The 71,739-nt window shown below is 47.6% G+C and overlaps 1 long non-coding RNA gene across 1 annotated transcript; it reads left to right on the top strand.

Moving 5' to 3' along the window:
• The first annotated feature begins 29,705 nt into the window (after positions 1-29,705).
• On the top strand, positions 29,706-57,519 carry LOC129030462 (uncharacterized). The gene is made up of 6 exons (XR_008500660.1): positions 29,706-29,791; positions 29,868-30,022; positions 39,257-39,402; positions 40,096-40,242; positions 53,991-54,107; positions 56,302-57,519. It is a non-coding gene; the product is annotated as an uncharacterized LOC129030462 (long non-coding RNA).
• Positions 57,520-71,739: the final 14,220 nt, after the last annotated feature.

Below are 71,739 nucleotides of genomic sequence, written 5' to 3'. Positions count from 1 at the left end.
CCTAATCAGCCCTTAATCAAAATGTTTAGGGCCCGTGGGAGAGCTAGCGGAGTCCCAGTTATCAAGGTGGGATTTATTTACTTACTGTCCAAATCATTTCACATCAGATTGGCTTGTTGCTCCCTCCACTCACCGGCTGGAGAGCGGAGGTGACAGATCACACCACTGCTTATTTAACCAACCATAAACAGGACTTGAAAGAAGGGAGTTTGCTGCACAGAGCTCATCTTTGGAGAATCTCACATGCATGACGTTGATGGCAAACTTCTGTTCATTATCTGAAAACACTTTTTCTACTATTTTTTTCCTTTTTCTGTTCCCAAAGGAAGATGTTTACTTCAGAAAACTCACTCGTTTTACCCCACTGAGAGGAAAGGAGGGTGGATCTAAGCCAGAAAGTTGCTTCCAGCCCAAATGGCCTGGGCTGTTGAAGGTTTTCCTTCCCACCGAAATGGGCCTAAGGATAGGAGGCAGTTTACCAAATTTTATGGCTCCCTAAGTCTATCCAGTTTGCCAAAACCTCCTAAACTAACTGTTTTAATGGCATCGTTGATTATCTACAACTTGGACTGCAATATGGCTAGATTATAGTGGAGCTGTAATAGCTTCATAAAGGTTGTGATCTCTATGACATTCAGGGGAAATATGTCGTCCCATATTTCATGGAATAACTTCAATTTAAAGCGTTTTGTTCTTTTTTTCATTGCTCAAATGGAAGGAGGGGGTGAAGTGGTGGACATCCAAGAAGCTAAAGAAATAAATTAAAGAGAAAAAAATTAGGATCAAAATGCTGAGGAAAATTACCTGGATTAGGACAATAAAACTAGATGGGAAGGCAAAATAATAGCAGAAGAAAAAATGGAAGTATAACCCAATGCTTTGCTTAGTGACCATTCTCAAGACAAGCTGCCCCCATTGAAAGGGACTGAAAGTGAGGTCACAGACACACAAGCAGCATGGCAGGGTACACACATGCATGCTTACCCTTTTCTAGAACCAGTGAACGGGATTTTAATGTTGTAATCTCCCCTTTTGGAGGAAAAGAGGCCCTTTTGGTTAAGGACAAATGTTCAACACCATGTCCATGCTCACGCCAATGTCCACTGGGGTCCATGTGTGATGTGAGAAGCCATGGGTTCCCTGAATGACCGAGGATGGTGGAGACATCTGCGGTCCCTTTTCCTATGGACCCTCTGGGATGCAAAGCTGATCAGGCCGTCAACTCACCTGCTGTGTGGCATTATTTTTTTATTTTTTAAATTTTTTAGATGGTGTCTCTCTCTGTCACTCAGGCTGGAGTGCAGTGGTGTGATCTCAGCTCACTGCAACCTCTGCCTCCCGGGTTCAAGCTATTCTCCTGCCTCAGCCTCCTGAGTAGCTGGGACTACAGGTGCCCGCCACCATGCCCAGCTAATTTTTTGTATTTTTAGTAGAGATGGGGTTTCACCATGTTAGCCAGGATGATCTCAATCTCCTGACCTCATGATCCACCTGCCTCAGCCTCCCAAAGTGCTGGGATTACAGGCGTGAGCTGTGTGGCATTATTTAGGGAAAGTCCTTTAACACTTGTTGAGACATTCTTGGGGCCCTGGGAACTCTCACCATTTCTTGTGCATTCTCAAATGATTGGGGTGATGAAAAGAGTCCAAATTATCCATCCCATGGTCTGAAGGGCCAGACTGCAAACGCCTGATGCACATACTCAATGTGACCATAAATCCCCTGGTTTTCTCCTCTGTCCATAGGATGAGAATAATAGTCCCTACACTGGGTGCCTGTAAGACACAGTACATCCTCATCAAATGTGAGCTCTCTACCACCTTTACAAGATGGTTAGTCAGGGTCTTATCAGAATTTGATATTTTGAATGAAAAAATGTTTCTGTGTTTCTCTACTGTCTACCAAATATGAAAAGACATAGCAAACAGTTTGATGGGTCCTTAATAAGGTAAACATAGAATTACTATATGACCCAGCAATTCCACTTGCAGGTATCAATCCAAAAGAATTAAACACAAAAACTTGTCTAGAAAAGTTCACAACAGGCTTAGTCACAGTAGCTAAAAAGGTGCAACAACTCAAATGTCCAACTGACGAATAAACAAACAACATGTGGTATATCTGTGCAATGGAATAGTATTCAGCCATAACAAAGAGGGAAGTGTGATACACGCTGCGGCATGGATGGGCCTTGAAAACCATGCTGGGTGAAAGCGAAAGGCACAAAAGGTCTATTTTGGAATAGCCAAATCCATAGAGACAGAAAGCAGATTAGTAGCTGCCGAGGGCTGGGCAGAGAAAGAGAGGGTGACCACCTTGTGGGTACAGGGTTTCCTTTTGAGATGATGATGTTTTGAAACTAGATTGTATGACGATTGAACAATATTATGAACGTACCAAATGCCACTGAATCGGACACTTTAAAATGGTAAATTGGATGTTGTGTGTATTTTACGATGATATTTTAAAAGGTTATAGTAATGAAGCCTCTATAATACTGCAGTGTCATCGTGGAGAATGCCGTCTGAAAAATCTGCAGTGAGCCTTCTTGGATGACACATGGCTGTGTAAAGATGTATTTTCCCCCCGGCTCCATTTCGTACCAGCTCCTGAGGCCCCCGGCACACAGTCTGTGTGTAGCCTCCTGCCCAGCCGTCGGGTCTCCACGCTGCTAGACAAAGCCCCTTTCTTACTCCGTGGTCAGGAGGAGCTGAGGGCACCGTGGATGCGTAAACATGGGCAGGAAGGCAGGCCGCCTGAAAGCTTCCAAAAGCCCCTTTCTGACAAGTGAAAAATGTTGGTGACTTGAAGTCACAGGGCCAGGCTTTTAACAACCCTCAGCGTATTTATTTAACCCAGTAAATACGTTTATTAGCAAGGCCGCCTCCTTTGTAGAGCAGGTAATGGATTCCCCATATGTTTCTGCTTTGCAGGCCGGGCCACGACGGCTCACACCTCGCTCTCCTCCTGTCTCCGAGGTTAAGACCTCGGTGTGTTGCCACTTTCGGCCTCAGCCCCTCGTGTGTGTAATTACAGCCGTTCCCAGAGAGAAGGAAATCCCCGGGCTTTGGCCTTAACTAGCCCCGGCATTACACTACCAAAGGGCATGTCTCAGAGGGGGAAGAGAGAGGTAATAAAGCTTTCACGTTATTAACTTTTTCCTTCTGAAAAGAAGCCTGAAAAATACCATCGCCCCACATTAAAGGCCGTATGTGAGAGCCGCCACTGCCTAATGAGGGGCTCGGACCCCGGGCCACATGCGAGGGCTTTGGGGGCCCCTTTTAACTGAACCTTGATGTCGTGCCAGCCCTGGGGGTGCGGCCATGAGGCGGGGAGGGGGTCGGGCTGTGCCCACCCCTGCTCGGGGCTGCGGTTTGCACCTGACTCAGGGGACGCAGGCCCAGACAAGCAGGATGCCACCCAGGGCCAGCAGAGGTGAGTGGGGCCCGGATCTCAGATGAATGAGCAGGGTTCCTCTCTAGAGCCCTGTGTGGAGGTGACAAGGAAGCAGCAGGAACAGAGTGACCAGGGGGAGGGCAGGTGTGTCTAGCACTGGGCTGCCCACCTGAAGGTGTCATGAGCCACAGGCCACATCTGGGCCAATGAGCCACATGTGGACCGAGGACCCCCCAGAGCACCTACGCAGGAGCTGGGACCGCCAGAGTGAACTGCAGTGTCACCGAAGACGCAGCTTCCAGGTCTTTCCCCCGGATCTCAGGTATCCTACCCCATAGGCCAACAGAAAGATTTTTAACTGTTTTAACATGTTTTGATGTTTTGAGACTGGGGAAGATTTCTTGCCTGGGCATTTCAGGGAAATCCAGCGGTCATGCTTATGCATTGTGAGGCCACGGAAAGACATGGGACTGTTGGAGATGACACCCAGGTGTGTGCTGAGAGCTCGGGCGGGCCCCTCTGCGCTCACTCTCCTGAGGCCACAGTCTGGGCTCCCTCGTCCACACTGCAAGGCTGTGTGTGCTGAGAAGGGCTAAGGGGCAGGCAGGAGTCGGGAACCAGGGTGAGCAGCTCTCCTTCCTTCTCAGCCCCTCCCCGCCCCTCCCCAGCACTGGGCTAGAAGAAAAGTGGGCAAAGTCCTGTGGAGGGTGGAGAAAACTAGCCTAGCCCTGAGAGTTTGCTTCCTTGTGCAGGGGATGTTTGCCTTCTTCTGGTCCTCTGGTCTGTTGGACCGTTTTGCAGGCACCCTGCCTGGTCCAGGGAGACTTCACCAGCTCCACTCTTGGAAATCTGTGTCTCCCGTCTGAAAGCTTCTGGGGATAGGGGCTGCTTTCCTATTTACTTGCCCCACCATAATACCGACTTTATGGACTCATCAAAGCAAGCCCTGATCTAGAACCACTGCGTGTAGTTGTGCAGGCCAGGTGGGGGCAAGTTCCTGGGATCGTGAAGCGATCGCGTTCACTATGATGTGAATGGAGCCCCGCCACATCCCACAGCCATGCAATGTGAAAGCCCTGCTGATCTGTCCAAATTCTGGCATTGGAGAGCAGAGCTGGCAGTGCCCATTGCACAATCAGTGCACAGATGTGGAGACCAAGACCCAGGGAGAACGGGGTTCAATTGGTATTGAATTTGCCCTTGCAATGAACAAAGCAGTTTTGCACACCTTTTCTCATTTAACGCTCTTTGTGAGAGCACACAGGTGTTAATAATCCTAGTTTACATACAGGTAAAGTGAGAACCACCCGGGCAAGGGACTTGCCCAACTGCATGTGGCCGGGCATGGCAGTGCCAGGACCAGGGCCTGGGTCTCCTGATATCTCCTCTAATGGTCTTGCCACTAGACAGTGGGCCACGTGTGAGGCTGCTAGACTCATCCCCAGCCTTTGTAGGTGAAGGATGTTTAGGCATCTCTGCATCATCTGTATCTGTGTACCCCTTGGAGGTAGCTGCCCTCCTCAGCCTCAACAGATAACTCTGGGTTTAAATGTCAACTCCGCTAGCTGACTCCTCATAGGCAAAGCACTGATCTCATTGTCCATTTATTCATTCAACAGGTATTTATTAGTGGTTGCTGTGTGCCAGCCATGGCACTGGGGATGTCATGGTAAACAAAGCACACACAAATCCCTGCTCATGAAAACACTTTACAGGTCTGCGCACACAACAAGTGCTCAATAGTGGTTGGTTAGGGCCTGTAGCTTTGACCTTCATCTGCCCATTGTCCTCGTGCTCTGTAGAGACAGCCATGCAGTGAGCTCTCCCCAGAGAGAAGGAGAAGCACTCAAAGCCCAGCTCTGGAGAGCCTCAGCCCTTGGAGCTGGCAAGGGAGGCATGGGAAAACCACCCGTTCGTCCAGTGCTTACATTTCCTGGGCCAGAGTGGCAGAACATCGCATGCTTGAGCTGGTGATAATGTATTCCACCACTAAGTGCTCTGAACATCAATGCTTGTCTAGGTGAATGATTTTCCCTGTTACACCAAGCATGTCCTATACCAGGCACTGTGCATTGTTTATTTATGGGGTCAAAGGAAGAATGGGGATGCCAGTTTCCTCCTATGTGAGATGGGAGTGAGGTAGACTTAGAGACAATCCACAGACAGATGGCAGTCATTCGATTTAAGTGTCTGTGTGAATCACCTCAAGGTGCTTGGCATATCGTAGGCAATAAGAAAAAAATGCTACCTATTTTTATGTTTTTTTAATTATTGGAGACATCAAACTCCAATCATGGAGGGAACATGTCTTTGCTTGCAACAGACTCAAATGTCTGCCAAACTGCTCCGTTATGTTTTCCGGGAGGGACTTCACAGGTAAGATCTAGGATATAAAGGCTTGGAGGTCTCGGGGTAATCTTCCCCCCAGCTCTGCCCCACACATACAAGTACTTATGGCAAAACTCTAGTCTTCATTAATCAAGAACAGCCTCTGACTTTTCCAGGAAGCTTTTTTGACATTTGAAAGGAAGAAATCAGAACAGGCACGCTGAGGCTTCTAGGCTAGAATTCTCCAAGGCAGCAGCTGTTTGCATGTTTGTCTATCAAAGGCTGCATGTTAGCACAGTTGAGGTTTGGAAGATGAAAAGAATTTATGGGTAGCAGGGAATAGGTAAATGCACAGAACAGCCTCTTAGAAGCATGCTCAAGAAGAAAAATATTAAACTCGAGTGAAAAAAATGACTTTCTCCTCCAGTGGTCTTCTCATGCTTGGACTGGATCTGAATTACTTTAGAAGTAAGAGAAGGTGAGTTTGTGATGCTTTTGGAAATTTTAAAGGGGCTTTGTTTGAACTCTCAGGAGCACTCAGGGAATGATGCAGCTTCATGGCATGGAACAGAATCAGACATTAACACAAATAATTTCAACCTGCTAAGCGGTGGGTCAGATAGAGGTAAATGTTTGAGCAGAAAATCCTGGCTAGGATATGTGAGTTGCTTTGAAAGCAGGTGTGAATTTGTTGTTAGAAAAATAGGAAAAGGTACTCTAGGCAAAGGGAACCATCAGTGCAAGTGCATTTTGGCACAGAGGAGCCTAATAGGATTGGGGGATGTTGACTAGGAGGATGTGGTTGGAGAAGGAAATGGTAGGGAAGAGCCACGTAAAGAAGATCTCAAAGGAGTGGACCTAACAACTCTAGCTACTGGGCAAGTATTGAGGATTTTTTTTTAGGTAGGGTATGTAATAAGATGTGTGTTTTAAAAATGTATGCGAGAGGCTGCTTCCACTGTTAATCTTGTTTGATAATTGGGAAAGCCTCTGTTGACAACAAAGTTCTGAATGTTAGTGAGCAACAAGCCGACAAAATATTCCCCACGCAATGACAAAAGCATATACAAAGGTGGCCGAAACATAGCTGGGTTTGAAATGCCTCTCTCTGTCCTGTCTAGGAGTGAGGCTGTCGAATCCCTCCCCTCCTCTGGGGAGGCTGTCTGTCCTCATGGGAGCCGCAGGTCCAATATTTTTGTGCTTGAAAATCCTGCCCTCGTCCACCCCAGGCGGCTCACAGCTTTCAGCAGAGGATTACTTAGAATAACAAGTTAATGACTGTCCTTGGATTAGCTGAGGTTTGCTGGGAGAAGCAGACATGCTCAGAGTTCATTTCACTCAAGTCTGACGGGGGTGAGTTGAGAAAACACGTTGCAAATTCCATCCTAGGAAAACAAGAAAAGAATTCTTCACGATGTCAAAGCAGCATCACTTGAAGTGTGTGTGAAAATGGAAAATGGAGCTTCCTTTAAAACTACAAAAGCATTTGTAACCATCTTCTGAGTGTGGCAGAGTGTCTGGGTGGCAGACCTACCTGGGAAATGACGAGCAGGCCATGGGCTCTGTTGTTCTTAGGTCAAATGATCTGGGGCCCCACAGGAAACAGCTGGGGGTTTAAGTGTGAACCTGGAGTGGGGAAACGTGGATCAGGGGTGGAGTAGGGGCAGAGGGAGACAGAGGAGAGGCACCGCTGACTCTGCTCAGTCAACACCAGAGACCACCAACAGCTCAAGCTTCTAGCAGCTCCCTGCTCCCAGCCCTCCAGCCAAACCCATCTGATTCTCTTCTAGGTTCTGCAGGTGTCTATGCTCCCTCATTCATTCACGCAATAAACATTTGATGTCCTGAACTGACTAGGGTCCTGTTGGGAGGATCAAATGGCACAAAACCTCTCTGCTAAATGCTAAATCTGGAGCCTGAAAAGCCCTTCAAGGGCACCGTTCACTATGGAAAAAATATATAGAAAGAAATACCACAAGTCGGGGAGCTATGCATAGACTTACAGCCTGTCTTTGTCTTAGAGAAGCTCCAGGGCACTGAGGAGACTGAGTCAGCTGGTGTTCTAGGAGCTAGGGGCAACTAGACCTAGACCCTGCAGGACAAGCAGAATGTGGCAGGTGGAAGGAAGCAGAGCAGGGAAAATAGCAACACCTTGCTTACCGGGAGCCAGCCCCTACCACCTGCTGTTTTGAATCTGAACCAACCAAGGCCATTCCTAGTCTAGTAGGAGGTGGAACAAGAAGTCCGATTCCTTCCTCCTCATAAGCACCATGATTGCAAAGGTTAGGACTTTTTTTTTTTTTTTTTTTTTTTTTGAGACGGAGTCTTGCTCTGTCGTCCAGGCTGGAGTGCAGTGGCGCGATCTCGGCTCACTGCAAGCTCCGCCTCCCAGGTTCACACCATTCTCCTGCCTCAGCCTCCCGAGTAGCTAGGACTACAGGCGCCCACCACCATGCCCGGCTAATTTTTTGTATTTTTTTTTAGTAGAGACGGGGTTTCACCGTGTTAGCCAGGATGGTCTGATCTCCTGACCTTGTGATCTGCCTGCCTCGACCTCCCAAAGTGCTGGGATTACAGGCATGAGCCACCGTGCCCAGCCAACTTATTTCTTAAGACTGAATAATATTCCACTGTGTGTCCAGCCCACATTTTCTTTATCCATTCATTGGTCAATGGACATTTAAGTTGTTGCCACATCTCAGCTATTATGAATAATTCTGCAGTGACATAAGAGGGCAGATATCTCGTCGAGTTCCTGATTTTACTTCTTTGGGATATATACCAAGAAATGGGATTGCTGGATGATATGGTAATTCTATTTTTAATTTTTTGAGAACACTTCATCCTGTTTTCTAGAGCTGCTGTCCCATTCTACATTCCCACCAAAAGTGTTTTAAGTGTTCCAATCTCTCCACATTTTTGCCAACCCCTATCTTTTTTCTTTTTGATAATAGTAATCCTAATAGGTGTGAGGTGGTATCTCACTGTGGTTTTGATTTGCATTTCCCTGATAATTAATGATGTTGAGCATCTTTTTTCTGTTGACCATTTGTATGTCTTCTTTGGAGTGGCTCAGAGAGGTTAGGTGACTTGTGAAAGTTGTAGCTCAGTGGCCGAGTGGAGACCTGAACCCAGTTGATGTGATGCTTGTCCATGTTCCTCTTTACTTATCCATGAAGAAGGGGTCTTCTGGATTGAGCCAGGAGGTGAGCTTAGGGAGGCAGTGGGAGATAAGGCTGGGGGGCCCTTCTGGTACTGCCAGAGGTCTGGTCTGGAAGGCCCTGCAGAAGAATTGCCAGGGATGCAGTAGGAAATGGGGATTTCCAGTCCCCACTAGGAAGGAAGAGCTTAACTAAAGCGTGGGCTCTGGCTGCTCCTGAGCCCTGTCCTTCCTCCCTGGCCTTGTTGGAGACTCTGGCTCTGAAACTGGAAGTTCCTGAGGGAAAAGAGTCAGGAATAGTCTGTTGAGAGTTGTATACAGGAAGTGAAAAACACAGGTAGAGCTGGAAATAGTGTGAACAGATGACCCAATGCTTTTCCCTGGCCTCCTCAGGGGCAGCTTGGCCTGGCAGCCTGGCAGGGGACCTCAGCCTTCAGGGGCCTCAGCTCTTGGAAAGAGCCACTGAGATGCTCTCTGCTGATGGCCTTCTAGCTCTGAGTCCTCCCGGGCTGGGAGGCTGTGGACATCCACTTTGTAATGAAGTGTATCTATTAAGGTAGCCCAGAGACGCAGCAAACACTCGGGTTTTGAAGCCAGAGATAACTTGGGCTTGAATCTCACCTCATTCCCTTATTGGTTATATGACCTCAGGCAAGCAGCTAGATAGAGCTGGGCCTCAGCTGTTTATTCATTACCAAGAGGGCTGGAAGGTGGAGGGATTGGGGTTATAAGATCTGTATCTCAGGATGTTCACTGAGTTCACATTTTTAAATTGAGCTACTACTCTGCACAGGTACTGTGCAAGATGCTAGAGATTTTGAAGGGTTCATGAGATAGCAGATAACATAGGTTCTTAACTGTGATGGTCACCCTTCCTAGCACATAGTAGGGCTTCATAATGCATTTATAGTAGCTGGCCTCTAAGACGGCCCCCAATTACATTACTTCTATTTTTTTTTTTTTTTTTTTTTGAGACAGAGTTTCACTCTTGTTGCCCAGGCTGGAGTGCAGTGGCACAGTCTCAGCTCACCGCAAACTCTGCCTCCTGGGTTCAAGCAATTTTCCTGCCTCAGCCTCCCGAGTAGCTGGGATTACAGTCATGCACTACCACGCCTGGCTAATTTTGTATTTTTAGTAGAGACGGGGTTTCTCCATGTTGGTCAAGCTGGTCTCAAACTCCCGAACTCAGGTGATCCACCCACCTCCACCTCCCAACGTGCTGGGATTACAGATGTGAGCCACCGCACTTGGCCACCAGTTACATTACTTCTTAGTATTTATGTTCCTGGGTAATCCCCTCTCACACTGAATCAGGACTGGTCCCATATGATCCAAAGAATAAGCAGAAGTGATGATATGTGACCTCTGAGCCAAGGTCATAAAAGCACTGTAGGTTCTGCCTTGGTATCTTGGACCACTCAGTCTAGGGAAGGCCAGTCACCATGCTATGGGAATACTTGAGCCAACTTGTAGAGAGACTCACATGGAAACTCACTGAGGCCTCTTGCCAACTTGCCAGCTATGTGAGTGGCCACTGTGGAAGGGGGTCCTCCAGCCTCAGTCAAGCCTTCGGATGACTGCAGTTCAGCCATCTCCTGATCATAACCTTAGGAGAGAACTACTGCACAGCTCCCCAATTCTTTTCCCCCAGAAACTGTGAAAGGTGATATACATGGCTCTGGCTGCTCTGAACCACAGGGTTTTGAGATAACTTGTAATGCAGCAATGGATACTTATATTCAATACCTAGAAATGACGCCCCCCAATCCTGAGGCTGCCCCAGGCCCCTCTGACCATTTTACTTGCCAACCCCAGTTCTGGGGCCACACTTCCCTATCTTTCTTCATCTCTGTTGGTTTCCTGGGCTGTTGAGAGCTACACTCAAGGCAAATCTCACTGCTCACCCGCTACTCCCTGCTCTCCAATATTTTGGCTCCCTGGAGTTTCAGCATGCCCACTATGGCTGCCTCTCTTTCTCCATGTGTACATTCTCTGCTGGCTTCATACCTTCCATCCCTCCCGCAGCTCTCTCACCTGCCGCTTCACAGGTAAAGTGGGGGTCACCCACAGGGCTCATTAGCCTCCATGGCACCTTTCCTCTTCTTTCTTTACAAATCTGTGCTTTCAGATCTGACAAGTGGATCTGACTGCCACACTGATCGACCTGGAATCCCTCCAGTGCCCTCCAGTGCACTGGGATACAACTGTAGTTCCTTTGTGCGGTGGTTAAGGAGCCACAACCCCCTCCCCCGACCTTATACTCCAGTGATTCCAGTGTGCTTAACCTCAGTTGATAACTATTTTTACTTGATCTTACTGTTTTGAAAGATTTCGAGAAGTGGAAAATGAAGATTGGGGAGGCACAGCAGGGACCCTATGTCAGAGAAGGTGGCTCCCCTAATCATGAAGGGCCTTTTGTGCCACACGGAGGAAACTTGAAAGTGCTTCTGCAGGTAATGCGGAGCCATCAAAGGCTTTAGAGCCAGGACAAGAGTGTGCAGAGATAAATAATGAGCACATCAATGGTTTTACCTCATTAATGATGATTAGCAAAGTGCTAGGAAGCAGGTCTTCGGCACCTTCCTCTGGTCTTATTTATACCAGCGCATCTACTCCTGTGCTCTCTTTTTTTTGCAAAGGTCAGGGAGAACTTCAGGAGGCCCTTTCCTAAAAAACCATGAATGTGCGCAGGAGTCTGCAGCGGGCTCGGTTACGTCTAAGGCATTGGAGGAAATTGTCATGGATTTGACTCTCTCTCGGGAGGCAGAAGAAGGCAAAGAGACTGGGTCCAATCCTAACTCTGCTGATAGTGTACTGAGGAACGACCCTCAGTAAATTCAAGACTCTTCCTGAGCCTCCATGTCCTCATTTTCAAAATGGGGTAACACTGCCTACCCCACGGAGAGGAGATACTGCACACCCAGCAACTAGAACACAGTGGGAGTCAGTAAGTACTACTTAACACCAATCCCCATACCACAGTGACAGCTGGAGACAGGGAAAAATCCCATACATACAGCAGCTCAAAAACATCCCTTTAGAAAAAAAAAAAAAAAAGAGAGAGAGAGAAGAGACGGGAGCATTGGAGAGGAAGAAAGGAATTAATGCTGTCAACGGCAGGTCGGTTTGTCTTAAAACCTTTCAAATTGTGGAAAGGACTAGGAAATGTATCTCCTGGGGCAGGAGGCAGTGGTTGAGGGGGCTCTGCACCCCCACAACTGCCTGTACGGGCAGCCAAGTGTGCAACTGCTCAACTGAGTGGAGCATTCCAGAGGAGGGTGCACCTGGGGCTTGGGGAGCCTCCACAAAGAGGTGAGCCAGTGGCCATAGGCTGAAGCCCCGCTGGGAGCAGGCAGGGTGAGGCTGGGAAAGAGGGGATGCGGAAAGAGGCGGGAGAGCATAGTGAACCCTGGATACATTATGCTAAATGAAAGAAGCCAGGCATGAAGACCACATAGGGAATGATTCCATTGATAGGAAATGTCCAGAACAGGCCAAACCAGAGAAACAAAGTAGATGAGTGTTTGCCTAGGGCCTGGGGAGAGTGAGAAGCGACAGCCAATAGGGCCAGGGTTTCTTTCCAGGATGGTGAAAATGGTTTACAATTGATTGCAGCAATGGTTGTGCAACTCTGTGACTGTAGTAACCATGGAATTATATGCTGTAGGTGGGTGAACTGTATGGTATGTGAATAATATCTCAATAAAGCTATTATTTTTTTTAAAAAAGGCCCAAGATCCAAGGGGAAGACATATATACCTTGATGTATTTGCCACAGAACACAGCAGGTTCAAGAAAAAAAAAAACAAAAAAACTCCAAGAAGTTCTCTTAGTGCAACCTGCTCATTGTCCCAAGTGGATGACTGAGACCCAGAGAGACAGTGACTCATTCCTAGTCCCACTGCTACTTGCGGCTGTGGGAAAAGCAGTACCATGGACCGAGCCATCCTGGGGTGCCAGGCACTTCATGGGAGTCGCCTGAGTTACCTAAGCATTCCAGCCACACCACCCCGTTGGGTGCAGCCACGCTTTCTATGTGAGTAATGCAGGTGGGGTCACAGGACTGTTACCTGGGAGAAATGAATGTCAAATTCCTATTTGATTCCATTGTTTTAAATCACTGAATCTCTGAAGAGTCAGGATTTTTACCATTGTGCAGTAGAAAATCCTAAAACCCAGATGTAGGCTTTTTCCTTCTAAACTGTCTTGTGTGGATAGTCCCTAGGGCTGAAGTTGAATGGTGACAACGCGAGAATGATAGCCCTGGCTAGGGTATTTTGAGCACAAGAGCTAGGCAGGCCTTTGGAGATACATGGGCTGAATGTGCTTTTATATATGTGGTGTGTGAAGCCCAGAGAGGGCAGGAGGTTTCCCCAGGGTCACACAGTAAGGCAGCAGTGGTGGAGCTGACATACGAACTGGGTCTTTGGACTCTCTGTCCAGTGCTCCTTCCATGCATCTTGCAGCCCCCTTCAGTGAGGATGAGTGTAGGGAAGAAGAAGGCAGGGGCTGCTGGATGTGCTGGCAAGGTGGGCAGCTCCATGGGAAAGCAGAGGGGCAGGCAGCTATGTTTGTGGGAAGTGCAACCCATGTGAGGCGGGAGGGACAGCGCTGGTAGAAAACAGGTGGAGGGAGGGGAGATGAGGAGGAGCCCAAGAGTGCTGTGGTTCCTCTGAGCTCCCTGGATCCTAACGATGGCCCACCCTTTGGGACCAGGGGAGGGAGGTTGCTGATAAAATCCCCAGTGGCACATGGTCTTTGACCTGCCAGTGCCAGTGAGGACTCTGCTCAGCTTTCCCAAAGCCTCAGGGAAGGAAGGGGAGGCGTGTCTCCCCACAGCACCTGGTCATGGGGTTTGGTTGGCTCTGACCTAGGTTCTAACCTTAATTCTGTCTCTGACTCACTGTGAAGTCTCAGGCAAGTTCTTTCTGTTTCATCATGTGTAAGATGGGAATAACGATCACAGCCATCTTGTGAGCGGTGAGGATTTGAGGAGCCTGTCTGTGAAATCTGGGCACTGCTGTTCTGTGACTGTGACAGGGGCTTTGCTGCGCGTGGGCTGCTCCCAGCTGCAGAAACACATTTCCTATCGCAGTTTTAATGCCTTCTGGAGCCGACGCCCCTCTGATTGAAGCCAAGGCCCCCATAAGGAGGGGATGCCATCTCCCAGGATAGAGAATGAAACTGTGACCTCCCAGGAGAAGGGCCTGGCTCTCATTCACCTTGTGGCCTGCCTCTTCAGAGTGGGGGCCCATCAAGCCCCAGGAGGGAAAGGGGAAGGCAATTAACATTAGGTAGCATTTTTTTTTTTTGAGACACTGTTGCCCAGTGTAGAGTGCAGTGGCCTGATCTCCACTCACTGCAACCTCTGCCTCTTGGGTTCAAGTGATTCTCGTGCCTCAGCCTCCCAAGTAGCTGGAATTATAGGCACCCACCACCACACTCCACTAATTTTTGTATTTTTAGTAAAGACAGGGTTTCACTGTGTTGGCCAGGCTGGTCTTGAACTCTGACCTCAGGTGATCCGCCCACCTCAGCCTCCCAAAATGCCAGAATTACAGGCATGAGCCACCGCATCCAGCCACATTATATAGCATTTGTCCTTATAATCTCTAGAGCCATTATTCCCATTCTTTTTTCCCAATATGATTAAGTGATTTTATTTAGTCTGAATTTCCGACGTCAGTGAAAATGTGCAGTCATTGTAATGGTATTATCAGTGATAGAATCACTCAATAACTTTTATCAAAACTAAAACTAAAACAAAACAGCAGGATTGGGAGAATATTAAAACATCAAAATATTTTTTAAAACATAATAAAACCCAGGAAATTAAAAGTATTTATGCAAAGTCTAAGGACATACTTTAAAAATTTCACTTGACACAATATACTATGATAAACGGCAAACATTTTATAAGCCAATATGATTGAGATTGACCTACAGGTATCATGAGCTATTCCTTTATAAGAAAATTTATCTAAATGATCTTTCCTAGAACTTCCTATGATGGCTAGAAAAAGAAACTGCCGCCAGGTGTGATGGCTTATGCCTATAATCCCAGCACTTTGGGAGGCTAAGGCAGGCGGATCACTTGAGGTCAGAAGTTCGAGACCAGCCTGGCCACTATGGTGAAATCCCATCTCTGCTAAAAATACAAAAGTTAGCTGGGCGTGGTGGCATGTGCCTGTAATCCTAGCTACTTGGGAGGCTGAGGTAGGAGAATTGCTTGAACCTGGAAGCAGAGGTTGCAGTGAGCTGAGATCACACCACTGCACTCCAGCCTGGGCAACAGAGACTCCGTCTCAAAAAAAAAAAAAAAAAAAGGAAAGAAAGAAAACTGGAATATGAACCAAAAGGCAGAATTTTCAGTTGACACTAACTAAATGACAACTTTCCCAGGTCAAGGATAAAGGCTTAGATATCTTCATTTATTTTACCATGGTTAGATCGGTGCATTCCCGTTAATCTCTTAAGTTTTTGAAAGGACTAACATTTAAATATCATTCTGTTTTTATAATCTCCATAGCTATTATGGCTCCCATTTTAAGTAAATCTGTATTCTAAAAATTAGGATGCCAAGGCTTAAAGAGGTGAAGAAATATACTCAAGGTCATTTGGCCAGTGGAGAGAGGGGCCTGTAAGGAAACCCAGTTCTCTACAAGCCTGAATCCCATCCTCTTTCCAAAGCTGCCCAGAGCAGGGGAGGCTGGAGGTATTTGCCTGCAGTCTGATTTCGTTCAGAGCTGGCTGTGCGCCAGGCCTCCGCGTTTACTGAAATGTTCTGAGAGTTATTGGGGGAAATGGAGCTTTGAACTTACCTAGTATAACACAGGCTGGTTCTCAGGCTCATAAACATGTTTCTGAACCTAATTAAAGAGCCTTGTGAAAAGGGCGAGAGCAGGACTGAGACATGACGGTCAGTCTCAAAACTCCCCGTGGGCCTGAACGGGAGCTTGGCTTTTCCCAGACTCCGCGAGAACCAGCCCTCTCTAGGGGCAGAGAGTTAAGAGGCTTTCGAAAGAAGAAAAGGCTCTTTTACAGTCCTGGCTGGGGACCTGGGCTGTACCGGGGCGGGAATGTAGGAGGCATAATTGGGGCTTGTAAAACATTTCCAGACAAAATCACTTAATGTGTTTTGGAGAGTAAAAAGCAACAGTCCACATAATCTATAAATTTAGGCAGTTTTCTTCAGAGTCAATAGAGCCAGGTCGGGGGATCAGAAGGGGTGGCCGGGTAGTGCTAAATGTGCCATGGATGGCTGCAGGTGAACTTGTCTCTGGGCACGGGACCCAGGAGCAGCCAGACCCTTGGGTTTGAATTCTTGCTCTACCTCTCACTCACACCGTGACCTCGGACAAGTTATTGATCCTGCTAGATCTCGGTTTCCTCCTGTGGGAAATGGAGATAAAATAGTCACCACCTTATGGGTTTGTTTGGGGAATTAAAGTGCTACCATATCCAAAATGCATGTAACAGTGCCTGGCATGCAAGCTGTGCTTGTATAAATGTTGCTGTTCTGATTCTGCTCCCCTGGGAAGGGGCTACTACCTGGATGAGGCCATGCTGCATTGCCTACGAAGCAGTCCGTACCTTTGAGAGTTCCTGGAGCCCTCGTCATGTCTTTCTTGAATTCTTTCTCCCAAGTTTTCCCTGACTCTCTTTCTGCCAGCAATGGTTATTCCCATCCATTTCCAACAGCCTCCAAAACAATATACTTCTTCCATCCTTCCCTTTCCTTATCAAAACACTTTGTTATCGTGTCTCTATCTCACTCTCAGCAAACTAACACAAGAACAGAAAACCAAACACTGCATGTTCTCACTCATAAGTGGGAGTTGAACAATGAGAACACATGGACACAGTGAGCAGCGCGGCATCACACACCGGGGCCTGCTGGGGGCTGGGGGGCTGGGGGACTTGGGGAGGGATAGCATCAGGAGAAATACCTAACGTAGATGGCAGGCTGATGGGTGCAGCAAACCACCATGGCTTGTGTATACCTATGTAATCAACTTGCACTTTCTGCACATGTACCCCAGAACTTAAAGTATAATAATAATAATAATAATAATAATAATAATAATAACAGTAAAGTTTTGTTAATGCCCCATCCGACTCACTATAAAGTTCAAACTTCTGGGCCTTTTCAACCCAGTTTAACTCTCTGGGCTGTGTCCAGCCACGTCCCCTTGTAGCTGCCAGTGTGCCTAATGTTTCCATTTCCCCCTCCTTCCAGGAAAATGGTAAATTTTGCACTTTGTGGCTCCCTGATGGTTGGCTGGGGGCCAACAACTGGTTTTGGCCAATGAATTGTTAGCAAAGGTAACATGTGAGCTGGAACTCGTCTTTCCTCTGCCATGACAACTGGGACCATGGTCTAGACCAGGTGTCAACAAACCTTTCCTGTGAATATGTTCAGCTTTGTGGGCCAAATGGTCTCCATTGTAGCTTCTCAGCTCTGCTGTTGTCATGTGAAAGTAATCCTGGATAATACGCAAATGAAAGAGCGTGACTATGTTCCAATATCATTTTATTTTAAAAAGCCAGTCTGGCCAGTAGAGCTTTCTGCAATGCTGGAAATATTCTATAATATTCCTCCTGTTCCTCCTGTCCAACATGGTAGCCACTGGCCATGTGTATCCATTAAATATTTCAGTAGCCTCATATAGTGTGGCTACCATATTGGATGGACAGAGTAGATAGCAGCCGTTTCATCAGATGGGGTCCTAGAACAAAGACAACATGGGAGTCACTGCAGACCATGATGGGCATGCATCCTGTCTAGTTCTTGATGTTATAAGCAACTGAGATGGGGGATGTTTGTTACTGCAGCATAACCTAACCACTCCTGACTTACACATCCCTCACTCCCACCTCCTTATTTCCTTTGCTCTCATCTAAGCATTTCATGCATGTCCAGGCATCCAGGCCTTTACTCATACTGTTTCCTCTGCCTGGAATGCCTTCTACTGTCCTTTATTTCATGGGCAAATGCTGCCTCATTGCTTAAAGTTCAGCTCACACGTTACCTTCTCTTGGTGGGTTTCCAGTGGCCCTCCATATCATCTCCATGCAATAAGAATCACCTGCAGCTTCCTCAGGACACTTTGTAAGTTGAACGTTGTAGTGTAAGAATTTGCTTTCTTATGTTTTCCACTAGATCGTGATCTCTTGGAGGAGTTGCTATCAGATTATATTTCAATATCTCTTGGGATATTGCAATAAGTGTTTGTTGAACTGATTTAACATACTCCAAACTCAGGGTGTGGTGGCCTTTCAGTGTCCTTAGTGGCCTCCTCTGGCCCTGGGTTCAACTTTGGGCCATTTCCTCCCATTTTCATCTTATTCTCCTGGCCACAGTGATGCACAGTCTCTGAAATTCAGACAACGGTGATGGTGGAGGATGAGGAGAAAGGGGGAAAAAAGGGGACACCTTATTAGTCTTGTTACATACTGGTATAAAAATATCAATTTGATTACAATTTCCTAAAAAGGGACTCTATAGTGAAGAACAATTGTGACTTGAAACACAATTGTAGCTCTGCTAATGGTTTCCAGCACTGGTCATAGGCTCTTAGAGTTAGTGCATCACTAAACTGGTATGTGTTTAGGAGTCTATATAGTTCAAGACCTTACTCTAAAGATTTCTTGTCAACAGGGTATGGCTTGTCAAAATACTATTTTATTCATTCCATCATTTCCATACTATCTGACGAAAGACATTAGTATTTCAGGTTTCTGTGCAAATATGGAAACATCATCATCAATATCCCTTACACATATGCATCACTTTGTGGTTAACAAAACACTTTCTATGTCACCTGGAGCCTACAAATAGCCTGGAAGAAGGCAGGGCACATTTACAGCATTTGACTCCTGGCAGCCCAGTGCAGGGAGGTGATCTACCCACTGGTAAGTTTGGATGTTTGATCTCTCCAAATCTCACGCTGACATTTGATTCCCAGTGTTGGCAGTGGGGCCTGGTGGGAGGTGTTTGGGTCTTGAGGGTGGATCCCTTGTGAATGGCGTAATACCTTTGTCGTGGTAATGAGTGAGTTCGCACTCTGTTCATTTCCCTGAGAACTGATTGTTGAAAAGACAGTCTGGCACCTCTTCCTCTCTCACTCTTTTCCTTCCTCTCTTGCCATAGGATGCCTGCTCCCCTCTACCTTCTGTCATGAGTAGAAGCTTCTTGAGGCCTTCATCAGAAGCAGACGCCAAACTTCTTTTACAGCCTGCAGAACCATGAGCCAAATAAATCTCTTTTCTTTACAAATTACCCAGCCTTGGGTGTTTCTTTATAGAGACATAAATGGACTAAACCACCTCAAATTACAAGCAAGCTAGAGCCTGTGTGGGTACTTGAGCCTGGACTCCAAGCTCATAGGCCAGGGCTCTGGGCCCCCAGACATCCCATATCCTACTCCAACTGCCCCATGACCCGTGCCCTACCCATCAGCACAGACTTCTTCCCAGGGTGGGGCAGCTGGGGCAGATCTCTAGGGTTTTTGCCTAATCCTGAAGTCAGAAGAATTCTGTATCCTTTCCCTCTTGGAAACCTCCAGTCACAGAAATTTAGAGCAGATGGGAGTTTTTCTAATTACTTTTCAAAAAACAAGGCCTAGTCCAATAGCAGTCTGATACACAGAAATGGTCAAATTACTTAAAATGCGTTTGTAATTTTTTGATAGTTCTTGCAAAAGGAATAACAGACTAAGACTTCCTTCAGTACCAGAAAAAAGGACATGATGTATACAATTTCTGCCTGTGAAAGGGGTTGTTCTTATCCTCCATTAAGTTTTAGTCTACCTAAAGGAACAGTAACAAAACAAAATGGTTGCTGCAGATTCTCTCCAAGCTACGTTGCACCCCTTCCAGGAGGGTGACTGACCTGGTGTGAGGGGTCTGACCCTGTGGTTCCCCCCTTCCCAGCTTGCAGTCTTTCCCGCACCTCCTCACCCTCACTTTTGTTCTCCAGGCCCAGCACTCCATGGCCCAACAAGAAGCAGAAAGAAATGGCCAATGGCACCATCACACAAAGATGGGCTGCAATAACATTTCATTTTGGAGACTAAAAAATTCAAAATGGCAAAAAAGGCAAAAGGTTAAATTTCTTTTAGTGTTAGTGTGCAAATTATGAAATCCCTTCATTCCCTTATGGTTAATTGGCCTCCTGAAATGTTTGTTGTAACCACACTGTCCAAATAGATCTACCAAAGATGGAGGAAACCCGTACATAAACCATAAGCAAGTAAAAATATTAGATATGGGTGGAGTGACGTAAAACATGTACTTTATAAATTAGTGTAATATTAATGGGAGAATAGAGTGATTAGATACACTTCATATGCTACATAAAGATATATGTTTCAGAAGGAATAAAAAATGTATTCATAAAGATGTTTATGAAAGTGTTTCCACAAGAGCAAAAAGCTGGAAATGATTGATGTGGGCTGTAATTGGAGAAACACTCACTAAGTTATAGCATACTGTAGCCATTAAAAAGAATAATTATGAAGACTTTTCAGACCATAATCTTCAGACCAAAAATGTTAATGACAAAGGTAAGTGCAAACAGTAGAATTCAAATTGGAACCTATGCTGTGATTGAATTTATGAAAAATCTTGTCTCCGTGTGATCTAGGAGCAGAAGTGAAAACGTAAAAAAGAAAATAGCATGTTAGGATGTGGTTAGGGGGGACAAATAAATATACATTTATGTTTATATTTATATTTATAATCTAGTTTCTTGAGATTACTCGTCAATGTACCCCAAAACAAGAAACTACTTTTATTATCTACACTATGATCTTTGAATTAAATTATTTGAATATGAAATGTTAGATCTGATTCCTTAGGGTTTAATTAAAGTAAAATGCATTAGCAAAAGAAAAAGGATGAAGATACTTATACATAAGAACAGAGAACAACATAATAAATATTTGACCACTATCAAATCTGGGTATTTTGCTACACTGGCTTTATATTTTAAAAAGAAGTAGAACTTTATTGATGTGACTAAAGCCCCTTGGGTGAAAAGAAAAGGGGAGCTTTTTGTTGATTTAATACCTTAGTTATTTTTGCTACATCACCTTTTTTTATGAATAATTTTCAGGAGGACAGAGGATGCAAGTTTTAAAAAGGTTCTGACTTCTCAATTCAGATTATGGCTATGTGTGCGCATGGCTCAGCATGTATGTACTCTATCTCTCAGTGTGGACACTGAGAAAGCGCCTAAAACTATCTGATCCTTTGCTTCCTCACCTGTAAAATAAGGGAGAGGGATTATACATATCTCAGAGGATAAGGATCAAATGAATGGTGTTATCGAGGTTATATGAATTTCTAAGGAGGAATAGGAAATTGCCAGGCAAGGTGGGGAGAAGTTTTCCAGGAATAAAGAACAGCTTTAACAAAAGCTCAGTGGTACAGCCTGGAGGAAACTGGTAATTGTTTTCTATGGCTGGGGTGTGAGCCTGGAGCACAGGGGAGGGACAAGGTCACACTGAGATTGTGAGTGTTACTCCCCTTTAGGTGAGGAGCCTTGCCTACCTGTGTGTCTCCTGCGTCCGCAGCCCTTCCCCACATCCCAGGCCTTCGTGGTTCCTTTCTCTGACCTCTCACAGCCCCAGCAAGTCTTCAGTGGAGACTCTAAAGAGCCTGCGGAGGTCACCTGTGTCCCTGCCTGCCTCCTCCACCAGATGATGGCTCTTTGATTAATACCTGTCCCCTGTGCCTTTCATGGCAGAGGCCTCGGCCAATGACTGATCAATAATAAATGAGTGAGGGGAAGGAGGGCGAGGGCTCCCACAGGCGCCGCTCCTCAGACCTCACACAGAAACCAGCCTGCTCCCTGATCCAGTAGGAAGGAGGAAGATTCTGAGTACTTCTCTGAACATCACCCCCGATGCCCCATTGGAATCTGCTCTAAGAAGGGATCCTGGAAGAGAACACCCAGCTGCTTCTTCAGAGTCAGGTCATTTCCCTCCCTGAGTCCCAGCCCAGCTCACCTTATACCTCTCCCTGCCTCATGGCACCTCTCCTGAGACTGAAGCCTGGGAGGTCAGTCTTCATGTCTCTCTATCGAAAGTGTAGGTTCCTCTGGGATTCAGAAAAGCCACAAAATGAATGGAGACTTCCCTGTCTCCAATGCCAACCAGAACTTGTCCACCAGGTAAGATTCTGTGGGTCAGGAGACAGAATGCTAAGCCCCAGCTTCACATCAGAGAGGCCATTGTTTCAGTGGGTATTGGACAGAGAACAGAGAACCCTGTAGTTTCCATCTGGTCCAGTTATCAATTGCTGCATAACCAATGACCCCAAAACTTAGTGGCTTAAAACAACACAATCTTTAATTTTGCTCATAAGTCGATAATTTGGATGGTGCTCAGTGGGGACAGTTCATCTTTGTGCCATAGGGCATCAGCTAGATCTGCTTAGCTGAAACATACCCTTAAGATTCTTAGAGGACCTTGGGAGGCTGAGGTGGGCGGATCACAGGGCCAGGAGATCGAGACCATCCTGGCTAACACGGTGAAACCCCGTCTTTACTAAAAATACAAAAAATTAGCGAGGCATGGTGGCGGGTGCCTGTAGTCCCAGCTACTCGGGAGGCTGAGGCAGGAGAAGGGCGTGAACCTGGGAGGCGGAGCTTGCAGTGAGCCGAGATTGCGCCACTGCACTCCAGCCTGGGCGACAGAGTGAGACTCCGCCTCAAAAGAAAAAAAAAAAAGATTCTTAGAGGACCTTTTGTCTGTCTGAGAGATCCTAAGTGGCACTCATACTGGATTTATATTTGGCCAGAGTTCCTTTCTTACTTTGAGAATTGTTTGTATCTGGAAAGACTTGGGAATGAAAACAATTGACTTTACTTTTACTTTTTTTTTTTTAAGAGATGAGGTCTTGCTCTGTTGCCCACACTGGAATACAGTTGCATGACCATAGCTCATTGCAGCCTTGAACTCCTGGGCTCAAATAATCCTCCTGCCTCAGCCTCCCAAGTAGCTGGGACTATAAGTGTGAGCTGCTATTCCTAGCTATTTTTAAACTTTGTTTGGAGTTGGGGTCTTGCTATGTTGCCCAAGCTAGAACATTTAATTTTTGAGCCCAGCTGTTCTGGGTTCTTGAGCTCATCTCTCTTCTCCCACATTTTATCATAGGTAGTAAGAAGAAGTCAGGTGACACTTTCAATATCTGCCTGGAAATCTTAGCTAGATCATCGAGATTATTAGATAACTTCCTATTTTCCATGTTACTGCAGGCTACAGTGTTGCTAAACTTTCTGCCGCTACATGGCAAGGATCCCCTTGACTTTAAGATTTCTGTAATATTTCCAAGATTTTCCTGAATGCCCTCATTGACAACCTTCTCAAGGCCCTTAAGGTTTTCACTAACATTTTCTTTGTGGCTGTTAGGCTGTGTGGTCCCAAAGCCAATGTCTACATTGTAGGACTGTACTATGATAGCACGTGACTTCAGGTACCTATATCTGTTGTAGTTACCTGTTGCTGCATAACAATCCAACCCAAAACTTGGTAGCTTAAAACAACAATGATTGGTAATTTTACTCATCTGTCTGTATTTTGGACAGGTTTCAGCAGAGTCATCTCATCTTTTTGATGTATGACATAAACCGGGATGGCTCAACTGGGGCTGGAGCATCCTGGAGAGGGCTCATATACATGCTGACATTTTGGTGCTGATGATTCCTTCTTCTCTACATAGGCCTGTCCATGGGGCAGACTGGGCTTCCTCACTCCATGGAGGCTGGGTTTAAAGAACAAGCACAAGCATCCCATGAGACTACAATTGGAAGCTACCAGTTTCTATTGGTCAAGTAGTCCCAGAGTGAGACTCAGGAGTAGAAACATAGGTCCAATGTCACATTTGAAGAAGAACATGTGGGGTGGAATGTATTGAGATCAACTTTGAAAAATACAATCTGCCACAAAATTCTCACTCTTAGAGGTTTAGATTGTTGTTTAAAGCCACTTGGGGCCAGGCGCAGTGGCTCACACCTGTAGTCCCAGCCCTTTGGGAGGCCGAGGTGAGCGGATGGCTTGAGTCTAGGAATTTGAGACCAGCATGGGCAACGTGGCAAAGGCTCCGTCTGTACAAAAAACACAAAAAATCAGCTGGGCATGGTGCTGTGTGCTTGTAGTCCCAGCTACTCAGGGGCCTGAGGTGGGAGGATTGCTTGAGTCTGGGAGGTCAAGGCTACAGTGAACCCTGATAGTGCCACCGCACTCCAGCCTGGGCAACAGAATTAGACTCTGTCAAAAAAAAAAAAAAAAAATGCCACTCAGGGCTGTAACTATCAATTCCCAACATAATCTACGTTCATGATTCCCAAGTATTTTTGTGACCCAGAAACAAAGCTGACTCAACCCAGTATAGGTTTCTGAGGATTCATATGGCCATAGAGCTGATTGGCAATAAGCAATAGTTATATAAAAAACTCATTCTGGACAGGCTGAATTAGCTTCCTTTAAACTCTACAAATACATTATGTTACCTTCAGGCCTTTCTCCCCGTGTGAGATTGGACCGTTCAACAGGAATTCTCCCCACCTTTTGCCCCGTCCCACTCATCACTTGTCTTAACTCCCTCTGCCACTCAGTTCCTGGTCTGCTTGCCAGTCATGTCTCACCCCATCACTTCCAGCTTGATCCATGATTCATTCTTCCCTCTGTAAGAGGCAGGTGCAGCATTGTGATTAACACCACTCAGGAGCTCGACAAGTGGAGGCAGCTCCTACCTTTACTGCCTATTAGGTGTGTATTGCTCCCAGCAATTTACTTTAGTTTCCTGAATTCAGCTTTCTCATCTGCAGAAATGGAGTTGATAATAGTAGCAGCTGTTACGGTCTGAATGTTTGTGCCCCTCCATAATTCATATGTTGAAACCTAACCCCTGAGATGATGGTATTAAGGGGTGGGCCTTTGAAAGGTGATTAGGTTAAGAAGGCTCTGCCCTCACAAATGGGATTAGTGCCCTTATATAAGAGACCTAAGGGAGGTTTTTTTGCTTCTTCTGCTAAATGGGGAAACAGAAGGTTCCATCTGTGAGGAATGGGCCCTCACAAGACAGCCAATCTGTTGATGTCTTGATCTTGGCCTTCTCAGCCTCTAGACCTGTAAGCAATACATTTCTGTTGTTTATAAATTACCCAGGCTAAGGTATTTTGTTATAGCAGCCTGAATGGACTAAGAGAGCACTTTCTAGGGTTATCATGAAGTTTAACTCAGTTGATACATTCAGACCAGTACATGGCATTAACTGTGATTAATTCCAGTACATCTTCATGGTCTCTTTCAGACACCATCCCTGGCTTTCCTTCCATCTAGTCATTCACGTGTCTTCTGGAGAATAGAATCCATGCCCTATTACTTTTTTTTCTTATTTAAAATAAGTGTGAATTTTTAAAAAGTAATAATCTTTCACATTTGTTCAGCATTGTTATTTACAAGACAATTTCACAGCCATTACCATATTTAACATTGACTTTGGTTGGGAGTGGTGGCTTATGCCTGTAATCCCAGCACTTTGGGAGGCCGAGGCAGACAGATCATCTGAGGTCAGGAGTTCGAGACCAGCCTGGCCAAAATGGTGAAACCCCATCTCTACTAAAAACAGAAAAATTGAACAGATGTGGTGCACGCCTGGAGTCCCAGCTACTCAAGAGGCTGAGGCAGGAGAATCACTTGAACCTGGGAGGTGGAGTTTGCAGTGAGCCAAGATTGTGCCACTGCACTATAGCCTGAGCAACAGAGCGAGACTCCATCTCAAAAAAACAAAACAAAACAAAACAAAAAAACAAAAACAACAACAACAAACAAAAAATCATTGACTTTAAGAAAAAGAAATTATCTGGAGAGGACTGACCTAATCACAGGAGCTCTTTAAATCTGGGTCTAGAGGTCAGAGACAGGGTAAGCCTGAATCTGAAGTGTGAGAGGGACTCAGCCTGAGGGAGACTTGCCGCTGCGGCCTTGCAGATGGAGGCGCCCAGGAGGCAGGGAATGCAAGCGGCCTCTGGGAGCTGAGAGTGACCCTTGGACAACAGCCAGCCAGGAAAGAGGGAACTGAATGGTGCCACAACCACTGGAGCTTAGAAGCGACCCCAAGCTGCAGATGAGCGCACAGCCAGCTGACACCTGGTTTCAGCCTTGTAAGACCCTGGGAAGAAAACCCAGCCGTGCTGTGTCTAGACTTCCGATCTCTAAAACTGAAGATAATAAATGGACGTCATTTTAAGCTGTTAAATTTGTGTTAATTTGTTACACAGTAATAGGTAACTCTGTTAGCTTCCCAGGGCTGCCATAACAAAATACCAGAAACTTGGTGGCTTTCAGCAATGGAAACTTATTCTTTCATAGTCCTAGATACCAGAAGTCCAAAATCAAGTTGTCAGCAAGGTCCAGGGAAGAATCCTCCCTTTTCTTTCCCAGTTTCTGGTGGTTCCAGGCATTCCTTGTTTTCACATGGTCTTCTCTTCCTCTTATATCTGTGTCTCCTCCTCTTCTGTCTCTTATAAGGACACTTGCCATCAGATTTAGGGTCCACCCAGCTAATCCACAGTGATGTCCTCATCTGAAGATCTTAATTACCTCTGCAAACACCCTTTCATGGAATAAGTTCACATTTACAGAGTCTGGGTATTAGGATGTGAACATATCTTTTTGCAGCCACTGGGAGATAAAGATTCTTAAAAACAGGAGAATGGGCTGGATGGGGTGGGAAGGGGATGGGGGTAGGGAAGGTGGGCTTCAAAGTTGGATTCTTGAAACTGAGAGCTTAGACTAGGTGGCAGTAAATGCAGGAACAAGGAAAGGGTGGGGAGGGACGGCAAGTGTCCTGCATGATGGACTGAGAACCTGGGCTGACTTTAGGAGAAGCAGGTATGTGTGCACGTGGGTCAGGCTGGCCATGGGCCCAGGAGTTGGGGAGAGGGGGTGTCCACATGAGTGCACTCTTGCTGAATGGAAGACAGCACTAAGCCTAGCATAGGTGAGTATCCTTTCTTGCATATTTCACAAGACCTAGGCCTGAGCTTACTGGGAACATCTCTCTGTAGCCACCAATGATCATCTCATGACCCTCTCCAAGAGAAACACCCAGGCACTAATCCAAGGGTTTGCATATATTGTGTTGGTTAACATTTTCCTAACTCCACAAGGTAGGAATTATCATCAGCATTTTACTCAGAAGTGTTTGCTGAGTTTCAGAGCAGTGAAGTGACCTGCCTGCGGCTGCTCCCCCATCAGCTGGTCAAGCTGGGGTGTGAACCCTGTCTGTCCAAGTTCAAAGCCCCTCTTTTCTTCACTCCAAAGACGAATATAGAATTGGTTGGAGTTTTGAGGCTTTGAGGCTTTTGAGGCTTTTCCAGCTTTGAAAGTCTACGAGATTCTCAGGAATATGAGGCTGGGTCTTAAAAAAAAAAATGTTTTCAAATACTCAGCTGAGTATCTTAGGATCTGAGAAAAGGAGACTGAACTATTTCTTTAAAAATGAAGAAATCCTTTAAAGGCTATATCCATTATAGTTTTTCCACTTGAAGCTTTTCAATCTCAAATTCAAAGCAGAATGTTAACAATAAACTCTGACTTTCTAGAAATCAATTGCAATCTCCTTTTTGTTACTTTAATTGAACCACTTTGCAATTATTGAGGCTTTTTAAAAAATGAGCATGTCTAACTTCTCTCACACTCCAGTCCTGATTCTTCTTTTGAGAAGAAAAAAATGCATCCTCAACAGGTGCTTTTGGCTAAAATCACAATGAACCAAGAAGGGAATGAGTGTGATGAATGGAGCTCCTGGCTGCAAATGCACGAGGGCATCTGTCCTCGTGCTGAGATGCACTCTTGGGGTGCCAGCACAGAGCACCAGAAACCGGTACCCAGGGAGCCCAGTATCATCTGGCTTTGTCTCTTTTGTCTCTTTATTCTTTGTGTCTCATTTGTTGTTCTGTACTTTGAGCAATTCTGTATTCAGAAATGGCTATGTTGAACTATTTTTGGTCTTTGGAAAAAAATACACCCCTCATAACGAGGATCTTTGCTTTTGGGGACCTGGGAAGCCTTGATAAGCCAGAGCTTGCACTCCTGTTCCAGGTGTTGAGATGACATTTGTTCCTTCCGCAAAGATTTATCTGCTGTATGCTGTAACCCAGCCCCAGCTCCTCTTCTCGGCATCAGAGACAGTGGGAAGAAGCCCTGCCAGCTTTCTGCCCTCTCAGAGCACACCTTCTAATAGAACAGAGAGCGCGAACTCGCCAGATTACAGCTCTGTGTCACTGCGTCACTTGCCCCTCTGTTCTCACAGTCCACAATTGCAGATCCCCTAGAAGTATGGAGCTTACAAAGGACAGGGCACAGAGGCTGGCAGAGAACCTCCTAGGGGCCAGCCTTGCTCCCTTACCCTCTCAGCAATACCAGGTGGGAGGTGCCATCGCCATTCTGGAGATGGGCAAACCGGGGCTCAGAGCAGTGAGACCACTTGAGGAAGTCAGGGAGCCAGCCTGGGGTGGGGCTCCTCACTCGGGGGCAGGCATTCCTCAAACCCTTTCTGCTTCCTATGCTCTGAAGTCTCCCTCCCAGCCTCGGTGGAGGAGGGCACAGGCAGGCACCGCTCACATTTCCTAGCCTTCCGCTCCTCTCTCAAGGCCAATCCTTTCTTGAATTGCTGGTTCCTTTGGGGCCAAATATGCACTTTCTTCTTTAGGACGAGGGATGCTCCCGTCCACGACTCCTCATGCACGGAGTCGGCTGAGCCCCTGTGTGGGATGTGTGTTCTCCCACTTCCTCCTCCTGTGTGGCACGTGCCCTTCCTGCCCTGGGGCCTTGGTCCCCACACAGCTCTGGTGGCAGCAGGAAGTCACAGGCAACATGGAGAGAAGAGGTGGAGGCTCTGTTCCCACAAGAACATGCGGGAGTGTTACTAAGAGATGGCCCATTCTAGCAGGAGAAAACCAAGTACTTGAAGGCACTTCACATTGAGGCCTGATAGTGAAATACCAGTTTCCTTTATCTTCCCGCCCCGCCATGTGAAACCGCAGACACCTGCGGGGAGTGAAGCCATGGAGCACATGACAAACGCCCGGCCAGAGGCCAGAGCAAGCAGCAGGTACGGGAGCGGGGCAGGGTTTAGAAGACAGAATCTCTTCAGGAGAGACGAAGGGACAAATAGGGGGAGACTGGGGACAAGTCTGGTTCTTGCAAGGTCGACAAGGTTGCAAGAGTGACCAGCCTGGGCTGGCGCAGAGGTGGCTCATGCCTGTAATCCCAGCACTTTGGGAGGCCGAGGCAGGTGGATCACCTGAGGTCAGGAGTTCGAGACCAGCTTGGCCAACATGGTGAAACCCCGTCTCTACTAAAAATACAAAAATTAACCGGGCGTTGCGGTTGGCGCCTGTAATCCCAGTTACGCGGGAGGCCGAGACAGAAGAATCGCCTGAACCCAGGAGGTAGAGGTTGGCAGTCAGCTGAGATCGCAGGGCTGCTGCAACTCCAGCCTGGGCGACAGAGCGAGACTCCGTCTCAAAAAAAAAAAAAAAAAAAAAAAAAAGAGTGACCAGCCTGTGCTTCCTCAGCCTCTCCCATGGTCCCCTCCTCCGCCGGCCCCATCTGAGGAATGTGTGCTGCCCAGGGATGAAAGGCCAGGTGCTCCGAGCCAGGCTCTGACAACGGCTGTCGGCAGAAAAGGTTTTCTAAAATGGCTTCTATAGCAACCAAAGAGCAGAGAAAGGCAGCAGCCTGGCTCCTGGGTGGCTTAGGGATCGCGGGCTGCACAGAAGGCGGCAGCAGCTCTGCGCCTGCGCAGTGAGGGGAGCGTGCTAGAACAGGAGGGTGGTTTGGGAGGGCTCTGCACTTCCTCGTCCCCGACCTCGCGTTTGAGGAACTCGAGGTGAGAGTAGAAAGGAAGGCACCTGGCCTGCAGCCTGCCTCCTTTCTTCCACAACCGTGGCTTTATCTCCCACTAGGAGGGGACCTCATGGAACATTCCGGCTTGCTAGTCCAAGCTCTGTCCGTTCTGACCCCCAAACAGTCATCTCTTTGCCACCCCTTGGACCTAGGAGTGAGTACCCCATGACCCAATCAGCCATTAGGAGCATGGACCCTGGAAGCAAGCTCCGAGGTATTTGGGCAGCAGGGCATTCCCGGGTCCTGGGTTTATGGAGCACGATCCAGGGATTGGGGAGGGACATAGGCTCAGGGTGGCACATTTCCTTGGCCCAGCAGATTCTGCTCTCTGTAGGGAGGGGTGCTGCTGCAGGGAGACCTGGTGGGACCTCCAGATCTTCAGGGAGGGCAGGGCCTGGTTGCCTGGGTCTACGCGTGGTACTGTTTATAATCTGGATCCCATCTCTGTGTTGAGCAGCAGCTTCAGGCTGGAGTTTGGAATGTGGGACTCTCAATCTTATGACACTAGGTGTCTTCCAGTGTGGGTGGCATTCCAGGGGCCCTGCTGATGATCCTCCAAGAAGTAGTCATTGAGACAGCAGCCACTGCCGGGCGTCTCTCCCCATTCCCCTTGTCATCTTTCTGGTGGTTCTCGCTCTGAGGGTGCCATTTAGAGTGACCTTGGGCAGGTCGTGAAACCTCCCTCAGCCTCAGTTTCCTAGATTGCCCCAGCCTGCCCTGGCTCTGGCTTCCTTCTCCGTTATCTGGCTTTGTGCTAGAGAGGCAGCAGGCTTGGGAGAGCCGCAGGCTTGGGAGGGCGGCAGGCTTGGGAGGGCGGCCAACGAGACAGTTGGTTTCATTCACTAGATTGTCTTCACAGCCCAGTGCCTGTGCAGGATAAGCGCTGGCCTCCTTTGAGGTAGGAACCATTTGTGACTCACATCTTCATGCTTAGTGTGCATGGGGGAAGCTCAGTGAATTTTGTGACGTGAGAGAATGAGGGAAAAGAGCTCCTAGATGGAGCCCAGCCTGAACAGTGTCCACAGGCCATGTTGGGGCAGAAAGTGGGAGAAAGGTTGGAAAGCTACGCCCTTACCAGTTGTTATCCCTTGGTACAAGGCTAAGGGGTAAATACTTGTGGTATTCCAAAGGAAGCTCCAAGGCACGTAGAACTGCCAGGCCAGGGGTCTGGCAACATTGTGGGCAAGCAGGCCTTCCAGAGTTGGGTAATGCGAGGGTGGGTGGAGTTTGAGAGGCCCCGATAATGTTGATGAAAACAATTGCTGCAAACTGGCATTCCCGTTTAGGGCACTCCCCAGGCCCACAAGGACTGCCCTTCATTGGCACCCAGGCCCTGCTAGTGATGCTGAGGGCTCGCTCCCCTCTGCCACCTTGCAGAGGTGGGCACATTGAACCGATGACATTTCTTAGGAAAGTCATTTATTCAAGCCCCAGAGAGTGCCCTAGGCAAGTGATCCCCAGGATTCTTAGTCGGTTTACATACAGGCGTGTTCCCATGTGAGCTCTTCCAGGTCTTTGATAGAAAGGAGGAGAAGCCCACGGTTGACTTGGTGAAAGCAAGGGTGTTGGGGTTGCCCGAAGTGCATGAGTCGGACACCAGCGCTGCTCCCTGCTAGCTGCGCCACTTTGATGGCAGGACTGGCCTCTGAGGGATCGTCGTAACTTCTCTGTGGCTTATTGGGAGGATTAGACAGTAACGCAATGTCATGCCATTGGAAAGTGTCTGGCAGCTGTGATATTTAGCTTCATTGAAGGCCACCAAGTCATATAAAGGTGGATTCTAGGGGAGCCATATCCCCATATGACCTCTATCTGTGCTTTGCAGAAGACAGGGACAGCCAGCTGGCCTGAATTTTGGGGATGACCCTTCTGTCCTCCAAAATACTGCCTCCTGGAGCCCAGAGTTTATAGTTCCCGGGGCCCTGCTTCTTGCCAGCAGCTTGTTTCATTTTCACACCCTGCCTTTGAGGTCACTGACATCTCCATGGCGTTGACAGAGGGCAAAGAGAGCCCCGAGACACATCCCCGGTAGCCCAGGAGGTCGAGTTGGAGCTGGAACCCATGTCTCCAGTTTCTGGGGTCTTCTTACTCTACAGTGGCAGTCACTTAGGAAACAGTGCCTCATATTTTTCAGTTAAAATGGCGTTTTGATGGGCATGATCGCTTAAGCCTGTAATTGCAGCTACTTGGGAAGCTGAGATAAGAGAATTTCTTGAGCCCAGGATTTTGAGATCAGCCTGGGCAACACAGCAAGATCCTGTCTCAAAAAAGGGGCGGGGGGCTTTTGAGTTCCTGTTGTCCCACTTATCCATCAATTGTTCCATGGCTTTCTGGCCTTTCACTGCGTGGAAACCATAGTTGGGCCCTGGCTTGGTGCTGAGGTTAATAAAACAAAATAGAAGAGAAAGCCTGACAAAACCTCCAAGAGGAGGAGAAGGTAGTGTGCAGTGCTGGGACTGGAGGGAGTGAGTGAATGGTCCAAGCTCACAAATGACAAAGTTAGAACCTAAAGACACATTGATCTCGTCCCTAAACAAGTGCTCCTAAGTCTGCAGCTCCTATTCAAAGACTCAGGCTTAACCCGGGAGGCAGAGGTTGCCGCTGCACTCCAGCCTGGAGACAGAGCGAGATTCTGCCTAAAAAAAAAAAAAATCAATCAATAAAAGACTCAGGCTTACAAGAAGATATGGAGGAACCTTAAATTCCCAGCAGTAAGTGAAAGATGCCAATCTGAAAAGCCTACTTTTTCTGTGATTCTAGCTATATGACCATCTGGAAAAGACAAAACGATAGAGATAGTAACAAGGTCAGTGGCTGCTAGGGGTTGAGGGAAGGAGGAGAAATAGGCAGAGCACAGAGGATTCTTAGGGCGGCAAAACTATTCTGTGTGATCCTATAACGGTGGCTCCATGGCATTCTACATTTGTACAAATCCATAGGATGTACATCACCAACAGTGAACCCTAACATAAACTATGGACGTCGGGTGATGATGTGTCAATATACGGTTCATTGATTTTACAGTCATACTCTGGTGCGGGATATTGATAGTGGGGTGGCTGTGAGTATGAATACGTGGGAACGGGGTGTATATGGGAATTCTCTTTACTTTCTGCTCAGTTTTGCTGTGAACCTAAAACTACTGCAAAAAAATAAAAAATAAAAAATAAAAAAGACTCAGACTTTAATTACGGAAGAGAAGCTTTCCCTAACCCCAGCTTGGCAGATTCTGCTGAGGGGCCAGGGTCTCCGAGAGGCAGCCTTGGACAGCTGTGGGTCCCCGCCCCCCACCCCAGTCTCAGGCCGCGCCCGGGCTGGCTGTGTGGAGAGATGTCTGTTGTGGATCCCCCACACTACTTTCGTTTGCTATAAAGCAACACTGGGAGTGAATTTAGTGGTTGTGAAATTTAAAAAGGCAAGTGCAGAGCTGGGAGGCATTTCCTTAAGCACAAAGTAATGAAGTGGCCCGCCGGCCGCCCAGCACGTGCACATGGTTAGGGTTAGCAGCAGCTGCAAAGCCACTCTGCAGCCCCCAGGGGCTCCTCCCCAGCGAGGGAGACCCCCTCCCTTAAGGAAACCCTAACAGAGGCCTGAGGACTCCTTTCACACACAGTGCTTAGGGCATTTAGTAGCACCAGACAGCGTCCCTTATTGAAAGTAAATGCCCCCTGCTCTCATTCTTTCAATGATTCAGTTACGTCCTCATGTATCAATCAGTAGAGTTGCTCTTCATTCATTTCTCGCCTATTTACTGAGGACCCCATCATAGGGCAAGGACCGGGCATGGTGCTGAGCACACTCAAATGAATAAAACACTCCTGGTTGGAGGGACTCACACACTTGTGCAGAGACAGTCAGGGAAACAAAACATTGTAGGTCAAACAAAATACATGCAATTATGTAAGTATGTGCCCAATAGTGGGGCCCAGCTGAAGGACTGACCAGTGCTGCCTCGGAAGGTCACGGTTGGTTTCAAAGAAGAAGTGAGCTTGAGGAACCGGCAGGCACAGATGCAGGGCTGGACATGGACAGGTCAGTGTGGCTGAGAGATAGAGGTGGGGCAGGAAGGTGAGTAGGTGGCCCTTGAATCTTAGGAAAGCTGAATTTTAAAAGTGTTATAAGGACGAGTGATCCTATCACAGATAGCCCTGTGTGCCACGGGTAGGAGTTGGGATTTTGCTCTGCAGGAGACAGGAGCCATCGGCAATTTTTACTTCTGCTCTCTCCGAGCCAGAAACGAGAACCTTTGCCGGCCATTCAGATGTGTTTCAGCTTCCCTGTCCATTACCCCTTGCATGAGAAAGCCCCTTGGGTCTCCAGAGACTGCAGCCTTCGAGGGTCCTTCAACAAGATCTGGCACCTTCTTGAGGCTGAAGGTGGATTTTCTGTTCCCAGACCCTCACCTGAATTCTCTGGTGCCTTTAAACTGCTGCTCCTAAGCCGCTCCAAACCTTTAGGATTCCATCTGGGACCCGGCCCCCAGGCTCAGTGCTGAATTGTCAGAAACATCTGCTGAGGCCCAAGAGCAAGACCACTTGTAGCCACCTGTCAGTCCCTCTGTCTGTTGCTTTGATTTAAGACAGTAATTGTTAATGCTTTTCAAGGAAAACACTAAGGCCCACGAAGCAATGGAAACCTTTGGTAGCCTGAGTCCTTGGGGCTGGGCCCTGGTGCCCTCATGTCCCAGGAGGCCCTGGCACACCAGCCACAGGGGACGGCAGCCTGACCTGGTCTTCCAACCTCTGGGTCTGCAAGTGTGTGTGTGTGTGTGTGTGTGTGTGTGTGTGTGTGTGTGTGTGTGTGTGTGTGTGTGTGTCGCATCTCTAGGCCTTTGTTACTGGAGAGAGAGGGCCATAGGTGGCCTTCACCACATGGGCCAGGGACCCTATCATAAGGAGAAATAAAGTGTGTGGTGGAAGGAGGAAGAATCCATTCCTTCCCTCCTTGGACAGCCCCTAAAGCTGGAGATGCTTTGACCAGTAGACACTATTGTGCCCGGAATTGGTGGGTTCCTGGTCTCACTGACTTCAAGAACGAAGCCGTGTGACTGTTACAGTTCTTAAAGGCAGCGTGTCTTGAGTTTGTTCCTTCTGATGTTCGCATGTGTTCAGAGTTTCTTCCTTCTAGTGGGTTCGTGGTCTCCCTGGCTCAGAAGTGAAGCTGCAGACCTTTGCGGTGAGTGTTACAGTTCATAAAGGCAGTGTGGACCCAAAGAATGAGCAGCAGCAAAATTTATTGCAAAGAGCAAAAGATTCCACAGTGCAGAAGGGGACCCCAGCTGGTTGCCACTGCTGGCTCCCGCAGCCTGCTTTTATTCTCTTCTCTGGCCCCACCCACATCCTGCTGATTGGTCCATTTTACAGAGAGCCGATTGGTCTGTTTTACAGAGAGCTGATTGGTCTGTTTTGACAGGGTACTGACTGGTGCATTTACAATGCCTGAGCTAGACACAAACGTTCTCCATGTCCCCACTAGATTAGCTAGATACAGAGTGTGGATTGGTGCATTCACAAACCCTGAGCTAGGCACAGGGTGCTGACTGATGTGTTTACAAACCTTGAGCTAGATACACAGTGCTGATTGGTGTATTTACAATCCCTTAGGTAAACATAAAGGTTCTCCAAGTCCCCACCAGATTAACTAGATACAGAGTGTCGATTGGTGCATTCAGAAACCCTGAGCTAGACACAGGGTGCTGATTGGTGTGTTTACAAACCTTGAGCTAGATACAGAGTGCTGATTGGTGTATTTACAATCCCTTAGCTAGACATAAAGATTCTCCAAGTCCCCACCAGACTCAGGAGCCCAGTGGATCCCGCAGTGGGGTCGCAGGTGTAGCTGCCTGCCAGTCCCACGCCCTGCGCCCGCACTCCTCAGCCCTTGGGCTGTCCATGGGACTGGGTGCCCTGGAGCAGGGAGTCGCGTGCTGGTTGGGGAGGCTTGGGCGTGCAGGAGCCCAAGGCAGTGGGGGGAGAGTCAGGCATGGCAGGCTGCAGGTCCCGAGCCCTGCCCTGTGGGAAGGCAGCTAAGGCCCGGCGAGAAATCCAGCACAGCAGCTGCTGGTGCAGGTGCTAAGCCCCTCACTGTTTGGGGCTTGCCGGCCGGCAGGCTGCTCCAAGTGTGGGCCCCCCGGAGCCCACGCCCACCCGGAACTCGCACTGGCCCGCAAGCGCGGTGGGCAGCCCCGGTTCCTGCCCGTGCCTCTCCCTCCATACCTCCCCGCAAGCTGAGGGAGCCGGCTCCGGCCTCGGCCAGCCCAGAGAAGGGCTCCCACGGTGCAGCGGCGGGCTGAAGGGCTCCTCAAGCATGGCCAGAATGGGCGCCGAGGCCGAGGAGGCGCCGAGGCCGAGGAGTCACCGAGAGCGAGCAAGGGCTGCCAGCACGCTGTCACCTCTCACTATTAGGCACTGTAAGGGTCTATACACTTTTTGGGAGCCTACAAAAATGTTTCAGGCCTGAAAAATTTGCTGTAAAATACATAAAGCAAACAGCAAATTAAAAACAAATTCAATAGCTTCAAGGGTATAAGTGGCTTTCGGTTACATGGATGAATTGTATAGTGGCGAAATCTGGGCTTTTAGTATACCTGTCACCTGAATAGTGTACACTGTGCCCAATAGTTGATGTTTTATCTCTCACCCCACTCCCCCACCCCCCGAGTCTGAGTCTCCAATATCCATTATACCACTCTATGTCTTTGCATACCCACAGCTTAGCTCTCACTTATAAGCGAGAACATGTAGTATTTGGTTTTCCAAAATCCTATTTATTATTTAATTGGAAGCCTACAACACATACCAATAGTCAGCCACAACTAAACTCATTTAGAATTACATACATAATTGGGAAGCCTGATAATCTATAGAGCCACTATTTCCTTACTGTGAAATAAATCAAGCAATTTCTTTTGAAAGGGGTGGGGCTTCCACAAGTTAGAGCAGCAAGGCCTACTAAAGGCTTAAAATAATGGCCAAGAGTGGCCAGGCGCGGTGGCTCACGCCTGTAATCCCAGCACTTTGAAAGGCTGAGGTGGGCAGATCACAAGGTCAGGAGATCGACACCATCCTGGCTAACACGGTGAAACCCCATCTCTACTAAAAATACAAAACAAAATTAGCCGGGCGTAGTGGCAGGCGCCTGTAGTCCCAGCTACTCGGGAGGGAGGCTGAGGCAGGGGCAGAATGGCATGAACCTCGGAGGCGGAGCTTGCAGTGAGCTGAGATTACGCCACTGCACTCCAGCCTGGGCGACAGAGCGAGATTCCATCTCAAAATAATAATAATAATAATAATAGCCAAGAGCTAAGGATAGAGAAAGACGGACAGCTCTAAGCAAGACCCAGCATTGCTGTGCTAGCTCTGCCCTACCTGCCGAGAATGCAAACAGGCTTTCTGCAGCTGCTCCCATCACCGTCATTACCGCTGTTAACATTACTGTGCAGATTTTAGCTTATTTTCAAATATGCCACCACCATCGCGGCTGTCAATATCACATTACTGTGTCACTACCACAAACGCCACCATTATCCTACCTCTGCCTGGCTACTCTCACCCCCACAACTGCAACTTCTAGAATTACTATCCTGCCATAGTAACTTATCCCCCTGCCTCCATTACCAGTGCCTTTGTTGCAACTAACAACATTATTACCCTTAATTCTGTTATTTGCACACATGTAAATAACACTTTCTAGTTTACAGAACTCTTTCATACCACTGAACGCATTTGGTCCTGCTCACACCCTGTTGAAGCATCACATCACAGGCTGATGTGGGTCGTTTGATACCTACGTTGGTTAGAACGTGTGGACTCCCAGGGAGCTGTCGAGAAAGGGCTGCTCTGGGTGTCTTTAAGGCTCAGCCACACCCCATTGGTCAGAACCAAGGCACATTTCCCCAACCTGACTGTAGGGAAATGGGAGAAAGCTTGGGAGCACTTGGCTCTTTGGTGAGCATCAGCTGCCTCTGCAAGAAGCAGGTGTCTCTGGAGTGTGGAGGTGGAGCTCTAGAAGGACCAGAGGTCCCATGCCCTCTGCAATGTGGAGCAGATGAAGAGCAATGAAATGATGACAAATTATGGACTTGAGGGATGAGGTCCCTGCTATGACTTCATTTTATTGTACTTCTCATGCTTCTGCACCTCCTGGCTCACTTGAACAAGGCCCTCACATAGTAGAGTTCCTGATTAAGGCAGAGAGAGCACTTAGATGGGGATGTGACTGCCTAAAGTCACACAATGACAGACTGCTAGAACCGGCGCTGGAGCCCATGTGACTACTCTCCAAAGTGAGGCCTTAGGTCAATAGCAGTTGCCCATCAGTCTCCCTTACACAGAGCCCCAATTTGCTCAGGTGTTAGGAGGCCATGTACACAAGGGTAAGTTCGATTCTCCTGCACTCCCTAGAAGAGAACCTTGATTGGTCTAAGAACCAACAATGCTAGTTCTATCTCCCTGGCCAGTAATTTTTTTTAAATTTTACTTTAAGTTCTGGGATACAAGTGCAGAATGTGTAGGTTTGTTACATAGGTATACATGTGCCATGGTGGCTAGCTGCACCTGTCAGCCCGTCATCGAGGTTTTAAGCCCCGCATACATTAGCTATTTGTCCTAATGCTCTCCCTCCCTTCATTCCCCACCCCCTCACTGGTCCTGGTGTGTGATGTTCCCCTCCCTGTGTCAGTGCGTTCTCATTGTTCAACTCCCACTTATGAGTGATAACATGTGGTGTTTGGTTTTCTGTTTCTGTGTTAGACTGCTGAGGATGATGGCTTCCAGCTTCATCCATGTCCCTGCAAAGGACATGATCTCATACCTTTATATGGCTGCATAATATTCCATGGTGTATACGAACCACATTTTCTTTATCCAATCTATCATTGATGAACATTTGGGTTGGTTCCATGTCTTTGCTATTGTAAATAGTGCTGCAATAAACATACGTGTGCCTGTGTCTTTGTAGTAGAATTATTTCTATTCCTTTGGGTATATACCCAGTAATGGGATTGCTGGGTCAAATGGTATTTCTGGTTCTAGTTCCTTGAGAAATCACCACACTGTCTTCCACAATAGTTGAACTAATTTACCTTCCCACCAACGGTGTAAAAGCGTTCCTATTTCTCCACAGCCTTGCCAGCATCTGTTGTTGCTTGACTTTTTAATAATCATCATTCTGACTGGTGTGAGTTGGTATCTCATTGTTGGATTTGCATTTATCTAATGATTAGTGATGTTGAGGGTTTTTTCATACGTTCAGTAATTTTTTGAAATTAAGGAATAGCCATATGATGCAATTCTGGCAGATGAGAATTATAGGAGCTCTCCTAGGGGCTCCCAGGGAAGATTTTATGAAAGATATCTACACTCTTAAAAGGGGGCACAAGGAAGGGATGCACTTCCTTCTGGTCTTTTGACATTGTTGGGTGAGGCTGTGATGTTTGGATCTATTGCAGCCGTACTGTGACCATCAGAGGAGCCTGAGAATAAAATTCACTGAAGGTGGCAGAACAGAAAGACAGAAGAAATCTGGGCCCACGCCGATGTCATTAAACTGCTTAATTAACCAGCCCTGGAACTGCCCCACCTCTGGACTTATTATGTGAGATACATTTAGTTTAATCTTTCATTTTTGTTTTTATATTTTTTAAATTGTTTAAGCCACCTTTGAGTCTTTTGCTTGCAGCTAAGAAAAATAAAAAATGCTTCAATGACAAATATTCCAATTTTGTTCTGGGCCTTTGCCCATGTTATTCCCATCAACAGAAGTAGGAATATTTTCTTACTCATCTGGTGAACTTGTCTTTAAAAATCAGCCCAGATGTTACTTCCTGTAGGAGCCCTTCCCTGAATGTTATTGACCAAAGAGTTTATTATTTACCATTTCCTTCTTTGTGTCCTCAGTATCCTTGGTCCCTATTTGTACTTATTGTACTGTATATTGTAATGTGCTTGTCACCTATTTCTTGCCACCACTATATCTTGAGGGCAGATACAGGGTTTTAGTTACTGTTTCTCCAGCTCTTAGGACAGAGGCTGGCACAGAGCAGACCTCACTAAGTAAGTGTTTGAATTGAATCCAGTGGCACAATGCATGAGAAGTTCGATTAGCTATAAAGCAAGAAACATCACGAGATAGTATTAAGTTGATAAATGAAGTCACTAAAGTGTTAATTGCTTTTTAATGGGCTTCATTCAACTAAGTAGATACTTATTTGGCCATTGATACGGCTATCTGTGTAGCCAACGGACAACAGATGTTTTCTGACAATATCTTTCTCCTCTTCCAAAACAGTTTTAAGGACAGGATCCCAGTCCAGTCTCCTGACTGCGTACAGATCCCTCTTCTTCCTGAAAGGCAGTGGATGTACTTGAAAGGAGACTCCACGGACATTCCCAAGGAGACCTGCACTTTAAGCCCGGCTCTGTCTGCGCTTGCTGTGTGGGTCATATCATGCACTTCACTTTAATCATCTGTGAAATGGGTGCTATGGTTCTGTTAGCAGTGGAACGTATCAGAGACACAGCACCAAAATGTCTTAGCAGTGGTGAATCCTTACGGGTCTGCAGCAACCTCTATTCTTGCCTCCTCAGAAGAAAGAATTAAACTGAGGGGCATAAGGCAGAAGGAGAGACCGAGGCAAGTTTTAGAGCAGGAGTGAAAGTTTATTAAAAAGCTTTAGAGCAGGAATGAAAGGAAGTAAAGTACACTTGGAAGAGGGCCAAGCCGACGACTTGAGAGATCAAGTGTGCAGTTTTGACCTTTGATTTGGGGTTTTACACATTGGCATACCTCCGGGGTCCCACATCCCTTCTCCCCTGAATCTTCCCTTGGGGTGCACTGTCCGCATGCGCTGTGGCCTGCTAGCGCTTGGGAGGGGAAGCATGAGCGGTGTGTTTACTGAGTTGTACACATGCTCACTTGAGGCCTTCTTCCTAGTGGAAGGCCATATACCAGTTAAACTCCACCATCTTGCCTCTTAGTGCACATACTTCAGCCCACTTGCCCAACTCCTGAGATCGTATCAGGAAGCTGCTGATCACCAGTTTCGGGTGTTTCTGTCTAATGGAAGACTGCCTTTCCCTGGACCTGGCTGTGACCAATTATTAGAGAGACAGTTTATTATTATAATAACCACCTGAGCATCACTTGATGGTTGCCTGACATTCCTGGTGGGTGGGGGTCCTCTCCTGCCCTGCTCATCTCTATCTGATGACCTACTGTAACAATTCTGCTGCAACTACTTACCAACATGGCCCTGAGACTTCTGGGAGGCCAAGAATAGGAAATCGTCTTTGTCCAATGCCAGATGTTGTGTGTGTATCCTTGGCTGGACAGTTGTTAGCACCCACTACTGAGGATGCACTCAGGTTTTTTTTTTTTTTTTCTTAGAGACAGGGTCTTGCTCATTTGCCCAGGCTGGAGGGCAGTGGTATGATTACAGCTTAATGCAGCCTCAAACTCCTAGGCTCAAGTGATCCTCCTGCCTCAGCCTCCCATGTAGCTAGGTTGACAGATGCAATGCCACCAAGCCTGGCTAATTAAAGAAAGAAATTGTAGAGGTAGAGCCTCATCTCTGCTTTTTCATTTTGTTTTGTTTTATTTTTTAATTTGGATATTTTCCCATCTAGAGCCTTACTGACCCTGGAGGGCCTGCTTCCCCGACTTTGCCCCCAGGATTGACCAAGTCGCAGAGATAGTGAATGATTCAATTGCAGGGTGTACCTTTCTTACGCAGGCCAACAGATGCGGCGCTCACATACCAGCACCTCTTACTCTGGGCCATTCTCCACCTGCCCTAATCACCCCAAGACCAGTACCAGGCAACTAGGGACAGCCGCTATGTCCCAGAGGCCACTAAAACCATCCAAACTTGCCCATTCTAAGCCTGCTTACCCTGTCTTGCCCATTCCTTCCTGAGAAATCCGCAATCGAGGCTCCCGCTGGCATTCTCCCCTTGCTTCCTCTGCCTCCCAATGGACCTTGGTTCCCTGTGTGGCCCTGAATGTGCCCCCTTTTTTGGGAACTGTGAGTAACAAACTGTCATTTCAATGGCAATCATCTTCTGTTCCATAGTCTTCCCTTGTATTAGTCTTTTTCCACACTGCTGGTAAAGACACACCCAAGATTGGGAAGAAAAAGAGGTTTAATTGGACTTATAGTTCCACATGTCTGGGGAGGCCTCAGAATCATGGCGGGAGACAAAAGAGACTTCCTACATGGCGGCAGGAAGAGAAAATGAGGAAGAAGCAAAAGCAAAAACCCCTGATAAACCCATCAGATCAGTGAATAAGTGAGACTTATTCACTATCACTAGAATAGTGCAGGAAAGACTGGCCCCCATGATTCAATTACCTCTCTCTGGGTCCCTCCCACACAACACATGGGAATTCTGGGAGATACAATTCAAGTTGAGATTTGGGTGAGGACACAGCCAAATCATATCATCCCTATACCTGAATAATATTAAAACCTGCATTAAAAGACATCCGTGTAAAGCAGGAAGCTAGTTGGTGGGGATAGGAGTGGGTGAGGAATCCCTCCCTTCTTTTTGAATTTGGGCATTGGGGCATCTCTCTGATTATACTGAAGAAACACTCAGCAAGGAGCATGCACTATTTTTAGCCCCTGCAGCAACCTAGTCCAGCTGAGTGGCAAAAACTAAGGCAACAATGTCCCTTGTTCAAAAGGCCTCCTACACCATTGAATCATTGTGGAATGTTGAGGAGGAAGGGACTTCTGGTTGTGAATTTGATTCTTTCAAATAGTTGATGCCTAAACCCAGATGCCCTATGGAGAGCTGATTAGAATCCCCTGCACAATTGACCAGAGGCTTTGGGAACCTGAAGGGAAGTAGGCACCCAAATTTCTAACCCTGGTCTTCATGCTTAGTAAGAGCTGAAGTCTGTTCTCTTGACTTACTTTCCTGAAAGACTTGACTTGTAAAGGACATTTAAAACCCATTTAAAGGGAAGGAGAGTGCTTAGGAGCCCTGTTCTAGCTCCAGGAGGCTGATGGCCACTGCTCTTCCAAACAGAATGATGGGTTCTCTGTGGAGGAGTGTCTGTACAAGATCACTGACTGTGGGCTCTGAGACCTCTGCTCCAGGGATGGAAGGCAGTCGAAGAGGCCACAGGGGCTTCTCTAAGGGCTCACCAGCTTCCCCAGGGAGGCTGGGGGGGAGGAGGAGGAGTAGTAATGGTCCTGTTGAATTTGGTCTTGCAGTTGGAATATCCTCCTGACTGTTGGGCACAGCCTTCCTGGGACCTGGAAAGTGAGGTGGAACTAGTTTGGGAAGAGCTTAAGCCTGAGCCTCCCAAACAAAGGGCTGAGGCTGATTCATCTTCTCCTGGATCTTTGTTGTAAATATCAACCTCAATGGCAATTTGGAACAGTGGTTCAGGAACTGAGCTCATCTGAGCCTCAGGAATCTCAAGCCAAAATAAAAAGCATCTGGTGCTTCTTGAAGTGGCTCATCCTGGTTCCCAGAGTCCCCCTCCAGATGCCAGCCTTGGGGGGCTTTCAGGACCTTACCCTAGGACCCCCAATGTCCCTCTGCTGTGCCTGAGCTCAGTTCCCTGGACTTGCTCAGCAGCACCCTGGCCACGCCTCCTGCCCTCAGGGATGGCCAAGGCCCTCCTGGAGCCTGTATCAGGGATAGACACCAGGCCCTGCGCTGGTTTCAAAGTGTATCCTTAGAGGGGAATAAACATGTTCTAATCAAAACAAAACACTTCCAAACGGGAGTTTCCTGTTGGAATTTCCTGGCAGCTCCCAAGGCAGTTGTGATTATGGAAACACTCACTGATTTTTTTCTTCTCAAGGGTGTGGAGGGCATATGACAATGATAGTCTTAGCTTCCCCTTTCTCAACAGGGATGACAACTACAGTTATCAGTAGGGCCAGCCTGAAATCGGATGGTCAAATCCTGTTACAGTAACCCAGGGCTGCCACCCCACTCCTGGTAACGGGAGGAATTAAAAACTGCCTGCTGACTTGTCTTGGTTAATGGGCTGCATGTTCCTCTTCTGGAAATTGGAGTCCTAGAGTAACCTGGAGGTGAGAATCTGGGTTATCTTAAATGTCCCCCTTCCTTAGCACACACTGTCAGTGACCAAGTCCTATGCTTCTATCTTTGTAAAATGTCTGGATTGGGTTCTTCTCTGTTGTTGACCCAGATCAGACCCTTGCCATCACTTAACTGGATAATCTCAACAGAATCTCAATTGGTTTCACATGCTTTCGCTCCAATGTACCCTCCACCCACATGCTGGGTTGATCTGACCACACTCCAGCCACGCTCAGTATCCTGCCCAGAATCTCCATCATCTTCTGGGTGAATCCAGTCTTCTTTGCTCAGCAAGCAGGGCCCCTGCCTGCCTCTGTTTCTTGGCTTCTGCTACCCCATCCCTTCCCCAGGCCCTAAACTTGCCAGCCTGCTTTCTCCCCTGGCGTTTCCCTGAATGGGCTTTCCTTGGGTCTACTTACTATGTGTGTTTACTAGGGCTGCTGTAACAAAGCACTATAAATGGAGTGGCTTCAACAACAGACATTTATTGTCTCACAGTTCTGGAGGCTGAAAGTTCGAGGTCAGGGTGTCAGCAGGGCCATGCTCCCTCAGAAGGCTGCAGTGAAGAATATGTTCAGGCCTCCGTCCTAATCTCTGTAGTTGCTGGCAATCTTCAGTATTCCTTGTCTGTAGAAGCATTCTCCCTCTGATCGCTGCCTTTATCTTCATGAGGCGTTATTCTTGTGTGTGTGTCTACGTCAACATTTACCCTTTGTATGAGGACACCGGTTATATTGGATTAGGGCCCACTGTCATGATCCCATTTTAACTTGATTCCCTCTGTAGACATTCTACTGACAAATAAGGTCACATTCAGAGGTACTAGGGTTTAGGGCCTCAACATCTGAACAAGAGGGGACAATTCAACCCATAACACTTTCCTTTTAAGAATTCTCTTTTCTGACCTCTTCTCTGTCCTTCTGCTCCCCTCTGGAAGAATTAGCCACTTCTTCTATCCCTTACTGGAGCCTGTACAAAAGACCATCAGAGGACCTAGAACTTGGTTTTTGGCCTATGTACCTGTTTCTCTTACTTGTTAGATGGAGTTCCTTAAAGACAGAGAGACTGCTTTATTGTCCTGTATACCCAGGACCCAGAAGAATGCCAAAAATACAGGAGGTGCTCAGTGTTTGCTGGATAAATGGATGACTGAGCACGTGAGGTTCTTAGTAAAGATGCAAGTTGGCTGGCACTTCTTCCACTTCAAGTCCCTCTAGGCCCCCCACCTTTTCTCTGTTGCTGTCTAGTCTCCCTTCCATCAACGATTCCCAATTCTGACTGAGCAATCTGCATAAAACTCAAAGCTGATTATGTCATTCCCCAGTGTCAATGGCTCACCACCACTATCAAATCAAATCTACACTCCTTACATTGTAGTTATTTGTTAGCAGACTTATTAAATAGATTATGGTGCATCCATTTAATGTAATCTTATGCAGTTGTTCAATGTGTGGAAAGAATGTTTCATTAGTAAGGGTTCTCCAGAGAATTTACTTACATGATTATGGAGGCTGAGAAGTTCTACTACCTGCCATCTGCACGCTGGACAACTAGGAAGACAGATGGTATAATTCAGTGCGAATCTGAAGGCCTGAGAGCTGGTTGTGGGGCAGAGAGCCAGGGGGCACTCTTGTAAGTCCCAGAGTCCAAAGGCCTGAGAGCCAAGAGCTCTAAAGACCAGAGAAGATGGAGGCCTACCGCAAGAAGAGTGAAAGAATGTATGCTTTTTTTTTCTGCCTTTTTGTTCTATCTGGGCCCTCAGTGGATTGGATGATGCCCATCCACATTGGTGAAGGTAGATCTTCTTTACTTATCTACCTATTCAAATGCAGATCTCTTCCAGAAACACCCTCACAGGCACACTCAGAAATAATGTCTTACCAACTATCTGGGCATCCCTTAGCCCAGTTAAGGTGACACTTAACATTAATCATCACAAATGTCATTGACAGAGAAAAGGCATATAAGTGGGGGCTACTTTCAAAATAGTTAACAATAACTAACCAGCCAAAGCACAGCATGGCCCAAACAGCTTCTAGCAATAAACAACCAGCACGACAGTGAGTACTCATCATCACCCCGGTGTTAGGACACAACAATGAACCTACAGTGTGGGCCAGGCAGAACTTTAAAATGGCCCCAAGGGCCCTGATCCCTGACGTTATTCCTGAGGTTATACTATGCTGCCTGGCAGGAAAGAGGTGAACCGGGTGTGCCTGATTTGATCACAGGAGCTTTCTAAAAGTCAAGCATTTTCTTTGGCTGGTAATAGGAGAAAAAGCCAAAGACATCTGAAGCACAAGAAGGATTTAACATGGCCTTACTGGCTTGGAAGGTGGAGGGATCTCAAGCAGGTACTGGAGAGAAGCTTCCAGAAGCTGAGAGAGGCCCCCCACCTAACAGCCAGTAAGGAAACAGCGACGCCAGTCCTACAGCCGCAAAAAGCTGAATTCAGCCAACAACCTGAACGAGCCTAGAAGGAGATTCTTCCCCAGCCTCTAGATGAGAATCCAGCTACCAACACCTTGACTTTGGCCTGTAAGACTAAGCAGAGAATCTAGTTGAGCTTACCTGGACTTCAAACCTAACAGAACTGTGAGATAAAAGGATGCTGTTTTAAGCCACTAAGTTTATGGAAAATTGTTACGCAGCAGTAGAAAACTAATACAAAGCGGGATAATCACTTTTATTTTTATTTTTGATACAGGGTCTCACTCCATCACCCAGGCTGGAGTGCAGTGGCGTGATAATGGCTCACTGCAGCCTCAACCTCCTGGGCTCAGGTGATTCTCCCAGCTCACCCTCCCAAGTAGCTGTGCCGCCATGCCCAGCTAATTTTTTTTTATTTCTTGTACAGATGGGGTTTCGCCATGTTGCCCAGGCTGGTCTCAAACTCCTGGGCTTAAGCAATCTGCCCACTTCGGCCTCCCAAAATGCTGGGATTACAGGTGTAAGCCACTGTGCCTGGCCAACCACTTAAAAAAGAGAGAGAGAGAGAGAACTAAAAAACACCAACACATTAACAGTGGTCTGCTTTGTGATTGGTTTTTCTGCTTATTCATTCTTTGGTGGACTTTCTAGTGCTTTATAAGATGTATGCTCTGCTTTTACAATGAGAAAAAAATGTCTTTGTCTTGGCCATCTTTTTCTTTTTAAGATCTAGCCTTCTCAAGGACAGAGGCTGATTGATCTTTATGTTTGGGAAACAGATATTTTAAGAAACAAATTCAACCTTCCAAGCCAACATGTGTTTGCATTTCCAGACATGATCTCTAATCATAACAGTAACTCTAAAATTTGGTATTATTATGCCCAATTTATAGGTGTTGAAGTGGACTATAAATTGGAAGAGACCCCAAGTGGTTGAGTAACCTGATCTGAGATCCCACACCTAATACACACGGAGCCTCACAATTTAACCCAGGTTTCTTTGGCCTCTGCCTTTTCTAGCACACTCCATGCCTCCCTCTCTCCAGATCACCCACACTTGCTTGTTTCCCAGTCTCCTGGGGTTTGGGTTCCATCGAGTTACCCTCCTGGAAATAAGCTGGGCAGAGAGTGCCTTGTGATACAAATTCTTCTCCCATGGTGCTGGCTTCTGGTTCTGATTCACTTTGTAGACCAGAGGGGCCAACGAATGCTGCTCTTTAACCTCACATTCTGCTTAACGGCATTGCTGGTGCTGTTCTGCGTCCAGCCTGGAGCCAGGAGCTAAGGAGCCTGAGGCAAATGACCAGTCCTTATTCTTGAGAGGTCCCACCCCGTGCAGACCAGCAAACACAGCTCCATTTCTCAACTCCAGCCCTACCTCTCTGCTCCCAAGACGGGACCACAGGCAGGCACACGGTCACATTTCATCTCTGGTGACCTCTACGCCATACTCAAATATGTCCACCAGAAGCCCGAGTCTCCTCGGTGTCTTCACAACAGGGGAATGGCCAGTTGTGTGAGCGGGGCCCAGATAGCCCTGAGAGGCCCTATGCAGAGCTTGAGAGGGGATGCACCACTCCCCGACTCACCATCACTCTATGACTGTGTTTATAACAGATTTTAAACAATTCTTACGCTGTTGACAGCCCCCATAGAAAGGCAGCTGCACGGCCCCTCCTTCCTGAGCTGACATTCCTGTTTAAAGAGGGACATCCGGGTTTTTCTTTTTCCTCTCTCTCCTTTAAAGTGAGATTTGAAAACAGTATAGAGCTCTCCCAGCCCAGGGCCAAAGCAGGCCTTTTATCATGAGGGGCCCTGCAAGAACCATTTGGAGCGCCCACTTCCTATCCAGGGAGGAAGTGGCGAGGGCTTGACCTCGGACGTACTCTCATTTCCAATCATTTTCCAGCCTGGAATGCGGTGATTCAGTTTCCATTTATAAAGTGAAATTAGTGCCTGTTGAATGCTCTGCATGAGGGAGGGGGTAGGAAGGAGGAAACTAGAACCCCTCCCAAACAATTCTCCCCTGTTTAGCTTGGAGCTGGCCCTGCATGGAAGGATTTCCTCATGCTCAAGGTGTTAGCATCCTCTGTCAGGAAGGCTCTGCTTCATTTTCTCCTGCAGTTTAAATTTTTTTAAAAAAACGTGCTGGAGCTACCACGTGACTCAGCAGAGGTTTGGCTATAATTGAATCTCATGTTTCTACTGCACTTGATGCTTTTCAAAGAACTGTCACACATATTACCTCAGCAGAGTCTCAAAACACCTGTGGGAGGGAGTGGGCAAGGCATTATTGTCCTCATTTAACTTTCTTTGAAGAAAAGCATGTTAGTTCTGAGGGCTTCTGTGAAATGGTGCTTTTTTGTGGTCAGGGAGACAACGGCAGTTCAGGAGACACAGCCTAAATGAGGAATTGGGAGACGTGGGCTTTGGTCCTCATTGGGCCTCCGTCCTCTGTGTGACTCTCTGGGCTTTGGTTGACTCACCTGTGGCCCCAGGTAGTGAGAGAGTCACTGGGAACATGCAGAGCACGTGTGTGAGGAGATAGGATGAATGGCTTATGGATAATTGGTTCTAGAGCAGCAGCTCCCTGGAGCCCTGGAGAAGTCCGTAGAGAGCTGAGGACCCATGCTTCCCCAAGGCTCGGTGACCAAGGGACTGAGAGCTAAATGTACCCCCAGATAAAGTCAGGGTCCTTGAGGGAAAGGCCAAGAGGAAGCAGAGCTCTGAAACGGGCCAGGAGAAGTCCTTGCCCTACCCTCAAGGCCGTGTCCCCTGAAGGGTGACACAGTGACATGTGGAAGGGCTCTGGGGAAGAGGTGAGGTGGCCAGGTACTGAGCAAGTGGCTCCCACAGTCAGAGAACAAAGAGACCACCAAGGAGGGCCATCAGCAAGCCCATCTGAGGGGATGGTCAATGAAAGAGAGAGAGGGTTTGGAAAGGGAGGTCTCCAGGTCCCATGAAGTCCCATGGTGTGAAGTAACGTTCCTGGGGCTGAGCAGCTGGCAGGTGGTGGATTCGGGATTCAGAGAGTTTTTGCCCATCCTCAAGGCCTCCTGTCTGGGCTCTTTCTTCAAATCCTCCAGGGTAAGAATGGCTGATGAGTGTTCTCACACATGTATTCGTTCCTGGAGAAGAGGAGACTGGAGTTTCACTGTGGGTCTTCTCTTAGCCTCTTACATTGCACCACTAATCCCATCTTCAGAAGGGCCAGCCCTGCAGGAGCTGGGGATGAAGGCACCAGGTGTGTTAGTCAGGGTCTTCCAGATAAATAGAAACAATAGGTACATAGGCATCTATTTAGATGAGAAACTGTACATATTTTCATCCAATTCCTAAAGGATTCTGGTTAACAGTCTGTTCCGGGCACTTCTAAACCACCTTCTTTGGTCTCCCTCCCATCTATTCCATTCTAGGTTCTTGAGTTTGAACTGATGGTTTGTTTGTTCCTCATGCAAGACCAATCCTGCTGAATTCAGAAAGAATTATTAACCAGTCACCACACATTATCAAATTTACTTCCTAAATTTCTAGAAAATACCTTCAACAAGTATTTCCTGAGGATGAGGGGATAGAGAGAAATCGGACACTAGACAATTCTGAAATGACATCAGTCCAGTTGGGAGGCAGTGTGTAAGTGACCATGGTGGAGGCTGATGGGCACTGGGGGACAAGGCTATGCCCCTGCAGGGCAGGGGTCAGAGAGGTGCCGTCAAGGAAATGGTCTTGAGCTGTCTTGAAGCATACTCATACTCACGAGACCTCAGGTGGGTAACAGGAGACGACAGGCATTCCAGTCAGATGTGTCAGCAAATGGAAAATTCTAGAAATTCTCAGTAGCTCAATATACAGTATGGCGTCGAAGGAAATGATGATCATCCCATGTTGATCTGTGTCATTTCAAACTCATTTAATGAGTTTTCTTCTATAGGCATATTGGTGAGTAGTCACCATGATGATGTATCATTTCAAACTGATTTAATGAGTTTTCTCCTATAGACATATTGGTGAGTAGAGTCCCCGCTTTCCAAAGCACTTGGAGGATGCACAGGAGGAGAAGCATTAAGGCTGTGAGCCTCTGGGAGGCTAGTAGTTGTCTGGGTGGTAGGCGACGCCTTTCAGTGGGGAGGAAGGGACTGGTGTGCAGGATGTTAAGAATGCATGGTTGGCCGGGCGCGGTGGCTCATGCCTGTAATCCCAGCACTTTGGGAGGCCGAGGCAGGCAGATCACGAGGTAAGGAGATTGAGACCGTCCTGGCTAACATGGTGAAACCCCGTCTCTACTAAAAATACAAAAAATTAGCCGGGCGTGGTTGCAGGCACCTGTAGTCCCAGATACTCGGGAGGCTGAGGCAGGAGAATGGCCTGAACCCAGGAGGCCGAGCTTGCAGTGAGCCGAGATCGCATCACTGCACTGCAGCCTGGGTGACAGAGCGAGACTCCATCTCAAAAAAAAAAAAAAAAAAAAGAATGCATGGTTGGCAGTTGGCAGGTGCCTTAGCACCTGATTAGGTGTGGCACATGAGGGAAAAGGAAGTGTTTAGGACACCTTGTAGGTTTTTGGCCTGGGTCATTAGATGATAGTTAGAACCATCCCTCAAAGACAGGAAACACAGGGGGAGCCACAGGTTTGGGCTGGAGAAGGGACACAGTTCTTGAATATCTTGAATATCCATGGTCAGTGTTCAGCTTTGTCACACCTCCCACATTGCTTCTGAAACCAGAGTTCATCCTAATTGAATACACTGGACTTTCTCCATTATATGTATGCTGTCATACCAATGTATGACACACACGCATATGACAGGACACTTTCATATCAAGAGTGTCCACCATACATGCCCAATTTACCTACCCACGGGCCAGCCCTACAGACATTTCACAGAATGACATCCTGTATCAGTATAAGGGACTGTCAGCTCATCTTTATCACAAAGTCACCATTGTCTCAGCATCTAATGTTCACACCCTGCACAGCCATCTGAGTGGAATTAGAGGGCAACCACAGAGTGAATTGGGTAAGACTTAAATATGTGGCCAGATTCTAAGGCTGATCAAATTTAGGGATGAGCCTAATTTTAGGAAATTAGGCTCAGAAGATTTTAGGAAATTTTAGGAAATGTAGGGAAGAGTGAGTTGGATTAATTAGGAAGAAAGGTTGAAAGGTATGAAGATGAATTACCAGAAAGACTTTGAAATGCCTTCCTTCTCCCCTGCCTACCGTGCAGGAGATGGGAGGTAGAGCTTAGGGGAACTGTGGCCATGAAGACCGACAATTTCCTGGTACGTGCCATGGCATTTCCAGCAGAATGAGGAAAGGATGTCAGCATTTCTGCCTCTCCCATGCCCTTGCCTTAGGATTCACTTAAAATTGCAAGAACTGATCATATTTACCAATTGCTTTTGTCTCTAAACTGTAAACAGAATAGAAAACTTCTCAATTCATTAGAGAAGGCCAAAAGCGTTTTCTGAATTCATGGAAAGTTTGAAAGACAAATGTACTCCACGTTCTTCCTAAGAAACTAGAACATAATTTGGTTTATATGTGATCATTTCTGCCTCATGCAGAAAGATCCTGCAAGCATATAGCTCCAAGTTGTTCGTGAGATTCATCCATGTGCATGTGTGGACTTCAGTATTTTCGTGTTTAAAGTGTTATATTTTACAATTTATTCATCTATATTCATATTGTTTTATATTGAACCCTCACCACCCCTAGTTTCTCCTCTCAAGGCCAAATTGCTTCAGATCTCTTATACGTATCTTGAGGTAACCATTTGTGAATTTTTTCTTTGGCTATATATAACTAAAAATGGGACTTCTGGCTCACAGAGTATACCTGTCTTCAACCATTGCCAAATTTATTCTCTAAAATAGTTGCATATATTTGCAGCAATATAAATGGGTCTCCTTGCTTCGTATTTTCACTAACACTTGATGTTGTCAGACTTTTTAATTCTTGCTTGATGGATGAGTGTGAAATGGGCACTCTCCTGTTTTTACTTAATAAACATCATTTGATTGAGTTTCTTTTCTGTGCACCTGCCCTGTCCACACTGTACACAGACCATATCGAAGGGGTCCTATACTGATGTGCTGAAATGAATGTTAATTACCAGCCTTTGCTGAACATTTGCTTGTGCTGGACTCTCTCCTATGTCCTTTTCACAGATTATCTCACTTAATGCAACAACTTTAAAAGGGGAGAAACTATTATCATCTCCATTTTACAGATTGTTTTTGTCTTTATGTATTCATACGTTCAGCAAAATATTAAGTGACCATTCTGAGCCAGCTACAATTGGATTAGAACCTCAAGCTTCCTAAGAGGGGCAGCTTGCAAGGGCGATGTGATGTTTTTGCCTGCCCGGATCCATCTCCCCTTCCTAATAACAAGCCAGTTTCCCACTGAGGAGTTCCATTTCCCTAAATGCATGGTCTTGGTGGAAATCCAGATAAAAACCTTCCACTTTGGACACTTGTGAGCTGGCTCTTCCCTGTCCCACCCCGGTACTGTGGGGAACATGGAATTAGGTGCTGTCTCCCAGGACTTTGAGTACAGCCCCTGAGCGAGTTGGTGAGGGTGAGTGGGAAGGGCTGCAGATTCTGGTGGGCACTGCTGGGGAGGGCAACCCAGACCAGGCTGCCTCTGCTGAGGGAGCCATTGTGTGTCCTGCCTCCTATGTCCTGAGACTTGGAGCTCCCATGGCTCATTCCCTAGTCACTGTCCTTTATGTGAGGCTCCTGACATCCTTCTAATAACATCCCTATGGTTTAAGTTACCCAGAGTTGGTTTCTGTGGTCCATGACAATAACCCTAACTGATATAGAAAGTTTGGATGTGGTTCTGGACCACGTGGGATCAGCAGGAATGAGGACCCAAAATGATTTTGGTGACCATCGTTCCTGGACTTTCCTTTCTCTTGGATCTTTAAACCATCCTGGCAGGAAGTTCCTCTCTTGCCAAATTTTTCTATGGATTAGAGTGACTGGGCAGGTCCAACAATTTATTAGTTTTTCATCCTTCATACATGGAACCACAGAGCTGATTCCCTAGTGTATTAGTCTGTTCTCATGCTGCTAATAAAGACATACCTGAGACTGAGTAATTTATAAAGGAAAAAGGTTTAAATGACTCACAGTTCCACATGGCTGAGGAGGCCTTGTCATTATAGTGGAAGGTAAATTAGAAGCAAAGTCATGTCTTACATGGTGGCAGGCAAGAGAGCTTGTGCAGAGGAACTTCCATTCACCACCAGGAGAACAGTATGGGGAAAACCACCCCCATGATTCAGTTATTTCCACCTGGCCCGCCTTTGACATGTGGGGATTATTACAATTCAAGGTGAGATTTGGGTGGGGACACAGCCAAACCATTATCACCTGGGTACCTGGGCCTGTGAAGGAAATCAGTCATCATAGAGAAGGAATCAAGCCCTGGTCATCATGGCTGCAGGCTTTGCTTTGACTTAAGGTTCGCTTTTTTTTTGTTCTTTTTTTCTTTTCTATTGTTATTTTTTGGAGACAGGGTCTTGCTCTTTCACCCAGGCTGGAGTACAGTAGTGTGACCTTGGCTCACTGCAACTTCAACCCCTGGGCTCAAGCTATCCTCCCACGTTAGCCTCCTGAGTAGCTGATACTATAGGTGCACACCACCACAATTTTTGTATTTTTTTGTATTTTTTTGTAGAAATGAGATCTCGCTTTGCTGCCCAGGCTGGTCTTGAGCTCTTGGCTCAGAAGATCCTCCCTCCTCAATCTCATGAAGTGCTGGGATTGCAGGCATCAACCACCATGCCCGGCCAAGGTCAGCTTTTCTGGGTATAAACTTCCAGTGGGAGAAGGTTTCACCCTTCCATGGACTATCGCCTATGACCTATTAAACCCAGGGACTTTTTTCAAGTGCAAATAATTTTTTTCTGGAATTCCCACGGGTGAAATAGTTTTTCCTGAGGGAATAAGATCACCCCATAGGCCTGTATCCCAGAGGTAGCGCCTTCTTTCTACTCTGTGTTTACTGCACAGCCTTGTCCTCTGCCCATAACTGTCTCTCTTTACCAGCCTAACTGCAAACTCCCTGAGGGCAGGAGACAAGTTGCTTTCGTCTCTTTCCCCAGCGCCAAGCTCAGGGCCTGGCACAGAGCTTTTCAGTCAAATAAGTGAGTGCTGGTCTCTATTTGCATGACACGAAGGATAAGATTAGACCCAGAGGTGCTTTGTCCCCAGAGGGGCTTTGTCCCCAGAGGAGATGGTCATTGGCAAATCTGGGCCCCTAGAATGTTTGGTGGATAGATGTTTGCTGAGTACCCCTAGATGATTGGTGATACTGAATTGAAACTCATAGTCTTTCACCTTGAGGAGCTACGGACCAAAGGGAGAGACAAATGGATACACAAACAATTTTGGTTGCATAAGAGCTGCCATGGAGCTGTCAGGAATAGATTTTCAGAGATCAACACTTTGTTTTACTGGTAAGGAAACTGAGGCTTAGAGGGGGCGAGGGCTCTGGCTGTGCAGTGAATAGCAAGCCACAGCTCAAGTTCAGACATCTTTCCTCACAAGGCAGCAGGCTCTCCACCACTCTGTCCTCCCTGGAGCCATTCATGAGTTGATGAAGTTGTTAATTCAAATTCTTACTGAGTGCTAACATTAGCCCCACACTGCACCCTGTGCTGGGGATGTGGGGGAGCAGGTCCATGCAGACACTGGCCTTGTCTGCAGGAACTTGCAGCCTGGTAGGCAGACAGACATGCAAGGGAAATTTTTTTTTTTTTTTTTTTGAGACAGGGTCTCCCTCTGTTGCCAAGGCTGGAGTGCAGTGATGCGGTCATGGTTCACTGCAGCCTCGATCTTCTGGGCTCCAGCGATCCTCCCACCTCAGCCTCCTAGTAGTTGGGTCCACAGGTGCATTCCACCACGCCTGCTAGTTTTTAAATGTTTTTAGAAACAAGGTCTTGCTTTGTTGCCAGGGCTGGTCTTGCACTCCTAGGCTCAAGCGATCTGCCTGCCTTGGCCTCTCAAAGTGTTGGGATTACAGGCGTGAGCCACCATGCATGGCCTAGGGAATTTCTTGAATGACGAATGCTGTTAGGATATCAGGATGTTGGGGGAGGGGAGCTGCTAACCAAGCCAGAGGGGCCTCTACATTCATTCACTCATTCATTTAATTACTTCAACAAATATTTAGTGAGTCAACCACATGCCAGACATTTTCCACCATCCTTCCCAGCACATCAATCTCCCACTTTTGCACACATCTTGACTGAAAGCCAGAGAAATAAAAATTTCTAGTGGCAGAGGAAATTTGCATGAACAAGAGGAATCGATTGAGACATGGAGAAATTACCAGGACTCTGTAACGGGACTCTAATTGCTCGTCTTCAAGCCTTCTGTTGCCAGCTGAGCATCCCATCCGGGTTCCACATGATCACCCTCTTGCATTCCTGTGGTACAGGGAACACAGGGTGGCTGCTGACAAATTTAGTGTGTTTGGGAACAACATTGAGACAACAGGGATACAAGGGAAGTGAGCTTGGTGCCGTCTGCCTGAACCCCCACCCCCAGCTGGGCATGGGGTAGGAGGACCACCCCTTCCGTTCCCCTGAGCAATTGCTTCCCTACCAGGGACCCTGGGGACCAGAGCTCTCTGCAAAGGGCCCCTGGGAATCTTTGATGAGAGCAATGCCCAGTGCAGCCATAAATGTACCCAGTTCATGACCACCCGAGGCCATGCCCTGCTGAGACAGGTGCCCCCACAGAGGAAGCTTAGATCTGAGGGTGATCACTATAACCCTGGAGTCAGGGCAGGTTTCCTGGAGGAAAAGGAAATTTGCAAGGTGGGCAAATGACAGGTACAAAGAGAGGCAAGTGTCTCCCATGGGAAGGAGACTGTGCGCCGAAGCCACGGGCGTGTTCATTAAGGGAGGGGCCATCGTGGGAGCTGAGGCTGCTGGAGAGTTGTGTCCAGAGCTCCTGACCTCAGATCCTTTGCCTCCACACAGCCTCTGTTCCATGTGCCGTCCTGGATCCTGCCTCCTATAACCCAGACCTGCTGCTGTCTTCCTTTTCTCTCTCTCTGCTGCTTTCTTCCCATTCTCCCAGTCTCTGCCATAAGCTCCAGATTTATTGAAGAGTAAAACATCCTTCCCTGCCCTCCAGGTACCCACAGCTTGGCAAGGGAGACAAACAAGAGAATGGCCCAGGGTAACGCGTGATTAACTATAAAATGGGTGGGAAAATCCAGAGAAAGCAACTTGCTCTACCCTGGAGGTTCAGACTGGCTTCACAGAGAACAGGACATCTGGGCAGGAATTTGTTAGAATGAGGAGAGATGTTTCCAAGCAGAGAGAACAAACCGCCTGGGCCAGGACAGAACCGGAGGACATTTAGAGAATGCAGGCAGTTGCTCAGTGGTTTCTTTTGAAAGGGTGAGGCCATGGCTATTCAACCAGTGATGGGAACAACACATGGAGACAGAGGAGAGATACAAGAAAAGGAAATCAAGGAGGAAGAAGCCAGAAAGGCGTTGATCATGCACCCTGCTGGGGCCGGCCTCGGGGTTGGTATTCCCACCTGAGTTCAGCAGGTGGGGAAACCAGGGTCTCCCCCAAGCTGGGAGCAGAGCTGTGCTCTCAGGGATCTTTCCAGCCATGCTCCTTGGCTTATGGCTGGTGGGTTTGGGTTTCTTCTGAAATTGTGGAAGTCTCTGGAAGTTTCTAAGTAGGGCCCTTTGGCTTCTTCTGTTTACCTGGTCCCAGGCCCTGACCTGTGCCACCAACCCTAGGACTCTGGGCTCTCCCTTTCACCCCACCTGCTGGCCTCCCTTCATCCTGCCAGATTCACTGCCACTGGGTGCCCTTCTGGTCTGGACAAAGCCAGGGCCCCTCCTGCCAGGCCCATCCTGTGGCCACCTGGGGCCACAGGAGATAGTTGCCCTTTTCCGCTTGACACTGTGTGTTTAGTCCCCCGCCCCGGGCAGCCCCACGCTCCTCCCTGGCCCCGCCGGCTTCCAGAGCATTTATCAGGGTCTGTGTATGTTTTTCTTGTGTGGGATTTGAAATGATTTCTTTAAACAAGGCCTAAACTGGGATTGATTTCCTCTCTTTATTTAGAGTGGTTTGTTTTGTAATATGGTTCTTTTAACAGTCTAAATTGTGGGAACTTGGGAGAAAAAAAGAGATTTTTCTGACTTCATATAAATATAAATTACTTTATCTCTCTTTGAAGACTTCCGTGTCTTTTCCTTGAAAAGGCTGGAGCCAAATTCCTTGGGGGTCCTTTTCTTGTCAGAATTGTTATGATGAGAATGATACACTCACCATGAGACTTCCATTCCAGGCTGAGAATTAAAACAACCCTGACCTTTATTCAGTGCCTTGTACTTTTCTTTCAAAGCACATTCATAGCCATCAATGTGATCTTCACAACATAAAATTCCCCTTTAATTTGATCTTCGGAACAGCCCCAAGCAGTGAGGAGGGAAGACGGACTCACCGCCAGTTGAAGGAGGAGGAAATGGCTTGCCTGTTAGGTTGTGGGCCTGGCCTGGGAGTGACTGGGTTGCTGGTTGAGTAGCTCAATCCCTTGAGTGCTGATTTGATCAATATTTTTGCGTACCAACGATGTGCCAGGCTCCGAGCTGGAAGTGACCATGAAAATGAGCCATTTGACTTTTTGCATTTGCTGCTTGGGCTCTCTGGCCTCTAACAACCTGCAGGTTGTAGTTCCCCAGACTATGCTTGCATGCCTCCAGTGACAGGGATGTCACCACCTATCAGAGTAGACCATTCCAACTGTGGATGGCTCACGTGGTTAAAATCCTTTCTTCCTCTGCATGGAAACCATCTCCCTGTGTGTTTCCTCCTGCCTCCTGGGTGTTCCTTCTTCCCTGAAGCAGGTAGGATCACGTCCCCACTCCATCCTCTCTTCTCTGGAGGAAACAGTCTTTGCTGTTTCCACATGTGAGCTGGGTCATGGTTTCTGAACAAGCTCCAACTTGGCACTGACCTTCCTTCAGGTTCCTTCTCACAGGTGTGACCTGACTAGCTTAGCTGGGGTGGGACCGTGTCATCCCTTCTTCTGGGTATTATGACTTGATCAATGTGACACTTACTTGTCTCAGGTTACTTAGAGTCACCACGTTCCTGTTGACTCACATTGAACTGATGCTGACAAAAGCCCCTCATTCTTTCCTCCTGTACCTTCAACTTGGGTTCTTAGGCTGAGCTGAGGGGCAAATCTCCCAGTTAGAGCTGCTTGACTGGACCCTCCAATGGGAGGCCTCCACCCAGCCTTTACAGACCCTGGGGATCCTAACTTCATTGTCACTGAAGTTAACATTTTCTCCCAGCTGTGCTCCACCCACGTTTGACCAACCCACCACCCAATTCCTTGTCCAAGCACTGAAATGGCTGCTGAGGCCTGAGCCCTGGAGAAGCCCTCTGGTTGGCCGACTTTGTTTCATTAGCAAATGATCCTTGCAGTCATGCAGTTTTTCCACCTTGTTCACAAGGAAAATATGACTTACTTTGACAAATGTCTAGCTTTTTTTTTTTTTTTTTTTTGAGACATGGTCTCACTCTGTTGCCTAGGCTGGAGTACAGTGGCGCGATCTTGGCTCACTGCAACCTCTGCCTCCTGGGATCAAGCGATTCCCCCACCTCAGCCTCTGGAGTAGCTGGGATTACAGGCACACACCACCATGCGTGGCTAATTTTTGTATTTTTTGGTAGAGACGGGGTTTTACCACATTGGCCAGGCTGGTCTCAAACTCCCAGCCTCAAGCAATCAGCCTGCCTTGGCGTCTCAAATTGCTGGGACTACAGACATGAGCCACTGTGCCGGGCCAAATGTTTAGCTTTTGAATGAGTTCGTTTCATCGACTGAATCTTACTGATATCCCAGACCAGGGAGCTTGTTAAGAAGGAAATGAAATGAAAAATAATGCATTCTTAAGATGCACACCACCATTCTCAGCAGGGTGCTCCCCTTGTTTCCCCATCCAGGTGCTCACCTATCATCTGTTTACTTATCTGTCTGTTCTAAATAGGGTGAGGGTAACACTTTTTTGTCTATGTTGCATGAGGTTACGGGAAAGAAAGTGATATGGTTTGGCTCTGTGTCCCCACCCAAATCTTATCTCGAATTGTGATCCCCATGTGTCAAGGGAGGGACCTGGTGGGAGGTGATTGGATCACGAGGTAGTTTTCCCCATGATGTTCTCATAATAGTGAGTGAGTTCTCATGAGACCTGATGGTTTAAAAGTGTGTAGCAGTTCCCCCACTCTCTCCTGCCGCCTTGTGAAGAAGGTACCTGCTTCCCCCTCACCGCTGCCATGATTGTAAGTTTCCTGAGGCCTCCCCAGCCATGTGGAACTGTGAACCAATTAAACCTCTTTTCGTCATAAATTATCCAGTTTCAGGTAGTTCTTAGAGCAGTGTAAACATGGAGCAATACAGGAAGGTAACAGAAGAAATTAGAGAAGTAGGTTATAGTCAGAAATGGCTGTGCTAAGGAGTTATTAGGCAGGTCTGTCCTATTTGGAACAGACAAAGAGACAAGTTGAATGCTTTGTTGATTTTGAATGCACACACCCTCTCTCTGCGTACACCTTCTCTTGTCCATAGAAGGTTTCCAAATAGCAATCGTGTGAGGTCTGACAAGCTGTGACATTGACAGTCGTGGTTTCCAGACAGCATCTTCTGCAGCATTCAACCCTCCTGGATAGGGCGACCATATAATTTATTCTCCAAACTGTGACTCTGGGGAGCAAGAAGGGCGTCTTAGTAATTATTCTGGGACACCAAGGGTAACCTAGGGCTTCCCCGGACAAATCCTACCCTGGAAAAATCCTGCCCAGCATCCCTTTCAGACACTCGGGAATATTAGGGAGCCTCTGACTTGGAGCAGGCAGGAATCGTGTTTCACTTTGACTCCATATGGGGGCTGAAGGGTAGAGATCAGGGTCTGAGGATTCGGCTAAGGGGCCAAATGTTTTGGGTTTGCTAAAGCTTCAGCCACATCATGCCTCGAGCATTTTCTATCACTCTCAAATTTGTGTACTTTAGGGCAAAGTCATTTCACATGGCCCTAGCACCTTCACACGTGGCTCAGTGAAGCCATTCTTGGACAGGCTTCTTGCTGTCAAATGAGCCCTCCCTGTGGAAGGCGCCTCTCTTTGAACTCAGACGCCTGTTTATTTTTGAACTGGAAACCAGAAACTTAGAATTCCCCAGAGCCACAGGCTCAGATCCTTTTTTTCAATGATAACCTGTGGAACTTATAGAGTGGTAGACTTGAGAAATACCCAGGAGGGGAGAACACGACAGATCATTTTATCCAGCCATCTCACATTACTGATGGACAAACCTGGCTTGAAAGACCTGGGTTGAAAGAGAAGAGAGGGATTTGCTGAAGGTCACCTCGTGTTTTCATTCCTTTGCCATTCTCAAGAACATTACCGTGCCCGGCTCCTATAGGAAATGAAGCAATGCATGAGAATAAAAGCCATTTGATCACACACAACCTCAAGTCACTCACGATTCCGAAAAGCCTTGAGGCTGTGTGCAGACCTGCTCGGCAGCTTTTAGAGGTCTCACCTCCATTGCCAAGTGCAGAGCCGAGTTAAAGACTGTTATTACGGAGTCCAAGTGAGGACAAGAAGAGTCACGCTCGCCATCCAGCAAAGCCAGAGAAGGTTCTCGTAGCACCCAGGGATGCACATTGTGGTCCCCTGGGATGCTCTCTGTGACAATGCCCCCACTGCTCTCCCTACCTTGCTCAGCTCCCTTCTCCCAGGAACATGGCTGCCTGAGTGTCTCTCCCCACCAAGGACCCCTTAAGCAAGGCCTCAGGGAGGTGGCATGGTGTTTTGAGCTTGAAACCTGGTTCTTTCATCTTGGGCAACTTACTTAATGTCCCTGAGACTTAGACTTCTCAATTTTAAAACTAGGGCCATCATAACTCTCTTCTATGTGAGTCGTGGATGCTACAGGACATGATGAATGTAAGAGTGTCTGCTCACTGTGCCCAGTTCCCTGTCAGTGCCTAGGGAGGTTATTATTGCTATGACTTTCACATGTGGTTTCTGAACTTTGGCACTATTGGCATTCTTTGTTGTGGGTGTTATTCCACGCATTTTAGGATGTTTAGCAGCATCCCTGGCCTCCACCAACTAGACGCCCTTAGTTTACACCCCCCAAATCACGACAAGCAAAAGGTGTCTCTAGACACTGCCAGATGTCCTCTGGGGAGAGAAAAATCTCCAACCCCAAGTTGAAACCTCTGTTTTAGTATTACCTGGAGTGCCTAAGATTCCCGATATCATAATGCAGTGAGAAGAATGTGGATTCTGAAGTAGACTGATTCAAGCGAAAACCCAGGTTCTACCAGTCACTACCATGTGGCCTCAGGCAAGACAATGAGAACTAACTTTGCCTTTTTATCTGTAGAATGGGCACAAGAATGGCTCTACCTGCTTGACATTGGTCAAATGTGACCATGCCAGGCCTGGGGAAGCTGTTAGACCTATGTTCATTTCACTTGTTTTCCTCCTGGAGGTGCTCACCAGGCATTAAATCTCACCAGGCATTAAATCTCACGTATCCCTGTGTCATTGCAAAGCAGTGCGGATTTCAGAATCCTGAAGCTGAAGCATGTCAAACTGAAACTAGAAGCAAAATGTTTAGAATCTTAATTTTTTGTTTCAATTCTTGAAATATTGCTGTTGTTCAAAAGCATGCATTTCTACATTGCTCACTTTTTTTTTTTTTTTTTTTTGAGACGGAGTCTCGCTTTGTGCTCCAGGCTGGAGTGCAGTGGTGCAATCTCTGCTCACTGCAAGCTCCGCCTCCAGGGCTCACGCCATTCTCCTGCCTCAGCCTCCCAAGTAGCTGGGACTACAGGCGCCCACCACCACGCCCGGCTTATTTTTTGTATTTCTAATTGAGATGGGGTTTCACTGTGTTAGCCAGGATGGTCTCGATCTCCTGACCTCGTGATCTGCTCGCCTCAGCCTCCCAAAGTGCTGGGATTACAGGCGCGAGCCACTGAGCCCAGTGCTCATGTGTTTGAATGCATTTGGTTACCTCGTTTATTCTCTTCCCTGTAGCTTCACAAGTAATATCTCTCTGTTGCAATTCTTGTGCTCTTTAATAAACTGTTGTGGTATCTGAGTTAAATTTAATCCTTACAACAAGTCGGTCATATTTGTCCATTTTTTAGGGGAAATGAAGCCCAGAGCGGGGAGTGGGTTCCTTAAGGCTACATAGCAAGCCAGTGGCTTGCTTGGCTCAGAACCAAGGCTGCTGGCTCTTTGGACATCCTCTTGTGCCTGGTGCCTCGGGACTTGGTGGTGGCTGTGGTGAGGCGTGTGGGATGGCCATGGTGTGGTGAGGGGAGGGAGAAAGAAGGAAGGCAGGACTTGTATTAGTTTGCTAGGGCTGCTGACACAGAGTACCAAACACTGCGGGCTTAAACAGAAATGAATATTCTCACAGTTCTGGAGGTAGAAGTCCAAGATCAAGCCGCCAGCAGAGCTGGTTTCTGCAGAGGCCTCTCTCCTGGGCTCATAGATGGCTGCCTTCCCCCTGTGTCTTCACGGGGCCTTCCCTCTGTAGTCTGTCCAAATTTCCTCTTCTTATAAGGACACCAATCAGATTGGATTCAAACCCACCCCTAGGGCTTCATTTCCCCCTAATTACCTTCTTTGATGGCCCATTTCCAAATATGGTCACATTCTAGGGGACTGGGGTTTAGGACTTTGACATAGAAATTTTGGGGGGCACAGTTTCATCCATTACAGGAAGGGAGGAGGGAATATAAGGGAAGATATTGGAGGGAACTCTGGGGAAGGAGAGAGGAGAGGAGGAAGAGACTGGGTGGAGAAGGTCTGGGACACAAGGGTGACCCTGGTGAGTGGGGGGTGAGTGGGGGGTGAGAGGGCCCGGCGGAGGCTGGCAGTTTCTTTCTGTCATCAATTTCTCTTCCCAGGAGTTTCCTTCCCAGCCGCTTGCTCCTTAGGTTTGAATCTCTCCTCTTTCTTTGCCTTTCCCAGCTCTCTCCTTCTGCCGTCTTTGATTCGATCTCTCTAGAACTCTTAGCCTCTCTCTCTACAAGAGAGCAGAAATCTCGGGGGAGTTGGAGTGGGAGGCAGTGAGCATTTTCTGTGTGTGATTATTTTAGTAAGCTAGCCCAGATTTTCACCCAAACCCACTGTAAATAAATGCTGTTCTAGAAGCTGGATCCGCTGAGCGCGTCTATCTACCCCAGCTCTGCCTGATCCTCTTTCCTCGGCTTGGTCTCTCCGTCTCCGGGCCTCACATCTCCCAATGCAGAACCAAGCAACATCATCCTTCCCACCTCCACCATCCTGCCCCAAGGTCAGTACGTTGTGGCTGTAAAGGAAAGAGGGTGTAAAGGAAGCAAGGCGACTCTGTCCATGTCTGTCCTCCCTGACAGCAGACGCTGTGGGCTTTCCATGCCACTAGGACACTGCTCCCTCATGCACACATGGGGACACTGAGGCCTGGAGAGGAGGTATGGCTGGTCAAGCTGGCACAGCAGACACCCACACCCATCAGCTGACCCATCCCCTCTCTCCTCTCTCCCTGAGACCACCACCCTGCACGTTCCCTCCCTCTTCTCCCTTCCTCCGTCTCCTGGCTCATGCAGCAGGTCAAGCAGCTGTGGACAGGCGGCTGTGGGCTGCTGTGTTCTGCAATGTGCACCCAGCATTCAGGGCCCAGAGCCTGCTGCCCAGACCCCAGGGCCAGACTTCCAGGAACATCCCTGGAAAGGGAGGCAACCTTGAAAAGTCCTCCATTTACTGAAGTTGGTGCCCAGAAGGCAGTGCTTTCTGCAGGAAGAGAGCTTGTCCAGCCGGTGAGCAGGTGAGCAGAGACGTTTGCAGGAGAAAAAGCATAGGCCAGGCCTCAAGGACTGTGTCCCAAAGGCTGCCGGGAGAGGAGCAGGGAGCAGAGAGAGAGGGGGGGCCTGGAGATTGGAAACCGGCAGAAGAAGTCAGGAAGGATTGTGAAGAGGGGGTCTGTATTCTTTTCCCACAGCTTCCCTAATGAAGTACCATGAAGTGGGGGGCTTAAAATCACAGAAACTTCCTCCCTCACAGTTCTGGAGGCCAGAAGTCCAAGTTCGAGGTGGGAGTGGGGCCAGGCTCCCTCTGAAAGTTCCAGGGGAGAATCTGTCCCGTGCCTTCCTCTCCACTGCTGGTGTTGCTGGCAACCCTTGGTGCTCCTTGGCTTGTGGACACATCGCTCCAATCCCTCCCTGCCTTCGTTGTCACCTGGTCCCCCCAGCCCCACACTGTCTGTCTCTGTCGTCTTCTCCCCTTTTTACAAGGATACTAATCATATTGGATTTAGGGTCCACCCTACCCCAGTTTCCAAATAAGGTTGCATTCTGCATTCCTGGGAAGAACATGAATTTGGGGGTGCTCTTCAACTCAATCCAGAGTCTAAGACAAGCCAGGTGGGTGCAGTCTTGCTCGGGCTTCTCTGGACGTGCAAAAATAAGGTGCCAGAAGACAAAGCTCACATTGGGGCCAGGCTGACATAGGCGTCTGGGCTTTCCCTGCAGCAGGTAGATACCTGCAGAGTCTGTGGGCCTCCACACAGGGACGCACACTCCAAGAAAGGCCCCAGGGCAGCCATGCCTCCTTGTGATTCTTTGGGAGAGGAGGGAGCTGGGCAGTACTCTGTCTTGTCTGTGATCTGTTGCTTGGGATAAAGGGATCAAAACACCATCTGTGCCCCGAACTTGTGTTTGGTACCAACCTGCAGCCGAGGAGGATCTGTGTGGTTTGGTTAGATGTGCTCAGCGTGTGCCCACCTGGAATAAGACTTACCACTCCTGGGGATGAGAACCCATTTCCTGACATGAGAACAGTCTGGCCAAGGTCCATGCGCTGCCTCACTTTCCTGAGTAGCCTGGGAACCCACCAATGCCTGCAGAGCTCAGCACCTCATGAGCACAGATGAAAGGTGGCCATGGTGAGCCACGTGACTCTGGGTGAGGCAGAGCCCCTCTCTGGGCCCCCATAGTTTGGGGGTTCTGGAGGTGGCTTCTAAGCCTCCCACCAACTTAAGTAGTAGAACCTTGGATCATTGCAACAGTACCATTTTTTTTCTGTGCAGTGGGCTATAAGTTTGCAAAGCCTTTTTAAACATTTTGTCTTGTTGAATCATCTTATTATTCTCGGGCCACAGTAGACAGGTGCAATTTTCATGTTTCTCAAGACAGACAGCCTGAGGCCCCGGGTCTCACTGTCAGGTAGGTCAAAGCTTTGAGATTAAGTCCTGTAATGACTTAGTTCAGTGTCCCAGGTCCCCAGATGTTTCCCTGTTAAGTCACTCATGGGACACCTGTGTGTTGAGTGCCTGTTCTTAGTCAGGCACTGATCTCAGCATGGGAAGCCATGGACGTGAACACTGACAAAAATCTCTGCTGTCTTGGAGTTCACATTCAAGAGAAGAAAACCAACAATAAACACACAGATGGTATGTCACACAGGGAAAAGAAGGAGAGGGACAGTGACCCTCTCAGAGCCAGAGGGGGACTGCTGTTGCATAGAGTGTGATGTGAACAATCTCTGCTAAGGTGACCTTTGAGTGGAAACCTTCAATCCTTATGAGGGTAGAAGCCAGGTGGCTGCATGAAGGAAAAGCATCCCAGGTGCTGAAGGCCCTCTGGGATGGGAACAAACATAACACACAGGGAGGCCAGCAGGCTCACACTGAGAGTCTACACTTGAGACCTCTAAAGCAAGGCGTCCACTCTTTTGGCTTCCCTGGGCCACATTGGAAGAAGAATTGTCGTGGGCCACACATAAAATACACTAACATTAACGATAGCTGAGGAGCTAAAAAAAAATTGCAAAAAAATCTCATAATGTTTTAAGAAAGTTTACGAATTTGTGTTGGGCTGCATTCAAAGCTGTCCTGGGCCGCCGGGCCTCGGGTTGGACAAACTTGCGCAAAAGGAAGCAAGGTGTATCTTTTACTACATGTTCCAAACACCATAGATATTTTGAAAATATAAGTATGTCAACCATTGCTTTAAAACTGTGCCATCTATTGCCCTCTGGGAACTTCCCCTTCTTGAGACTCGGCTCTGGTCCATCATATTGGAGGATGCCGAATACTGATAAAGGATTTCTGGGCAGCTCTGAACAGAGGACAAAAGAGATGGAGATGAGCCTCCTGTGGTTGGAGTCACTAACACAGTCACATGGTGTCATTGAATGCCTGCTGACAACACTTGTCCGAGCAGCTCTCTGGAGCATAGACTGTGAGCCTTTGTGATGGTCATAGCTGGTGGCCTGTGAAGGAATGAGCTAGCGTCCCTCCAGGTGGGTGCGGAGGAGGAAATCCAGCCCCACCCTGGAAGACATCCTGGGTTCATCCTGGTCTAGCATGAATGACTCTGTCTTGGATACACCAGGCTTCCTTCCCCTTTTTGCAGTAGAATTCACTGAATTCTGCCAGTGCATTAGAGATGTGGGCTTAAGTAAGAAAATCCAAATGACATCAATCAACTAGTGATGAACAAATATTTGCAGAGCCCTTCCTAAATGTCACACCCTGAGTTTGGAGCTATAGTTTGGAGGAATATGGGGATTAATGAAACCTGGCTGCTTCTGTTACATTCAAGGGGAGAAAACCAACAATAAACACATAGATGGTACGTCAGATGGGGAAAAGAAGGCAGGGGGAGAGGGGGAGGAAGACTCCCCACTCCTGGGGGATTCGCTGCCGAGACAAGATTTATGTTCAGGAAAAGTTAACATGCAGGAAAAGTAGTTACAATATAGCTCCTTAGTCTGAACCATGACTAGAGAATCGTATGGGAAGCCTTTAAATGTACCTGTGGGATACGGAAAGAAAGGACCTCCTTGTGTCCTAACCCATGGATCAGGGGGGTGCAATAAAGTACTGTGGGTGACAGAGTTATTTGAAGGGGTGATGAACTTTGCGGGTGAGACGGCCTGAAGTATCAAGTTCAATAGATAAGGAGGGTGAGGCCTAGAGGGGATGTTTCTCACCCAAGGTCACACCCAGAGCCAGTGTCCAAGTGAGACTAGGGCCCAGGTGGCGTCCTCGGGTTCTTCCAGGCCTGCCTCTTGCCTCCGAAACATTTTCGTCTGTTTCTGGATATTGGTGGCTCCATGAACCTTGGGCGATCTCAGACTTTGGTTTTCAGGTCTGTGGCTGGAAGGCAGAAGGGATCTGCTGACTCCACCTGCAGATGGACTGAGTCCTTGTCATGCCCATCACCTTACCCCTAAGGTGTAAAGGACACAGGAAGTGGACACAGGAGCTGGGTCAGGGTAGCCGCAATCGATTGCTTGGACAAGAATGGACCAATGACAGTCACAGCTGACATCATGGTGGTGACTTTTTATGAAAGTCGGGCCAGAGCAGACACAATGAAAGTTAAAGCATTAAGTGTGAAGTCTTGTCTTGGAGTCAAAAAAGCCGAACCAACTAGGTCAGATTGGCAGGGGGTAATGGGGATATATGGCAAGCACAAGGGTATGAGAGAAGGAGCCTAGAAGGTTCTAACTAAAATTAACCTTAATTTTTTTTTCTTTTTAAGGAGAAATGGGGTTTCACTATGTTGACCAGGCTAGTCTCAAACTCCTGACTCAGGTGATCCACCTGCCTCAGCCTCCCAAAATGCTGGGATTATAGGCGTGAGCCACCATGTCCGGCCAAATTAACCTAGATTTTATGGGCCAGCTGTGTATGGGGGCACTCAGTTAGCTAATGTAACTTCAGGCTGGATTGCTAGAGATTCAGTGGCTAGAACAAGAAAGATGATGATCTTATTCTATTTATGCTGGTCTGCCCACTCCTGGAACATTGTTTTCAGTTGTTCAGAGAAAGAGTGGACAAATTGGCACATCACGAGAAGACAGGGACCAAGGGGGGCAAAGAGACACCAAGTATTTCCTTTGAAAAACTTTTGAAGGAAGTGAGGGTCTCATCCTAGAGTGGAGGCGGGCATAGCAGGAAGAGGAGATCAACTGTGAATATCTGTCAGGATGAGAGGTAGCAGTTGTGTTTTGTACAGGCCAAGAGAAAAACAGCTTAGAGTTTGCCTCTCATGGTAATGACCTTCATGTCTCTGGAAGCACTTGTATGAGGGCTTAATCATAAGAGATGCCAGAGAAGGGATCGCTTCACATAACGATAAAAATAGTAATAGCTAACACTTGTTAGCTGTTACTATATGCTGTGTACACTTTACACTAATTAACTCAATTTTCATAACGACCCTATTAGGTAAATACTATTATTATCCTCATTTGACAGACAGAGGCACAGAGGGTTATCAACTTGCTCAGGGTCTCACAGGGCTTTGACACCAGGCAGTGTGGCTCCATAGTCTGAGCTCCTGTAGTGCATGAAGAGCGTTTGTGCAAAAGACCTCTAAGATTTGTCCCATCCCTGAGACCCTGAGGTTTCAGGGAGTTCCCTGCTGGGACCATTTTCCAGTTATTTACTTCCTTGTAACAGGCCATGCTTAGCGTAAGGCCAAGGAGACAAGACACTGCTGACTCATTCTTTCCCAGCTGTGCAGGCTGGGCACAGAGCCAGGCTGCTTGTCCAGCCCCGGGGCAGATGCCGGCTGCTGCAGTTTGGCAGTGGGTCAGCAGCTGGGATGAAGCCACAGAGTCTGACCTGTGAGGAGGGTGGTGGGTCCACAGGAACCCAGGCTCTGCAGCCCTTCTGAGATGGGCGGATCTGGGCATAGGAAAGAAATGCAATCAGGAATGCAGCAAGACAGAGTTGAAAAGTCCTATGAAGACTGTGCTGAGCATCAGGGTTGGGTAAGCCTCCTCTGGGGGCTGCATAGGAGCTGCTCACAATCATCCCAGTATTAGTCATGTCATCTGTATTTAGTGACACCTCCTTGGTGCCAAGGTGTGAGCCACGGCCCCAGGTAGCACAGCCTCCTGCTTCCCAGCTGCTGGAGGGATTGCCCTGATCCCATGCTTCTCCAAGGTGGTCTGGGGGAAGCAACCAAGCAGCAACTGTAGGGGCTGCCCAACTCTCCCACAACTCAAGGGCTGACGGGATTAATTTCATGGCGTATGTATGTCCCCCTAGACAAGCTCTGCTGCAAAACACGAAAGTGGCCATGTTCTCTCCCAGCACTTGAGCTTGCCTTGAGGCTGAAATCCAAGTGATGCCCCTCAGGCTATCACCTCTGGTGGATGCCCCTCCAGCCTGTCTTACCCATGTCCTTCTTGAGCCATTAGCCTTCTGTTACCTGCTGGGATTGTCCCCAGCCTGGGACACCATGCCCCAGTTCCTCACCTCCCTAACTCCTGTGGGCCCTTGGAGTTAGCACAGGTTTCACCTCTTCCAAGAACCTTTCATCTTGTCAGAGCATTGGCCAGGCAGCCCCGGGATCCCTGGTTGACTATTCTGGGTTCCCTGAGGACAGGGCTGTTCCTCTTCTCTGGAGTGCCAGCCCCTGCAGAGCAGTTGGATAGAAATGCAATCGTTATTGGTGACAATTTCTCACAGTTCTACAGCTCCTTACGGTTTATAATGCATTTCACACTTATTCTTGCGTTTGAGTTTTGCAGAATTTTATGTGTGTTCCTTTCTCTGTCGTCACTGAGTGCTCACTCTGGGCAGCCCTCTGCTAGGCGCAAGTGGCAGGATGGAGGAGCGTGCCAAGGACTAGGAGATTACATGGAGAAGCTAACATTAGCCTTAGTGCTTCTTTGCCATTTGGGGAAGCAGACGTTGGAAGCTGTCACTTCCAAGGTGGAGTTCTGGGAAGTATTTGGGCTTCCCCTTAGCAGGTGCTCCCTAACTTCTAGGCACTCCCCTCCAGCACTAGAGCTTTGTATTCTGACCCCTGACCCTCACAGCCCTTTGCCTTTGATCAATGTATTTTCTCAGACTGGAACCTCCTTCCTCCGCTTTTCCCTGTTTATCGACCTAGTTTAGTTGCCCCTTGCTTCAGACAACCTTCCCTGTCTCTCTCCCTGCAGCCCCCAGAGTACTGTAAGGACCTCCACCAACAGACACCTTTCACTTTATTGTCCCGAATCACAGGTTTAGGCTTAAGCTGGGTTCCCTCCATTAGACAATGATCCCCGGAGATCCAGAATTAGGGTCAGATTTATTTCTGCATTCCTGCACAATATGTGTTACCTAGCAGGTGTTTGTTGGAGAGGGAATGAATGGATGGATGAATGAATGAAGAAACTGAATTGAGTCCATCTCAGCTTCTCCAACAAGGACAGAAAGGAAACAGCTCAGGAGACATAATCTTATAACATGGGGTTTCTCTGTAATTTGCATAAGTAACCCACTCTACCAGGTTTCATGCCTCTTGGGAGACCTACCAGCTGCCTGCCTCTCACTTCCAGTTTCCAAAGAGGAAGCAAGGTTTCTACCAGCCCAGCTCAGCTGGTCCAGGGACTAAATTGCCTTCCCATCACTGAGCCCCTTTCTCATTATGCCAGAGGAAGATCACTACTGCCTGTCCATTCAGGCGGCTTATCCACGTGGCCTGGTTCCAGGAGCCATCTGTGTGATGTCATTTCCAATACGATTTGAAACTTCCAGCATCTGCAGCCCCCACTGGTGTTGCATCATAGTGAGACTGGCATTATCATCACCTCCACTTTACAGATGGGAACCTATCATGGTGAGGATTCTAGAGATGGGGTGGGGCTGGACCCTGTGTCTCCAAACAAGCCCAGTGTATCTCTTGAGGCTGGCCTCTCCCTGATACAATCCAGGGCTTCAAAATCCAAAAGATCTTTCTTCATCTTTTCCAATCCACTATGACCCAAATATGCATCTTCCTTTACAGAATGTCTTAGATTTAAAAAAATTAAAAACTCAAAAGCTTCTGAGGCTTCTAACCTGAGCTTATCAACATCTTTCCCCCATTCCTTCTGATATAACTACTTGGGCTGACTTGAAGCCTCACTTAGGTGCAGCTGCCATGGTGTGAGGTTTTTTTGGTTTTTTTTTTTTTGAGATGGCGTCTTGCTCAGTCATCTAGGCTGGAGCATGATCTTGGCTCACTGCAACCTCCGCCTCCTGGGTTCAAGCAATTCTCCTGCCTCAGCCTCCCGAGTAGCTGGGACTACAGGCACGTGCCACCATGTCCGGCTAACTTTTTTGTGTTTTTAGTAGAGACGGGGTTTCACCATATTAGCCAGGGTGGTCTCGAGCTCCTGACCTCGTGATCCGCCCGCCTCGGCCTCCCAAAATGCTAGGATTACAGGCGTGAGCCACCGTGCCCAGCCGGTGTGCGGTTTTACTGAATGGAGCTCCCGTTTGAAATAAAAGCTCTATGATCTAACTTCTCTTGACTTCTCCTGGGCCTCCTGCCTTGCATCCCTAGGGGAAGTTTTGGGGCATAAAAGTCCAATTTATTTTTGTATTAG

This window comes from Pongo pygmaeus, chromosome 12 (genome assembly GCF_028885625.2).
Source record: "Pongo pygmaeus isolate AG05252 chromosome 12, NHGRI_mPonPyg2-v2.0_pri, whole genome shotgun sequence".
In the NCBI taxonomy this organism is placed as follows: Eukaryota; Metazoa; Chordata; class Mammalia; order Primates; family Hominidae; genus Pongo; species Pongo pygmaeus.
This window is presented reverse-complemented; position numbering and strand designations above follow the sequence as displayed.